Source organism: Micrasema longulum, unplaced genomic scaffold (genome assembly GCF_059751315.1).
Source record: "Micrasema longulum isolate JH-2025_06_02 unplaced genomic scaffold, ASM5975131v1 h1tg000927l, whole genome shotgun sequence".
In the NCBI taxonomy this organism is placed as follows: domain Eukaryota; kingdom Metazoa; phylum Arthropoda; class Insecta; order Trichoptera; family Brachycentridae; genus Micrasema; species Micrasema longulum.
The window spans coordinates 230,824-300,847 of record NW_028278118.1 but is presented as its reverse complement, the minus strand read 5'-3'; the positions used below and the strand labels follow the sequence as shown (position 1 = coordinate 300,847).

The 70,024-nt window shown below is 35.1% G+C and overlaps 6 protein-coding genes across 6 annotated transcripts; 3 read left to right on the top strand and 3 right to left on the bottom strand.

Annotated features, from left to right (window-relative positions):
- Positions 1-8,440: 8,440 nt before the first annotated feature.
- On the bottom strand, positions 8,441-15,499 carry LOC148278124 (uncharacterized). Its single transcript, XM_088231870.1, has 4 exons — positions 15,183-15,499; positions 13,035-13,340; positions 10,597-11,273; positions 8,441-9,350 (listed from the first exon to the last, which is right to left on the bottom strand). Exons 3-4 carry the CDS (start codon positions 11,027-11,029, stop codon positions 8,590-8,592), a joined length of 1,194 nt encoding a protein of 397 aa, XP_088087996.1. The 5' UTR covers positions 11,030-11,273; positions 13,035-13,340; positions 15,183-15,499; the 3' UTR covers positions 8,441-8,589.
- A 967-nt stretch (positions 15,500-16,466) lies between these two features.
- LOC148278123 (uncharacterized) lies at positions 16,467-21,597 on the top strand. Its single transcript, XM_088231868.1, has 3 exons — positions 16,467-16,568; positions 18,287-19,168; positions 20,366-21,597. Exons 2-3 carry the CDS (start codon positions 18,295-18,297, stop codon positions 21,280-21,282), a joined length of 1,791 nt encoding a protein of 596 aa, XP_088087994.1. The 5' UTR covers positions 16,467-16,568; positions 18,287-18,294; the 3' UTR covers positions 21,283-21,597.
- Positions 21,598-24,322: 2,725 nt separating this feature from the next.
- Positions 24,323-32,482, top strand: LOC148278122 (uncharacterized). Its single transcript, XM_088231869.1, has 4 exons — positions 24,323-24,423; positions 26,939-27,346; positions 27,843-27,980; positions 30,885-32,482. Exons 2-4 carry the CDS (start codon positions 26,995-26,997, stop codon positions 32,054-32,056), a joined length of 1,662 nt encoding a protein of 553 aa, XP_088087995.1. The 5' UTR covers positions 24,323-24,423; positions 26,939-26,994; the 3' UTR covers positions 32,057-32,482.
- A 6,592-nt stretch (positions 32,483-39,074) lies between these two features.
- Positions 39,075-45,851, bottom strand: LOC148278121 (uncharacterized). Its single transcript, XM_088231867.1, has 3 exons — positions 45,704-45,851; positions 41,890-42,806; positions 39,075-40,734 (listed from the first exon to the last, which is right to left on the bottom strand). Exons 2-3 carry the CDS (start codon positions 42,755-42,757, stop codon positions 39,635-39,637), a joined length of 1,968 nt encoding a protein of 655 aa, XP_088087993.1. The 5' UTR covers positions 42,758-42,806; positions 45,704-45,851; the 3' UTR covers positions 39,075-39,634.
- Positions 45,852-47,188: 1,337 nt separating this feature from the next.
- On the bottom strand, positions 47,189-54,213 carry LOC148278120 (uncharacterized). Its single transcript, XM_088231838.1, has 3 exons — positions 54,076-54,213; positions 51,277-52,105; positions 47,189-49,008 (listed from the first exon to the last, which is right to left on the bottom strand). Exons 2-3 carry the CDS (start codon positions 52,046-52,048, stop codon positions 47,723-47,725), a joined length of 2,058 nt encoding a protein of 685 aa, XP_088087964.1. The 5' UTR covers positions 52,049-52,105; positions 54,076-54,213; the 3' UTR covers positions 47,189-47,722.
- A 2,008-nt stretch (positions 54,214-56,221) lies between these two features.
- LOC148278119 (uncharacterized) lies at positions 56,222-63,091 on the top strand. The gene is made up of 3 exons (XM_088231836.1): positions 56,222-56,445; positions 58,975-59,808; positions 61,530-63,091. The coding sequence occupies exons 2-3, from the start codon at positions 59,037-59,039 to the stop codon at positions 63,074-63,076; spliced, it is 2,319 nt and encodes a 772-aa protein (XP_088087962.1). The 5' UTR covers positions 56,222-56,445; positions 58,975-59,036; the 3' UTR covers positions 63,077-63,091.
- Positions 63,092-70,024: the final 6,933 nt, after the last annotated feature.

Here is a 70,024-nt window from a genome sequence, read left to right as displayed (position 1 = left end):
AGGAAGCACTTGTCATTCCAATACATAAGTCGGGAGCAAAAAATTTAGCTAAAAACTATCGCCCAATATCAATTTTGTCGGTATTTAGTAAACTTTTTGAAAAAATAATATACGATCGCATATATCCCCTTATTTTAAAATATATTCCAAATCAACAGCACGGTTTTCTAAAACAACGGTCAGTTTTATCGAATCTTACAATTTTCACAGACTTTGCTATGCAAAACTTGCGTAGTAACAATCAGACAGATGTCATATACACCGACTATTCCAAAGCATTTGACAGGGTAAATCATCAAATTTTAATTAATAAATTACGGTGCATGGGTATCCATGGGGATTTACTCAAATGGTTTACATCATACCTAGAAAAAAGGTTACAGAGTGTAACAATTGAAGGCTATAATTCACACTTTGTAACTATACCTTCTGGTGTACCACAGGGTTCTCACCTGGGCCCTCTACTATTTAACGCATATACTTATGATATAAACAAATGCTTTAAATATTGTAAATTCATATCCTTTGCTGATGACATGAAAGTTTACGCCTGCATTAAATCTCACACTGACTGTGCAAAAATGCAAGAAGATCTCGACAGACTTTTTCAGTATTGTAATCAAAATTTACTGGAATTAAATATTAGTAAATGTCATTCATTTTGTATTTCGCGCAAACAAACAACAATCAGCTTTCCTTACTCTTTTAATAATACCCCGATCTCTATAACAGATAGTCAAATTCGCGACTTAGGTGTTATTATTGACTCAAAACTTATGTTTAATATTCATATTGAATCAGTCCTAAAAAAAGCATATAAAATGGTTGGACTTATTATGCGAGTATCAAAACCTTTTAAACATGCGGAGACATATGAAAAACTCTACAAAACATTTGTTCGTCCCCAGGTAGAATACTGTACTCCTATTTGGTCACCTTACTATAATGTAAGTATTAATAGACTAGAAAGGGTCCAACAAAAATTTTTTAAGCAGGTCGACTACCGGTTAAACATTAACCTTTCTAATCATGCTGAAAGTATGCAGTACCATGGAATAAACTCTCTTAAAAATCGAAGAATAATGTTGGACCAGTTATTTTTATTCAAATTAATTAATAACAAAATTGATTCTCCTAACCTACTAGAAAGACTTCCATTCCGTGTGCCATCTAGACCGACAAGACAAAATCTTTTGTTTTACTCTGAAAATGCGTCAACAAACTATTTTAAACAATCTACAATACCTAGAATATGCGACCAGTATAACAATATATTTACCGAGGCTGATATTTTTTGTGACAATGTATGTAAATTTAGGTCAAAAATTATTGAAATTTTGAGAGAAGCAGACATTTAACATTATTATTATATAAATATTTTTTCATTTCTTTACTTTTACATTTATTATATTGAACATAATTAAAATTATTGTATTAAGTGTAAACAATTTTTTTGGTGTGTGCATGAGTTTCTTACTCTAATATACAAAGAAATTGGCAATATATGTGTACATACTGTTTGTTTACCTAGTAAAATAAATAGTAAAATAAATAAATAAATAATTATTAATTAATTGAAAATAAATACATAATTTAATTCACTTATTTTTACACCAATAACCGGTGTAATGGTTTTTAGAAGTTTTTTTATACACAGCCTGTAACTGGGAGGACGGATCATTGGTGGCAGAGCGATGGGGGACCTCAATGCCTATTTAACCCCTATGTATGTTCAGCGATATTCAGTACAATAAATGTCAATCCGCCCTAGTTCTACCGTAGCGAACAACGCGAACACAATCGTTGCGAACGAATGAAGTAAATGAGCTAGAGGTCCAAACGACACGAAGATCCTTTTTATTTAGTTCGGCGCTCTTTTCGTTTGCGAACTAACTGACTGAGATGAAAGAAACATATCCCCAGTTCAATATTTCCGACCTTGGTCCGGGTCGTTCGAAAACTACACATGTCTAGTTGCGAATCTTGGCACCTTACCAAAGCTCAGAACTGAGTTTTGATAGTAAATGCTTGAGGAGAATATTAGGTATTAGGTGGTTCGATTTTATAACTAACATTGAAGTCCAAGAACGGACGCAGTAGCTTCCTATAAAGAGCGTTTTGAGGATGCGGCGGTGGACCTGGCATAGACACGTGCTGCGCATGCCTCAGGAGAACCTAAACCCGAGTTGCCTATTCTTGAAACCTGAGAGCTCTTACCGTCCTGGAAGGCCATCGATGACAATCTTTTAACATTCTTCAGCGGAACTAATATGCGCTGGATTGATGTTGGAGGAGGCGAGAGTGCTGGCTCCCGATAGGTTCTCCTGGAGGCAACTGGTGATGTCCACATGCTCCACCAAAATGTGACAAAGAAGAGAAGAAGCGAAAAACGTATTTTATTAAATGTATATATATTTCATCATCCCATTATTATTCCCTTTCCGCACCTAATGGTGCATAGGTCACTGGATTGGTACAACATCCGCAGCGTATCTTAATCTTTTCTGTTACATGAAGGTAAAATGATCAGTCTTAGGCTTCAGGCGCCAGTTCAGGGACTATGAAATATTCTAGTGTAAAAAACACATTTTTTTACAAATATTTCATATCAACCATGTCGGAAATCGAACAACGAGACCTCTTGCTTATAGGCAAACAAATATCCTTAAATTTTAACCAACAAAAAGTGTGTACGGACAGGTGGGGCATAATGAAACGAAAAATGCATGGTGATTTTTTAAAAATCTGTGTTTATTAACTTATCAAAATTTTTGCACTTCCATAAACTTTACGAAAATAATCAAGCATAAAAACAAGAAGAAATTAAAACAGTCCCTACTCCTTTTTTTTTTAAACTCCTGTGACCTTGCCTCTGCTTTAATGTACCCCAGAGGTGGCAGTCTTGATTGATTCGAAGACTTTTATTTTTTAATGCGACGACGCTTTGCTTCATACAATGGCCACACTGATAATTAAATGAATGTCAAATGGTGTATAAAACTGCTTCAAAAACGGATTTTTATATTTTAATTTATTTATTCATACGAATACATATATGTTACAAAAAATAATAATTACGTATCCCTAACTGTATGCGGAATCAGAATTGACGATGTCGTCACAGATTGGTTTGAGGTCGCCACCGGAGTTCGCCAAGGTGTCTTCCTTGCACCGTTCTTTTTTATAATCCTTATGGACTCGTCCTAAGAAAGTCAATTCCTTTAGATCGAGGAATATCCATCTCTTCCTTCCAAAAACACTGCGACCTAGATTATGCCGATGATGGGGTTGTATTTGAAGATTCAGTCGGGGATCTTCAGGTCACTGTAGATAGCCTAAATAGGTACTCCGCATGCGTGGGTTTAAAAATAAATATCGCAAAAACCCATGTACTGCGTAACACTTCATGCCTTGATACCCAAAATCCCCTAAATCTTTTAAACCAAATCATCAAAAGGGTCGAGAGTTTCAAATACCTACCTGGGAGTATTTGTTACAAAAATGACAGCTTTCAAAAATAACTGGAAGTGCGGTATCCGTACCGTAGCTACTCCGGTAGCAGGCGACGCATTTAGCAGTATGAAGGCTGTCTAGAGATCGGATATTAACTCAGTGAAAACCAAATGCCGCCTATAAAACGCCTGCATAACAGCTATTCTCCTCTACGGATGCGAATCGTGGCACCTCACTAGGGCCCAAAACAGCAAAATTCTGAGTTTTGAGAATAGGTGTCTCAGAAGAATCTTGGGTGAGCGATGGTTTGTCTTTGTGAGGAATGAAGTAATAAGAGGACGGACGCAACAAACTCCGGTGACAACTGTCATCAAGCGGAGGCGATACGGTTGGCTTGGCTATGTACTGCGGATGCCTCCTCTGCCTCGATTATGATGGGAAGATAAAGACGTCATACCTTCACCTTGATGGTTAAGTTAGAGATAAATTCCCTCTGGCTATTATAAAGATATACTACCGACCCCCACCTTCAAGTTTTGGGTAGGTACATCGATATGAATCAAGGGGAAGCGTTCGTTACGGTACACATATCTACGCTCTTAAATAACATAGCTTCAGTATGACGTCATAATAGAAGATAAAAGTCTCCCAACCAACTTCAAAGGTATAGTACCGATACCCCCACCATCAAGTTTTGATTTAAGTACATCATTTTATACCGACGGGTCTAGAACCCCCTTATACGCTTATCTACACATTTAATAAGTCAAAAATTTTGTTCCACTCAGCAATTTTTCCTTTAATTAACATTTATTAAAAATTTTTATCGTTTTAAACTAAGCACTTTTTTTCTTAAAAGCCTATTAAAAATATGAGAGAGAAATAAGTAAGTTTTGAAGTCGAATTAAATTCCGACATAACTGTCACTTTAATAAAACGAACGCCTAGATGTGAAAATAATGTCGCTAAGGTTCTGTCCTATTAACAATTAAGAGTATCTAGGCGTCAGACACAGATTATACGTGTCAGAAAGTTACCACTCTAAAAAAAAAATTAGTTATTATATTTTTTCTATCTGTTTTACTATCTTTCCGAGAGTATGTATCGAGATGTTACAGGAGCCGGCTTTGTAGTCGATCGGTAGATACATACAGACGATCGTTAAGCGTACCGTCTAGGTGAATTACAAAAGTCATGGAAAATTCATGGACAAGCGAGCATTTTTTGCTTGAATTGGGATTTATTGGAGTTTATAATAGCACTTTTTTACAGAAAGCCTAAAATAGTTCTCATTTATAGTAAATCTATAAATGATAACTATTTCAAATATTGATGACGTAAGGGACGCGGACTAATTGTTTGCGGTTATTCCATTGGCTTGTTTCGATCATACAATGTCAATATGACAAGCAGGTAGAACCTACCGAGGTAAGATACAGATAGTACAGAAGTTAAGTATACCGTCTCGATATCAGATGAAGATACCGTTCATAATTAAAGCACAGATTGTCCACAAATAAAATAATCTCGGTTCTTGCGTAACAGGGCTAAATTATAAAGATGGCAACACAGTCTCTAATTGGCAAATAAATCCTAGGACCGTACAAAAAAAAACATTTGGCTTTATTTGTGTAATGCGACAACACCCAACAACACTTTGCTTCATATAATGGCCGTACTGATTAACCGTCAAATGATGTGTTAAACTGTTAAAAAATAATAAGGTTTGGTCAATTCAACCTAATTAAGTGTTTTGGGTAATGCTTAATCTTTCCCTTCCTGTCCTAAAAACACCCGCGAGCTACAGTGCTGTGTAGTCACTACACATTAATAAAATAAGAGATTTAAAAAGGGAAAAATGAAATGTTTATTGGGGATGGCTTTAATAAATCATTATTTAATTCAAAGATATTTCATAATATTTCAAATCTAACTGCTGAAAACATGAAAAATCTATTGGGTATCGCCAACGACTCGGGCGAAACGTGCACCCGCGCTAACTTCCCGAGAGATACTAAGTACTTGTAGCTCGTAGCTAGTACTGGGCTACATGACTGTCTGAGAGTATACTTTTGATGATATTTGTAATTTATCCCCGATTTCCGATAAAATGCTTTTTTGTGCCTAATAAGTACTTATTATTTAATAACAAATTATTTCAGTGGATACGTAAATATGTAATGGAGGAATACTGAAAATTTAAACTCAATATTGATTATATTTATAAAGATATTATAGTTATTAGACGCAATGTGTACTGGCTACACATCACCGCGCACTGGGGAGGGGGGGTTAAGGTCGCAATAATGATTTAAATGAAAATCATTATTTAGATTTATTTCAACAGAGAGGGAAAACATTTTTGAGAAGGGAATACGGAAGTCTAGGCAGTTACAGGACTTATGACCTGTCATTGGCTGGTTTGAGAGGCCACTACACACTGTGTAACATTCACCATTCTGACCATGTTTGAACATCCACATTTCCTCAACTCTTCCATCTGTTGACTTTCGTGAAGTAACTACCTGGTAAAAGAAGTATGAAAATTGCAAAATTGTTTTCAGGCGTTGCCTAGTAGGTGATTTGGTTCAGCCGGATGAATCTCACCCACGTTATAAAGGTTTCAGCTCTTATACTTCACAAAAGCCAACAGATGGAAGAGTTGAGGAAATGTAGATGTTCAAACATGGGCAGAATGGTGAATGTTACACAGTGTGTAATGTGGCCACTTAAACCAGCCAATGACAGGTCATAAGCCCTGTAAATGCCTAGACTTCTTACTTTTTTATTTAAACCCATTATTTATTGTTAATTTGCTGCATACCTATGTTATAATTTCTTATTTAATTTTTCTTTATTATTTCCTTATTTTCTGCTGATTTTATTTCATGTATCTATATTTTTTATACTGTGTTCGGGTGTTTTGTTTTGTCATAATTGTTTTTCAATATTATTTTATATTTTGTCAAAGGCGCAAGCTGTCCAAATAAATAAAAATGGTGACCGTATTACAGGGTAAATCGTAAGGACATCGAAAGGGTTCAGCATAATTTTTTTGCGTTTTATCAATTTAAAATTAGATATACCGATTGAATACATAAATAACACAGACTTATAGGTTATTTAAACATCCAAACATTAGAAAACCGACAAAAATTTAATGACTTGCATTTTCTATTAAAAATAATAACATCAATGTTCGACTGTCGTGAACTCATAAATTTTATTAATGTGTGAGTGCCCGATGTAATACTCTGTTCTACTGCGGTCCATCGTCGACCAATTACAGCGCGAATTCACCAGTAGTGCGGATGCATGGACTTGCGAACCAATATGCTAACAACATCGATGTCAACATATTACAACAGAGATGAAGAACATTTAAGAAAAGGTAATATAGAAGTCTAGGCATCTACAGGGCTTATGACCTGTCAATGGCTGGTTAAGTGGCCACTTTACACACTGTGTAACATTCACCATTCTGCCTATATTTGAACATCTATATTCCTTCAATTCTTTCATCTGTTGATGTTTGTGAAATTAAAGAGCTGAAACCTTTATTTATGCAGGTGGGATTCATCTAATTGAATTATTTCACCTACATACTTAATTCAAAATCATTCAATTAGATGAATCCCACCTGCATAAATAAAGGTTTCAGCTCTTTAATTTCACAAACATCAACAGATGAAAGAATTGAAGGAATTTAGATGTTCAAATATAGGCAGAATGGTGAATGTTACACAGTGTGGTAAGTGGCCACTTAAACCAACCAATGACATGTAATAAGCCTCGTAGATGCCTAGACTTCTATATTACCTTTTCTTAAATGTTCTTCATCTCTGTTGTAATATGTTGATATAAACAGCTCCCCAGGGAGTTGAATCCAGTCCTTGTCTACAAAAATTTGGACAAACTCAAAATATTGTTGAACATCGATGTCTTTAACGTGAGTCTTGTAAATTAAATATCAATGTATATGTTCCATATCAAATAGAACTTAATATTCTGTTGATGTTGTATTTATAACACTATGTACCTAGCTGCCTTGAACCCTTAAACTGCATATTTAAAAATATGTTTGCATTTTATTTGTCTATCTTTTTTTAAATATTTCTTATATCTAGCTTCTATACGTTTTTTTTTTTTTAAATCAACTATACTCCTAAACACTGTTCTATATTTTATTTATTTATATTGTATTTTTTAAAGTTTATGTTGTTAATATACTCATCTTCTTTTTTTTATACCAACTTTACTTCTATATATATATATATATATATATTTGGATAAATTATATAGCGCCGTTTTTGTGAAAATCACCTCAAGGGCGCTGTACAATAAATAAATATCCCACCACGTCTTGCAGCTACAGAGCGCATGGACGGTTAGGATTCTTGTTTCCCGTCTCCAGTTATGATATGTAGGAGCTAGATTACACGTCTTGCAGATACAGAGCGCATGGACAATAAGAAATCTAGCCCGTATTTACATTTCTATTTTTTTATTTGACAATGGAGTTTAGAGTTTTAGTGATTATTTTAAAAAATGAAATAAAAAACAAATTTATAAAAATAGAAGTTAGATAACAACAAGTCTCGCAGCTACTGAGCGCATGGACGCTTGGAATTCAAATGGTAACTGGCAACTTAAAATTATCAATAAATTTACAAAAACAAACATTGAGCATAATAGTAAATTTGTAAAGTGTTCGTGCCAAAAAGTAAACAATAAAAAACTAAACAGATAAAGCACTTCAACACTATGGATAGCATAACAGATAAAAATATCCGAAGGGTGCTTTCGTAGATGTTCGGTAGTCACTAGTCACTGTCGCAGTATCGCATAAGTGCAAACACATGTTTTTGCTAAATTCCTAGAAGATCCCGGTCCACGTGTAGTGGCCGGAGGGGGGAAAGAAGCACTGTTCTATCTTTTATTACTTTATATTGTGTTTTTTAAATTTGATGTTGTTTATATACTCATGTTTTATATAACTTCATGTATGTAAAAGCCTTATGGGCGTAAAAAATAAAATAAAATTAATTTAATTTAAATTTTAAAAAAGTAACAATTTTCTCAAAAATGTGATTTAATGAATTATGAGTAAAATCCCATCTTTTGGAGAAGGTGTATTCACTCTGGGCATGAGAAAGGTTTCTCACCAGTATGAGTCATCATGTGTAAATTCAAACTTCTTCTTTTTGAACATTTATACTGGCACTCTGAGCATGAGAATGGTTTCTCACCAGTATGAGTCATCATGTGTAATTTCAAACCTCTTCTTTTTGAACATTTATACTGGCACTCTGAGCATGAGAATGGTTTTTCACCAGTATGAGTAAAAATGTGTGATTTTAAACTACTTCTTAGTGAACATTTATATTGGCACTCCGGGCATGAGAATGGTTTCTCACCAGTATGCGTAAACATGTGCGATTTTAAACTGCTGTTTTGTGAAAATTTATATTGGCATTCTGAGCATGAGAATGGTTTCTCACCAGTATGAGTCAGCATGTGTAATTTCAAATTACTTCTTTGTGTACATTTATACTGGCACTCTGAGCATGAGAATGGTTTTTCACCAGTATGAGTCAGCAAGTGTAATTTCAAACAATTTCTTTGCGAACATTTATACTGGCACTCTGAGCATGAGAATGGTTTCTCACCAGTATGAGTAAGCATGTGTAATTTCAAACTACTTATTTGTGAACATTTATACTGGCACTCTGAGCACGAGAATGGTTTTTCACTAGTATGAGTCAGCTTGTGTAACTTCAAATGACATTTTTGTGAACAGTCAAACTGGCACTTCGAGCATAAGAATGTTTTTTTACACGCACGAGTCAACTTGCTAGTTTTCGAAGTGTAAAAATCTTTCCGCTTCGTTTGTAAACCTGAAACAACAACAAGAACAAGTAAACAAGCCTGTTACCAAGTGAATGTTTTAATAAGTATTAAATTAATGCAATAAAACTTTTCCAACCAGCAAACAAAAAGAAGAGAAAATTTCAGGCTTTCTATGGCAAGACTGTCTCTAAATCAAAACAACAATTTCTTTTTGATTAAAAAATTTCACCGCTAAAAGGATAAAGAAATGCAGATAATTAATTTGTGCTAACAGCGTAGTTGGATTAAAATTAACAAAAAATTACTTAGCAACATAAATAGCAGACCCCACTAAAAAAGTGTAGGATTAGGTAATGAGGAACTTCAGCCCTACGGGAAATTGGATACAAAAAATGTTTTCTTACGCGGGGTAAAAATTAGAGCATTAAATTGTACGGCAAAGTTTCTTGAAAATGTACAGAAAAAATAAGAAAAAATATTTTGATAAAATCGCACTACTTTAAATGACGTCACTGGTTCATGTGAATCAACCTATGATCTGAGAGCTATGGAAGATTTCCGGTCTGCTTGTCGCTTCTGGACCAATAGGAAGAACTGAATGAGAATAAGCGGAAATGAACCTCTGACGTCACACGCGGAGTTATTTCAGAAATACAAAACTTTAAAAAATCGTAGCGCCGATAATACGATATGTAAAAAATAAAAATAAATAATTTTGACTTAGTTTAACAGTCTATTAACAAATAAAAAAATTGAAAAAAAACACTGAACTTCCTCATTGAGGGTCAGAGTTCCTACCCCAGTTAGAGATTAACAGAGAAGACACGAGGTTGCTGTTTGAATGCGTATTTATTACATGGCGAATAAATGTTGAAATGTGTTGCACGGGTCAATCAATCCACTAGATCGAGGAATATCCTGTTTTTTTAAAGAAATGTTTTATTTAAGTACACAAACCAATAATCCTAGTCTTAATTACCCACATGACAATTTTAAATATCAGGTAGGTACACACATTTTTCGAAATGGCAAATACTTATACCTATGTTGCGAGAAATAATAACTGTTGCAGAAATATAGTTAATGAAGGACTATTTTGGAAGTTTGTTTGATTATTGATCCAAGGAACATTATTTGCATGTTGGTTTAATTGTTGTCCTGACGAAGAGACGGGAACGTCTCGAAACCGGTAGACATAAAAAAAGTCGGTAAGTGGTTATATACAAGTATTTGATAACATTAAGTCAAATGTTTGACCACAAAGTCAATGCTTTAAATATTAATATTACTTACTAGATACAGTTTTACTGTTCAAACATTCTAGTTTGATGTCAGGATAGTCAATATCCATCTCTGTGTACATAATTACATCACCGGTTACCGTAGGCTGGTCAGTAGTGGTCCCTGGATTGGCCTCCACGTTAGCGAGACCTGACTCTCCGCTTCTACGGGAACATGGCGTCTCTTTCTTGGTAGGGAAAATATCTCCTTCTTCGCCAGTATTAGGCACTTTTACTCTTCTGCTAGCTTTCACTCGTTTTCTTCTTCTTTCAATTTGTTGAGGAGTCATTGCATTTACCCTTCTTTTGGCATTTCTTCTTTCAATTTGTTGAGGACTCATCATATTCACTCTTTTTTTGGCATTTCTTCTTTCAATTTCTTGAGGACTCATCATATTGACTCTTCTTCTGGCATTTCTTCTTTCAATTTCTTGAGGACTCATCATATTGACTCTTCTTCTGGCATTTCTTCTTTCAATTTGTTCACTAGTAAGATTTTTTTCCTAGCATTCTTTTTTCTACACCCTTCTGCATCCAAAACATCAAATTTTTGAGGAACACAGCTTTTATTTTCTTCCGAATTATTCGCAGCCATTCTAACGCGCCCTTCGTTAACTAGATTTAAAAATTTACATGTCTGCTTGGCGCATAGTGAGACACTTTCCCTCGTATTCTGAGACGTAATATATCCTTGAAGAAAATAAAACACAATTAGAAAGTACAAACGATTATCAGAAACAATAATATTAATTATAAAGCAACCATTTTCGAGACACCTCAATACTTACAGTCACAACAAGAGAGTGGTTTCTCAACCGTATTACGCATTGGAGGGGTACACGGGCAAAACGGACTTTTTGCAATTTTTCGTTTTTAGAGATATTTTTTTTGAAACTTGATTGCAAATACTAGATATAGTTTAATTTTAACCTATTAAATCTAACTGTACCTATTTAAAACGGTTTTATTTGTTTGTATACTTTCATATCATATTATATTTATTTTCTCTTATTTAAAGGAAGGTGGATCTGGGATTACTCCGTATGCATCCGCTGAGGAAAAAAAAATTAAGAGAGTAAAAGAAAAACCACTTTCATATGTTCTTTTCATTATTATTGTTACATTAAATTTTTTAATGTGGAATTTCACGTGTAAGCCTTTTTTCTTATTTTTTTTTGCATTTTAAATTTTGTGTATACTTATATATAGAAAACTATAATTAGCCTATAATTTTGATTTATTTGTGAATACTGTATTTTTTTGTTACAATGGCTGTAGTTTTCTTTAAATAAATAAATAATAATAAAAAATTAAAAGAGATGAGATCACATTTAAGGTATAAGTAGCGAATTCACAAATAATTTAACTTAAGAACTCGATTAGTTTACCGTCTTTCAGATTGTTAAATAAAACATGGTGGACATTTTGTAAGTATTGCCAGGGTAGTCCATTTTTACCCGGGTTTCTATTAATACACTTTAGTATAATATTAAACGGTAATTTTTTACTTGATAACAAAAAGTTTTTTAATAAGTTTGCCTTATAAAAGTATATATTTAAATTTATTGCAACAGAGAGGAAAAACATTTTTGAGAAGGGAATCTGGAAGTCTAGGCATTTACAGGGCTTATGACCTATCATTGGATGGTTTAAGTGGCCACTTAACACATTGTGTAACATTCACCATTTTGCCTATGTTTGAATATCCACATTTCCTCAACTTTTCCATCCGTTTTCCATCTGTTGACAACAAAATTAAATATGAAGAACTCCCTAGGGAGACGATCTAGCCAGTCTGTAAGCATTTGGACATACTCAAAACCTTCAATTAACTACCTGGTAAAAAAAGAAGTATAAAAAATAGGAAAATTGTTTTCAGGCGTTGCCTAGTAGGTGAATTGGTTTAGCCGGATAAATCTCACCCGCATGATAAAGGTTTCAGCTCTTTTACTTCACAAAACTCAACAGATGAAAGTGTTGAGGAAATGTGAATGTTTAAATTTAGGCAGAATGGTGAATTTTACACAGTGTGTAAAGTGGCCACTTAAAACAGCCAATGACAGTTCATAAGCCCTGTAAATGCCTAGACTCCCATATTCCCTTCTCAAAAAGGTTTTCCCTCTCTGTTGCAACAAATTTAAATATGAACAACACCTTAGGGAGAAAATCCGTCGGTCTGCAGCATAGACAGACTCAAAATATTAAAATGTTATATGGTTTTTTATAGTCCATTCAGCAAAATATTTTTTGTGGTAAAACATAACACAAAATTATCTTATTCGCGCGTTGTTTTCATTACTATTTGCGGTCTAGTAATATTACGCGGCCATTTCACGCATGCGCACAGGCGGGATGTCAGACTTTTGGAAGCTGCATTGTATGCAAACATGATTTTACGTGCCTTCTTGTGTATAATAATTCTTTGTATGGAAGGAAGCGCATATTACTTACTTGAGGCGATTTCATTTCTACGAGACGAATCCAAACATTCCTGTTTGATGTCAGGATAATGAATGTCCATCTCCGTGAATATAATAATATCACTGGTTATCCTAGGCTGGTCAGTACTGGTCCCCGGTTCAGCCTTCACGGTAGCAACACCTGGCTCCTCACCTCCGTGGGAACATGGCACCCCTTCCCCAGTACGGAGAATATCTCCTTCTACATCGCCAGTCCCCGGTTCAATCTTTATATAAACTGAAGTGGATTCCATATTTTTTTACTGATTTGGGTACATTTGTTTATTTAATATAAATGCTGGAAGAAAAGAAAAATAAAAATAGATATCTTAAATAAATGTATTATTTCCCTTAGTTTTGATAAACGCTGTATAAAACAAAATATGCAGCTACGTTGGGAGGATCATTACCGCGCTTCTTCTACAGGTAAAATCACTAAACCCAACGCTGGCTGATGCAGCAAACTTCCGTCGTTATCACCAAAGTACTTTCGAAACGACCCAACTTTTAACTGGACACGGAGCTATGAGAAGTTACCTATCAAGGTTTAAATTAAGGAATGATGACTATTGTCCATGCGATGATATTTCTTCGCAAAGAGTCGATCATCTGTTATTTCAGTGCCCATTTTTCAGTTTACAACTCCATAATCTTGAAGCAGAATGCAGGAAAGATGGAATATCCTTAACTACTGTTAAAAGTTGTTGTCACGCGCCATTGTTCTGGAACTTAGCAACAATGGTGATTGGACTCATAAAGCTAATAAATCAAAATCAGTGATCAAACATCCCATTTCCAAGACAAACAAAAACGATTTTTTCCGAGTACCTTAGCCTTGTACATGACACGTAAGGCTACTTAATACAGGAGTCCAAATAAATATATATAAATGCATGTACCTATATATTTTTAATACAGAGAACTTTTTACTTTGTAGTATATTCTACAGCCTTTTCGTCTCAATCTGAGTAATAATCACAAAGTGCAAACTTAGAAATACAATGAAATTTCAATTTATTCCAAACCAAGGAGCCCTTATGCGGGTCACGAACATAGGCTAGCAATTTTAATATTAAAATCTGGTCTTTCTCTAATAATTTCTTTTATAAAATATTAAAATTATGACATGGACAAAATAAAAACCAACGTAATATAAAAAATAAAAAAAAAGAAGTAATATCGAACCAACGTAATATCAAATACATCAAACTCACCTGGGGGTGGTATTTTGAATCTTATCTTCCGTCTAGAGTGATTAATATACGGATTTTAAATTTTAGCACGCGTTTACATTTTACTTTATATTCGGCCACACTGATGATTAAACGTGAAATAAATATGAACGCGTGAAATTAAACATGATGATTTTCATTAAGAACATTATAGCGACCTTAAACATTACTCAAAATACTTAATTAGGTTGAATTGACCAAACTGCATCAGTTTTTTTCCGTTTAAAAAACAGTTTTATAAAGTCACATGACGTTTAATCATAACAACAACAACAAACCATCACGCCGTTTCCCCGTAGGGGTAGGCAGAGAGGATAGAACGCCATAACACTCTATCTTGGCATACAGACCTCGCTTCCTCTACATTCATACATCTTCTTATGCACGCACGCCGATTATTCCTAATTTTGACATGTCCATCTTCAAGTATTTGATGGACTTGATCGTGCCATGTCTTTCTCGGTCTTCCTCGTTTTCTGCATCCATCAACATTTGCATCGTAGATCCTTTTAGTCGTTCTTTCGCGTGTGCCATCAGTGTGGTAATTATATACAGCAAAGTGTCATCGTAATAAAAAAATAAGTATCCCCAAATTAACCACTCTCTAGGGGGAAAGAAGCTTCAGAATACCATCACTGGTATAAATAAACCGACTCAGGAACTATGGGTACGCTTTCGTTTTATGTATTCATGTGTTGGCTTACGCTGTCAAACTTCGCCCTTTGGCCCTTTTCACACATGCCACGCCAATCCACCCGGCCTGGTAATTTTCTGGGTACACCCTTTTGTAAAAGGTGACACATTTTGTATGCGTTTGTAAGATGAGCCCAGTAAAATTTCTGGACCGGGTGAATTGGCGTGGCATGTGTGAAAAGGGCCTTTAATTAATAATGATTTAATGAAATTACCCAAAGTTTCTCCATCAATGGCGGTCAATCCGTCAAACGTTATTAAGAATAGACTCTTAAACGATGATTTAAATCATTTTATGACACAACTTCGGAACTGTCAGAACAGCCAAGTGCGGCCTTTACGAAATGCTTCAACAATGCTGCCAGTGCAGATTAAAGGCGATTGCCAGTAGAAATTACTCATTTCAATTATCAAAAGCATTCAGAACAAAAATATCACTATAAAGTAGATATCAGAAACTTGTGGTGGTGTTATGTGTCAGAAGACAGTTAACAGTTATACCACATACATCATTTGACGTTTAATCACCAGTGTGGCAATTGTATGAAGTAAAGTATTATCGCATAAAAAAAAAAAAATCCTAAAGTAACCACTCTTTGGGTAGAGAAAATACAAAATACTACCAAGAAAGCGCGTGAAACCCAGTTTGCGCGCCCAAGAGCAAATGGACAGCGCATATTGAAAAAAAATGCATGAAAATTTGATGCATGCCACGGATTGGAAAACCTTACTGGATGTCAAAAATAAAATATAAAACATAAGGAATAATTAAAAAAATATATATTTATAGATGACAACCATGAAGTTTCGCATAAATAAATTGTCTATGTTTTTATGAATGTATGTATGTGTATGCGCATGGGTGTATGTACGTGTGTGTGTATGTACATGTGTATATATATATGTGTTTATTTATATATACATGTGTGTATATATGTGTATGTCTGTATGTATATGAATCAAAATGTGTATCCGAATAAGTTTATATTTTGTTTGTCTGTGCTCTATATTAATTTGTTAACTATTATAATATATAAAAATGTAATTGCCTAGCTTGGAACGGGGTATGTACCCTTGTTAGATGGGCAAAGTGAATATGGAATTGTATTTTGATAAAGAGTGTGAATAAATAAATAAATAAATATAGGAATCAAAAATTAACTATGCTAATATTGATAGATGCAGAGATCAAGGCATATCAAAAGAGATATGGCATGACGCAATCCAACATATACTTGAAAATGAACATGTCGACATGCAAAGATTTATAAATGGAGAGAAATAAAGGTCTGTATGCAGAGACAGAGTAAAATGATGTGATGAGCGTTCTATCCACTGCCATCACCGCATAAAGATTTATTGTTTTTACATGACATATTAAACCTGATATGAACTGAAACAATCAGGTAGGTCCTTCTGTGGAAATTTATGAGTTTATACTCTATGGTTTTTCCACCCAACCATGACCTACCGCAGCATCGGTTTGCATTTTTATCTGTGGTTGTCCTGTCGCACTAAGCAGCGCGCTTCCTTATGTCGAGGATACAAAATACATAAATTACTATATAATTTGACCGTTAAACTCAGTTTTTACTCCCAAAGTAAGTTACGATTCTGATATGTAAATTAGAACAATATAAACGGCCTTTCTTTCACGTGTGGGCTTGTATCGACAGCTCTTTTACTTCACAAAAGTCAACATATGGAAAAGTTGAGGAAATTGGGATATTTAAACATAGGCAGAATGGTGAACACAGTGTTGTAAACTGGCCATTCAGCTATTCATTCGGCCAACGACAGGTCATAAGCCCTGTTAATGCCTGGACTTCCATATTTCATTCTCAAAAGTCTTTTCCCTATCTGTTGCAGCAAATTTAGATCTAATATTAATTATCTCTCGCTTAAAAGACAACATTTAAATAAGTTGGGAGAATATATTTCTCCAGTCTGGTCGCTGGTCGCCCCATTATCGTGTACATTCTGATTCACTCGAGTGCGTCCAGAAGAAATTTCTAAAATATATTAATTTAAAACTTCATATTCCAGCTGCTTTATTTAATTATAATCAATTGTTATCTTCAGCAAATCTTTTAAGACTTTCTGATAGAAGAATCCTAACTGACCTAAAATTACTTTATAAAGTGATCGATTCATTAATTGACTGTCCTAATTTGCTGGAGTTGGTGTGTTTCCGTGTACCTGGTCGACATACCCGCCACAGATCTCCTTTTTGTTCTGCAAGTTCTAGGACCAACTATCACATGCAGTCGCCTATCCCTAGGCTCCACAGTATGAGGACAAGGCTGATATATTTGGTTCTGGACTTGATAGTTATAAAACGAGTTTGATTGATTTTTTTCTCTCGCAATATTATTCTTACACTTTTCTTTATATTTATAAATGTTTTTGTTTTTTTTTTGTTTTTTAACGATTTAACTGATTTACGTGCGGTTTTCAGTTAAACGTAGATCTTTGCGTAGCGCATGTTCGTAGATATTAACATTTTCTATCAAATATGTTTAAAAAAGGCAGAAGCATAAATCTTTTTTTCATCGACCTACCAGGGTTACATTTGACGAAAATGCATATTTACAAAAAAAAGGAAGTATGTAGTGTTTTGTGTTTAAAAAAGTTTGTTCTTGAATGTTTACTAAGAACATTCGCTTTTTTGTGGATCCCAATCACATTCTTTATTGAATTCCCTGTAATTTATACCCATTTATTTATTTTTACTGGATTTTTGGTAATAATAAATAACATTTACTGACATTTAATACATTTATGAAAATCGCATTGATGAATAAAGTGCACCCCTGTTGGCGTGAAGAGCTGAGTTTGACATTTGCAAAAAAAATCTATATTTTAAAATGAATTATTTTATGTTTTGGAATCAAGTATCTAGGTACCTACTTAAATTCAATATTTGCATATCAATAATTTTTAGTTTTGGAATTCATTCATTAACAAGTACCTAGGTACCTACTTATCAATGAAAAGTCTTATTCCAAGGAAATAGCAGGCAAACCAACGTTCGGGCAGGACACCGTCTGTCGGATCCACCAGTTTAATATATAACTCCATATTTTGTGTAGTGTTGAGAACACCATTTTGAGTTACAGATTCTTGTTTATTACATGTACATTGCTCCTAACAAAAAAATGTTAGGCCCAAAAAGGCGATATTTCTAGGTGCTCGAGATCCTAATTAACCGAGGCCTCGAGGGCCAAATTTTCTAGCGCACAGTTTCCTACTAAATTTGCATAATTTGCTGGTTATTTATATCAATATTATGCAAATGTATGCTTATTATTTCCTCCAGGAAACACAATGGAAATAGCTTCGGTAAATATTAAGACTGAACCTGGGACTGGCGATATAGAAGGAGATATTTTCCATACTAGAGAATTGGTGCCATATTCCCATAGAAACGAGGATTTAGGTGTTGCTACCGTGAAGTCTGAACCGGGGCTTAGTTATGTAAAAGAAGATATTTTTTATACTGAGGAAGGGGCGCCATATTCTTACGGAAGCGAAGAGTTAGGTGTTGCTACTGTAAAGACTGAGCCGCAGACGTGTAATGTAAAAGGAGATATTGTCTACACTGGGGAAAGGACGTCATATCTCCATAGAAGTGAGGAGCCAAATGTTGCTACCGTGAAGATTGAACCTGTCACTAGTGATGTAAAAGAAAATATTCTTTTTACTGGGGAAAGAACGCCATATTCCTACGAAAGCAAAGAGCTAGGTGTTGCAAATGTGAAGGCTGAACCGGGGACTTGTAATGTAAAAGGGGGTATTATTTATTCTGGTGGAGGGACGTCATATCTCCACAGAAGCGAGAACTCAGGTGTTGTTACCGTGAAGATTGAACCTGAGACTAGTTGTGTAAAAGAAAATATTATTTATACTGAGGAACTAACGCCATATTCCTACGGAAGCGAGGAGCCGGGTTTTGCAACTGTGAAGGCGGAACCGAGGAAATGTAATGTAAAAGGAGGTGTTGTCTCTACTGGAGAAGGAACGTCGTGTCTTCACAGAAGCGAGAAGCCAGGTGTTGCTACTGCGAAGGCTGAACCGGGGCCCAGTACTGACCAGCCTAGGATAACCAGTGATATAATTATCTTCACAGAGATGGACATTGATGATCCTGACATCAAACAGGAATGTTTGAATTCGTCTCGTAGCAATGAAAGCGCTTCAAGTAAGTAATTTTTTTCAATTCATTTATTTAAATATAACAAATACATTACAAACATACATTTAATACGTACATATTATAAAAAAGAAAAAAATACATGAAAGAGATTCATGTCAAAGTAGTAGGAGAATCCTGCTCCGGAAAACCCCTTCGGATACATGGAACAGATCAATATGCAGAGCGGAGTTTTTCAGCATAGCGGTAGCTCTTCCAACAGGCATAACCATCGGCAGGTTGGTCCTGTTTATCGGAATATGAAACAATCTATGCTGACGCTGTCTTAGGTAATTAAAAAAAAACATGTGTTTAGCAGATAAGTTTTAAAAAGTGATTACTTTACTACGAGGGTGTAAGATTTTATTCGTGTTAGCTTTATAGAAGTTTTCTTTTTAAGTGTACGTATACCTATTGTTTAGAAATGTTAATAATTAGTATACGTTTTAATAATAATTAGATATAAGTTAATATTAGGACATTCATTTATTATGTTTGTACTATTTAATGACAAAAATAAAATAAAAAATATATTAAAAAAAAAAAAAATATCAGGAACATACAAACCAATGCTCATCATAATCTCAGGATTATCGACAATACCGTTCAACAATCGATAAAAATGTGTAGTCAAATACACATTCGCACAATAAAATAACAAAAACATAACAAAGTATACATTTGCGGAGCAGTTGATTCAATATTGGTTTGGTCGAATGAGACAATCAATTATAGTTCTGCCCAGCTCCACTATCTGTTTGTTTATAGCCTTTTTCAATACTTTCTCTTTATTGATTGTTTTGATGGACAGTAGAAGTATATTTTATATTTTAATTGCATAATACTTTCGTCTTTGCGTTGAGGAGTTAGTGATTATATTATTTAAATGCGTTGTATTTTTGGGGTTATGTCTTTCATTTAAGCTTGAATACCAACAAATACTTGAAGATGAACATGTTAAGAGACGGAATAATCGGCGCGCGTGCATGAGAAGATTTATGAATATAGAAGAAGCGAGATCCGAATGCAAAGATAGAGTGATGTGGCGTTCTATCGTATCTGCCTACTCTTACGGGAAACCGGCGTGATTGTTTGTTGTAGTTGTTGTGCAATTTTATTTCGTCGCTAGAAAGTTATTATTTCACATCTGTCTACCCTTTCGTTACACTTTGAAGAAGTCTAGTTCAAATATTTTTGTTGTTTCAGGTTTACAGGCAAAGCAAAATGATTTTAACTATTCCCAAAATCACAAGTCGACTCGTTCTGCTGAAAAACGATTCTCGTGTTCAGAATGCCAATATAAATCTTCCCGTACAAGTGATTTAAAATCACACATGTTTACTCATACTGGTGAGAAACCATTCTCATGCTTACAATGCCAATATAAGTGTTCAAATAAAAAGGATTTGAAATCACACATTTTTACTCATACTGGTGAGAAACCATTCTCATGCTCAATGTGCCAGTATAAATGTTCAAATAAAAAGAGTTTAAAATTACATATGTTTACTCATACTGGTGAAAAACCAATCTCATGCTCAGAGTGCCATTATAAATGTTCACGTATGAGTGATTTAAAATCACATATGTTTACTCATACTGGCGAGAAACCATTTTCATGCTTAGAGTGCCAATATAAATGTTCACAAATAAATCATTTAAAAAGACACATGTTGACTCATACTGGTGAAAAACCATTCTCATGCTCAGTATGCCAATATAAATGTTCAAATAAAAAAGATTTGAAATCACACATGTTAACTCATACAGGAGAGAAACCATTTGCATGCTCAGAGTGCCAATATAAATGTTCTCAAACAAGTCATTTAAAAAGACACTTGTTGACCCATACTGGTGAGAAACCATTCTCATGTTTAGAGTGCCAATATAAATGTTCGTATAAGAGAGATTTGCAATTACATATGCTAACTCATACTGGTGAGAAACCATTCTCCTGCTCAGAGTGCCAATATAAATGTTCACGTACAAGTGATTTAAAATCACACATGTTTACTCATACTGGTGAGAAACCATTTTCGTGCCTAGAATGTCAATATAAATGTTCAAATAAAATGAATTTGAAAAGACACTTATCAACTCATACCAGTAAGAAACCATTCTAATGAGTACCAATATAAATGTTTACAAAATAGTAGTTCAAAATCGCACAAGTTGACTTGCACTGACGAAAAACCATTCTTATGCTCAGAGTGCCAGTATAAATGTTCACGTTTTCCTGCTCCGATTGTAAAGACACTTTCTTCAAAAGACGTGATTAAATTCATCATTCATCGAACCACATCGGTGAGAAAGTTCTTACTGTGAAAGTAATAAAATAATTTCACAATACTAAATTTAATTGTGTAATTTCATTTTAAAGGAAATCACCCTGTTATTTTTTGCTATATTTTCAAAATAAAGGTTTTTGGAATTTTAAGTAATTCGTCGCTCAGTCTTTTGAATTTAACCCAAGGTATTAAATCCTAATTACTTTAACTATCGAAGAAAAATATCATAGTACTTAGGAAAGAAGTAAGTAATACTATTTAAATGGATTTATCCTTTGCGGAAGCAATTAAAAGGTAATTCTTTTCAAAATTGACTAACTTAAACTAAAAGGTTATTATAACCAGAGCGATTTATTGTTTGAGGAATCCTAGAACACAAAAAATGTATTAGAAGGTTACATATATTGCTTTGTTTCTTTGTTGTTCTCAATAAGTGTTTTTTTTTTATAATACTATTATTATTTAAGTCCCGAATTGAGTTGTTGTTACTCATGAGAACGTAGTTCATATGTATTATACTTGTGAAATACTTTGTGTTTTATGATTTATAAATCAATAAATATTAATTCGTATGACATATGTCATTACAAATAGCATTCATTGATTTTGAGAAAGCCTTTGATTCTGTAGAGATATGGGCAATAGTGAAAGGTTTAAATAATTGTAGAGTGGATCACAGATACTCAGAACTCCTAAAAAATATATACAATATTGCCACCTCTATTGTACAGCTCCATGGACCAAGCGAAAAGTTCCGCATAAGAAGAGGAGTAAGACATGGTGATACAATATCCCTTAAATTATTTACACTAGCTCTGGAAGATGTCTTCAAAACTCTTGACTGGAACGACAAGGGTATTAACATCAACGGCGAACTCATTAGTAATCTCAGGTTCGCAGATGATATAGTCCTATTTGCTAAAGATGAGAAAGAACTCGAAAACATGATAAACGAAGTTAATACAGCATCCCTGAAAATAGGCTTGAAAATGAATGCTTTAAAAACTAAAGTAATGAGTGATGCAAACCAATCATGTAACATCTTAGTAAATGGAGAAATCATTGAAAAGGTTGATGCTTATATATATCTAGGACACGAGATAAAGCTCGAGAAAGATAATCAAGAGGTATAAATAGAAAGAAGGCGAGGTTTATTTTATTTATTTATTAAAATTTTTGTACACAATGTTATCTGTACATTGGCGGGCTTATTGCCAAACGGAAATTTCTTCCAACCAACCAATAAAATAAAAATTTTGTATTTATAATTCAAGTTACAGAACATATTCAATAGAAAACAAAGATTAACAAGCTCAAAATATACCAAAATAGAAATAAACGTATTTGTTTATAAATTACCTTAAATCAAAACTCTTACTCAATGCGAAAAAGAAAAAGAGGAGAGATTAAGGAAGAGAAAGGAGATGTTTCTTTAGACGTGATTTAAACAGAGATTATGTAGTAACATCTTTGATGGTGGATGGGAGATGATTCCACAGTCGAGCCGCATGTTTAGCATGGGCTGCCTTTGGTAAGCTCTTATATATCTTGAAATCTCCGAAGTATTCACATTACTTAAAGAAGAAACTTTTTGATGATTGTGTTCTCCCTGTACTGACGTATGGCTGTGAAACTTTTGTGTCCATGAAAAATTTTTTACACAAATTTTACACAGAGAGATATGGAAAAGAGGATGCTGGGTATTTCGTTGAGAGACAGAAAAACCAATACCTACATCGATTGGAGCGAGAACAAAGGTTACCGATGTGGTCCATAGGGCTGACGATCAGAAATGGAGCTGGGTCGGTGATATAGCCAAAATTACAGACTCTAAATGGACCAAAAAGTCCTGGAATTGGGACCCAGAACGGGTAAAAGAAGTGTTGGCAGGCCTCAGACAAGGTGGTCCGATGGCGAGTTGCAGGAAGTGGTTGGATGCGGTTGGCTCAGGATAGGGAGATATGGAGACTAAAGGGGGAAGCTTATGTTCCCCATTAGACAAGAGACGACTGATGATGGTGAAAATGATGATGATGATGATGATAATGAATCCGTATTGAAACATTATCCAATATCGCCGCGTTATTTCCCTTATAATGATGAATTATGAAAATACCTGCTTATTTTACAGGGAAAAAAGTTTTAATTGTAATTATTTTGGACACGTATGTATAGTTCTGTTTTCAATGCAGCAGCAAGACTTATTGCGGGAGTAAAAAAATATTCTCACATCTCACAACGTCTTTGAGATTTGCACTGGTTAAAAAGCCCAGAGAGAATAAAATACAAGCTTTGCTGGACAGTATTCAAATCCCTTCATGAAATGGCTCCAAAATACCCATCGGACCTTTGTATTAGGGAAAATACATGTCAAAGAAAATTTACTCTTAGGTCAGCATTTGATTCAAGAAGAGGAAAACTTGTCGAAATCCGGCGCTCCCCAAACACTAGATTTGGAGATTGTGCTTTTGCCGCCGCTGGCCCCTCTGCCTGGAACCAATTGCCTTCAAGCTGACGAATCATCGACAGTTCCTGTCAGTTCAGATCCCAACTAAAATTCGACTTCTTTAGACTATCATACCCTCAATTTTAAATCTGGAAATAAAATATATCACTTTGTTTAGTTTAGTTAGAATATAAGTTTAGGTTTACAATTGTAAAGCGCCCTTGAGGTGATTTTTTACAAAAATGGCGTAATATAAATCAGCCAAATAATATTATTATTAAGGTTAGTAGGTTAAAAAAAACATAGAGTAACAAGAGTATAAGTTAAGAACGGAACCTACCTAAATGTTTCATTATTTAACAGCCATATAACTTCAAACAATCATTCATTATTGTCTATTATTATTATTGTTATATTATATCTGTGGTTCTCTCGTCAAGCACTCAACAGCACGCGTCCGTATATCGGGGATACAAAATACATAAATTACAATATTATTGGACGATGAAACTAAGGTATTACGCAGAGAAGTAAGTAACAATTCAAGCATGTAAAGTAGAACAATATATATGTTTTTTCGCTGATGTGTGGGCCCTGCTCGGTATGGCAGATGACGGTAACCCGACTTCTAGGCTTATAGATCGACCATTTTCTTCATATTTCTTGTTTTATTGCTTTGATGGGTAAGAATATAAATTAGACGCGATGGTTGACCAATAATAAGTTATACTATTTGGATTTCCGAACACATTTTGGGAGTAGAGATGTATCTGACCGTTATTATTTTATTGTTAGGCATGTTTTACAGCTATGCTTCACGCGTGGGCAGTGCTGAGTACATAAAATAATAATAGCCCAGAAATCGCGTACGCGCATCAAACTGAAACCCATTAGTTACTCTGTAGACGTCGGTTAGTACGCAACTGCCGATTTAAATTCAATCACGCCGTATTGTGTCGTTTTTAAGTGTCAAAATACTGCTGGAATTGAAAGAAAATAGGCTGGGATCACATTTCACGTTAGCACAAATATATGTTATTTAAAATTTTAATTATTTTACCGTCTGTCAGATTGGTAAATAAAACAAGGAAGACGTTTTGTTGCTATTGCCGGGGAGTCGATTTTTTTACCAGGTTTTCTAATAATAAGCCTTAGTATAGATTTTATCTAAGGAAAGAGACCAAACTATGCATGTCACAAGTTACAATACGAAAAATATTAAATTACAGTATGACGGGATTGTGTTTTTTTTTTACATTTTTACATTATTTTTTTTTGCACCACAACAGGCCAGGAGGCCTAATTACAGTGGTGAATTACATCACAGGAGCACCCAGGCTTGAGAAAAATCACATTTTAATTTTTGTTTCTCACCGGGAATCGAACCCGGAACCTTCCGTGCGTGAGTCAAGCGTCTTGACCACTACACCACGGAGGCCGCCAAACATTACATTAACAGTAAAATTGTCACACTCATTAAAAAGATAATCCTCCCAAACTCCAACTGCCTTGAAGTCAAATTGCCTGCCTTTGAAACTATTTATCGTTCACCTCAAATATGGCCTCTTTCTAGAATCATCTTGTGTTTGTATATGAATAAACAAAATAAGTCATCATCATCATCATTCCTTTTCCGCACTTAATGGTGCATGGGGCACTGCATCGGTACACCAATCGCAGCGTATCTTGATCATTTTTGTAACATGAAGGTAAGATGATCAGTCCAAGGACTATGAAATATTCTATTGTGAAAATACCCTTTTTAAATAAATATTTCATATCAACCATGTCGGTAATCGAACCCGAGACCTCTTGCATGGCAGGCTTACGCGCTGACCATTACACCACGAGGCCGACTTTGTAATTTTATATATTACAAAAAAAGTACCCATGTAATCTTTTAGTAACATTTTGCATTATGTAAATAGCGTTACACATATATCTACACAAATAACCTCGATGATGAACGCTGTAACACAATACGAAACGTCAGTAAATAGTACGAACGGCATGATAATCCAGAAAATCGTATTGTGCATCTGAACGGCTGTGAAAATCTTAGAAGTTTTATTTAATTTACATTCGTATTTCGTGTTTTTTATTTACTTTAAATAGTTAATCACCGCAGTTTCAAGTTGAAACTTACTCATGCTGTTGTGGCCAGTGGTTCAATTTTCACGATAGTTGTTCCCATGCATTCGTTCGTTAATCTGTAGTTTAATGTCGCGCCGATAGATGGCGGGATGGTTTTTCGCTCAGTTGGATTACCGGATTGCGATATTGATCGCCTGATTTTTGGCAAATGGCCCGTTGTGTTTTTCGAAAACGCGTTGAGACAGTTTTTAGCTCGCGCTCTTTTTTTTTAATAACCCGCTAAGCTCTATTTTGAGGCTTGTCAGCAGGTGGGATAGAGGGGATATGGAAGGAGATTATGAAAAATACACCACAACACCCAGACAAATTGAGAAAAAAATCTTTCTTGGATATTTTTCTTGCAACTAGCAGGAATCGAATCTGCGACACCAGTTTCACAGTTCGCCGTCTAACCAACTGCGCCACAGCGCCTGTCAACTCTGATTTATGTTTGTCAAGACAGGTTTCTTCTTGAAGATCTTCATCGCTGCATTGTGCTAATCCAACCCAAAGAAATCCTCAACGAAAATATGGATTGTAGTCGACGCCATAAGATATTCTAAGATCAGTTTTCCAGATCTTTTTTGACGGCAAATAATTTTCGTATGTTGAACTGCTGGCATATAAACAGCTTAACGCATCGCATTAACAAAGTATAATAAGGTTGAAACCTGACTATTTACACGTGACTTAGCTTATTATACACATGTTTATTTAAAAAAAATTAAAGCCCGCCCTAGCGTTTAATATAAAATAAAAAAATAAATTATTTTCACCAATGACCGGGTTTCGTCGTGACCAGTCTGACGCGGTGTCGGTCAAGGCGAAACCGGGTCGCTGATAAAAATTATGAATAAAAGTGTAATAAAACTCTGTAGATTTTTTAATTATTACATTTCTTATGATTTCCAGGATATTTACGGTGAGATTTTACAAATATTGACTTGGTTTTTCTTCAAAGAAAAGCTATGGAAATAGCTTCAGTGTACATTAAAGCTGAACCGGGAGCTGGCGATGTAGAACAAGATATTCTTCATACTGAGGAAGAGGTGCCATGTTCCCAGGGAAGTGAGGAGCGTGGTATTGCTACCGCGAAGGCTGAACCGGGGACTGGCGATGTAAAGGGAGATATTCTCCGTACTGTGGAAGGGGCGCCATGTTCCCGCGGAAGTGAGGAGCCAGGTGTTGCTACCGTGAAGGCTGAACCGGGGACCAGTACTGACCAGCCTAGGATAACCGGTGAAATAATTATCCGAACAAATGCGGATACTGGTTATCCTGACGTCACGGATTTCTTTCGTGTAAATGAAGTTGTACCAAGTAAGCTGTTTATTTATTTATTTGACAATTGTAGTATGTATTACTTAATAGGTAATTTAGACTGTAGACATAAGTTAGAAATTAATGAATAGAAAGCAGATAGCCGCTAAACTGCCGATATGTACAATAAAATAGATCCATATTATCCGCAGAAGCCATATTTAGCAATCGAATTGCCGTATTAATGCGTGAATTCCGTAATGCCTAGACTCCCATATTCCCTTCTCAAAAATGTTTTCCCTCTTTGTTGAAATAAATTTAAACATGAATAACTCCCTAGGGAGGAAATCCAGCCAATCTGCAAGCATTTGGACATACTCAAACAGGGTGAGCTTTATTATTCATGGTAAAATAAATAATAATTGCGTTAGAGACAGGTCTGAAGTTGTCTCCTCATTTAGTCCGATGGTTGAAAAAGTCGTTATTGCGTTACTTACCCTTCGATACACTCGGATGAAGTCTGGATGAAGTTCACTTGTCCTTACTGTTGTTTCAGGTTTACAAGCAATACAGAAATTCTCTTCAAAAACGCACAAGTCAACTCACACTGATGAAGAACTATTCTCATGCTCGGAGTGCCAATACAAATGTTCATCACTAAGTAACTTGAAATCGCATATGTTAACTCATATTGGTAAGAAACAGAATAATATTTTTATAAACCTAGTTTATACCGAGAAAGATATTGAAAAGAGGGTTAGTCCCGGGAACAGGGTAAACGGTGCACTGAAATCTACTTTGGCAAACAAATGTTTATCGCAGGAGGCTAAACTAGCAGTTCGCAACGGAGTTCTAGTGCCAGTCTAATTTTCTTGCCTCCTCTTTCACAGTAGTAGCCGCTCGATTGTGGAATAATCTACCCACTAATGTTAGAGACGCCCCTTCTTTATTTACATTTAACTCACTATCTAAATATTTAAATTGTTCCTTTATCCTTCTTCTTTCCTTCCCATCCCCTCTCCTCTCTTCATAGTATGGTGATTATTTTTTTTAATATATTTTCATTTTGTTAATCTTTGTTTTTAATTTTTGTATAAAATTATAAGATTCAATATGTCCATGTATAAAATGTTTCCCTCGGCACGTGACACCCCAGTGAGGGAACATTATTCTGTACAAAAAAAGAATACAAACAATGTAAAAGTATAAATAAATAAAATAAATAAATAAATTTATAATCTTCTCAAGCTGCCTTAAGACAATATGCCCGCCCTTGTATGTATATATTTATTGTATATGTATAAAAAGTGTCAAATAAATTAATAAATAACTCTAATGTATGGGAGCGAAGTATGGAATTGGAAAAATGATGATGAAAGTGAGTTGAATGCTGTCGAAATGCGATCCCTCAGGCGAATGTGCGGTAAAACGATGTATGATAGGTGCATAAATGTCGAGATCCGTGAACTATGTAAGGCTGATACTTGCAGAATCAAGAAAGGGGAGCTGCGTGGGTTTGGACACGTAGAGCGAATGGACAGCGAAAGAACGGCTTAAAAGATCTACGATGCGAATATTGATGGATACAGAAAACGAGGAAGACCGAGAAAGACATGGCGCAATCGAGTCCATCAAATACTTGAAGATGGACATGTCATAAGTAGGAATAATCGGCGCGCGTGCATGAGAAGAAGTATGAATGTAAAGGAAGCGAGGTCTGTATGCCAAGATAGAGTAATATGGCGTTCTATCCTCTCTGCCTACCTCTACGGGGAAACGGTGTGATGGTTTGTTTGTTTGTTTTTAAACGTAGTTTAAAATCACTCACATTTATTGACTCATTCTGGTGAGAAGCCATTGTCTTGCTCAGAGTGCCTATAAAAATGTTCAATTATTTTTAAAATTTAAGATTTTAGATACAAAATTGTCATATAAAAATAATTGTTTGCTTCAAATACATAAAGACAACATAAATAGTAGTGTTTCTAGGTCTCAAAGCGTAATTACGCGACCTAGAACAGGTGGTAATATAATTCACAAATTAAAAACAACTACTGCACAACATCATTATACTTACAGAGGAATATTTTTCTTTAATGAAATGAATAAAGAAAAATAAAAGTACAGTCAGGAATACAATATATTTAAGAAAGAAGTGAAACGATACATTTATAATTCTTCTTTGTGTAGCACTGATTAAAATCACCGTTTATATTTTTTTCGTAATTTATATATGTTATCCTAAAAATATTAATAATTCAAAATAAAATAAACAAACTATTGTAAGACGTCACTCGCCATTATGTAAACAAGAATTGTTTTTTTCTTTTACGCAATGGGAAACGATAATGTAAATATATGTATTCAATTAATGTAAAAAATGTATTTAGTAAAAATATTTTATTAAAATTTGTTATCAAAAACAAAATAATAAATAAAAAAAGTAATTTGAAATCACATATATTAGCTCATATTGGTAAGAAGCAGAATAATGATTTTGTAAACGTGGTTAAAAATCACTCACACTTATTCACACATCGGTGACAAAGTTCTCTCACAATAAATAGTAAAAATTCTTCCTCGAAATAACTACTACTACCATCACGCCATTTCCCCGTAGGGATAGGCAGAGAGAATGGACCGCCACACACGTCTATCCTGGCATACATTCCTAGCTTCTTCCACATTCATACATCTTGTCATGCCCTTCGGTTCTGTCTGCTTTTGACTTGACCAGACTTAAGATTTTGGTCTGATCTGATCATGCCACGTCTTCCTTGGTCGTCCTCGCCTCACGTTACCGTTCATTTTCGCCATATATGGCCTTAATTCTCCAATAACCCGTCTTTGTCGTATTGTTAACTCGAGACAAGATCATCTGGACTTTTTTGGTTTAAGTTTACAACAATTTAAACGAGCACTAAATAAATAGTCCAGATCTTGTCTCGATGTCCCTTATGCTTGTCAATGCTTCTTTCTTTTTTTTAATGTTTTAAACTGAGCTTTTATTGTAATATTTAAACCCTATAAATTGTATACATGGACAATGTCCGTTAATGAATAAATAAATATATATTTGTTTTACCATTCTTTCGTCGTCCATTCGTTCTACGTGACCAAACCATCTCAGAGACCCTTTCTTAGTGTAATCAATTATACTTGACTCAGATTTACACTCTCGCCTGATTTCATCATTCGTAACCCTGTCATACATTGATTTCCCACACATTCGTCTAAGAGATCGCATTTCAACCGCGTTCACACGGCTTTCATCCTTCCTCTGCCAGTTCAATGTTTCATTTCCATACATAAGTGTTGGGACTAAAACTCCATTGTGCACCGTCAGTTTAGCTTCGATTGACATATTTTTATTAGCAATTACTGTGCTTAGTGCTCCGTTTATTTTGCTGCCCGCATTCACTCTCCTTTAAACATATTTTTCTACTTTGCCATCTCTTGAAAACATGCTTCAAAACATGCTTGAATATTTGCTCGAAATTTCACTGTAAAAATTTTATTCGAAAAAAATTACCGCATTGATGAAAAATTGCACTGAGTTTTTCTAAACCAATAACCAGTTTTATTGTTATTGTTTCAGGATTACGAGCAATAGAGAGAAACATATCTTGTTCTAAAACTCCTAAGTTGACTCACACTGGTAAGAAACCATTCTCATGCTCAGATTGCAAATATCAATGTTTTTATCAACGTTATTTGAGATCACACATGTTGACTCATACTGGTGAGAAGCCATTCTCATGCTCTGAGTGCCAATATAAAAGTTCAAAAAGAAGTAAATTGAAATCACACATGTATATTCATTCTGTAGAAAAACCGTTCTCGTGCTCGGAATGCCAATATAAATGTTCCAATAAAAGTTATTTAAAAAAACATTTGCTAACTCATACTACTGAAAAACCTTTCTCTTGCTCTAAATGCCAATTTAAGTGTTCAAATAAAATGTATTTAAAAAAACACATGTTAACTCATACCGGTGAGAAACCTTTCTGTTGCTCGGAATGCCAATATAAATGTTCAACAAAAAGTTACTTGAAAAAACACATTTTAACTCATACTGGCGAGAAACCATTCTCTTGCTCGGAATGCCAATATAAATGTTCAAATAAAGGATATTTAAAATTGCACGTGTTAACTCATACTGGTGAGAAACCATTCTCTTGCTCGGAATGCCAATTTAAATGTTTAAATAAAAGATATTTAAAATTGCACATCTTAGCTCATACTGGTGAGAAACCATTTTCATGTGCAGTGTGCAAATTTAGATGTAGACAAAAAGGTGGTTTAAAATCACATATGCGTACTCATTCTTGTGAGAAACCATTATCATGCTCGGAGTGCCATTATAAATGTTCAAAAACTATATTTTTAAAAAAACACATGCTAACTCATACTGGTGAGAAACCATTCTCCTGCTCAGCGTGTCAATATAAATGTTCACAAAGAAGTAATTTGAAGTCACACATGTTGACTCATACCGGTGAAAAACCATTCTCATGCTTAGAGTGTCAATATAAATGTTCAAATAAAAAGGGTTTGAAATTACACATGTTTACTCATACTGGCGAAAAACCATTCTCATGCTCTGAGTGTCAATTTAAATGTTCGCGTAGAGATAATTTAAAAACTCACAAGTTAACTCATACCCGCAACAAAATACTCTCCTGCTCTGATTGTGAATACACCTCTTCCAAAAAACGTGATCTAGTTCATCATTCGTGTAATCACATTAGTAAGAAAAATCTCCAATAGTGTAAATTTTCTGTGATATTTTATCGTAAAATTTATAAATGATAAGTTGATCATTAATTCAACATAGTTTACGAGACTGACATACTGACATTTCTTAGTAGAACTGAATTTTAATTAAATAAAAATAGACCTCTGAGATCATGAGAATGGCAGTTAGTGTGTAAAGTGGCCACATAAACCAGCCAATAACCGATCATAAGCCCTGTAAATGCCTAGACTTCCATATTCCCTTCTCAAAATATTTGTTAATGTTTTTCCTCTCTGTTGCAACAAATTTATGTTATTTTATGTTTAATATTAATATTGACTTTGTGGTCAAATAATTATTAAATATTTATATATAACCACTTACCGACTTTTTTATTCAGAAATCATTACTTAAAAAACCACACTCACGAAGGATGAGACACCAAAAATAAAATAAAATACTTAAACTCATTAAAATAACATTATATCAATACATTTGTTAACCCATAGAAAATTTGTTAATAATGATCCTTGAGATAAAAATAACTTTATTTAATTTACTTACATATAACTTTGAATTATGTATCCTTACCTCTGTTCTGTATAAATACATTTAACTTTTTAATAAAGATACCAGTCTCGAAGATGTCGCGAAAGCGATGAAACCGGTCACTGGATATTCCAAATTTGTGGATTACAGCATCACTCGTGTTTTATTTATATAATAAATTACAATGAACTTCCATCAAGAATTTTCACTTAAAAACATAAATGTTTTCGACTTTTCCATGTCTACCGGTTTCGAGACGTACCCGTCTCTTCGTCAGGACACCAATTAAACCAACATGCAAACCAACATGCAAAACCCACTATACACCTTCACCATAGTTGTTGCACAAAAATATTAAACCAACACGACATGCATTTTAATAAGCACATGCACTGATTAGGACAAACATGCACTGATTAAATTATGATAATATTATTTTGTTTTAGAATTAATGAACAAAAGTAGAGGGGATGGAGGGAAGGGATAAGCTTAATAGGTTTAACAACAGTATTTTGAGTTTGTCCAAATTTTTGTAGACAAGGACTGGATTCAACTCCCTGGGGAACACGAATATCAAAATTTCTTGAGGTTCTTCCAACGTAAACTGAAGTACAAGAATTGCATTTCAATTGTTAAACACATTTTAAAGACTATAAAACTAGCTTATAGCTTAAAATAACTTATAGCTTATATAAATTGACGCCAACTAATCATTTCAAAGATGATGAACGTAAATTTACATTTTTTAGATTATAGTGCTTTCTATGTTTACTTTTGTATGGGTACTATTTACGTGTTTACTTATTTTTTAAATTACTTTAATTGTCATTATTATTATTTTTATTTTTTTAAATTTATTTTTTTATACAAAATGATTTTACTGTATCTCATATACTTATATTTTGTACCATTTAAGAAAAACATACATGAATTATTTTCCTTTTAAAATTTTATTTGCACACATTGCTAATTATTTTTATATCTAAATATGTTTTTTTATTATACAAAACTGCTGTGTTATATATTTAGTCTGTATGTAAAATAATACTTTTATTTTTAATTTTTAAGTTTTTCACATTATATTGAAATTTTTATATTATTTTAAGGTAAAAGGCACTGCGTGCCGTGTATGTTAATAAATAAACAAATAATATATAAAACTATGGTATAGGTGTATAGTGAGTTTTGCATGTTGGTTTAATTGGTGTCCTGACGAAGAGACGGGTACGTCTCGAAACCGGTAGACATAGAAAAGTCGGTAAGTGGTTTTGTACAAATATTTAATATCATTTATTTAATATTAAGATTAGATTTAATTTTGGTTTGTGACCAATAAATTATATTAATCGATGTCGTGTTTTACTCATATGCCCTCTCCCACTAGTAGTAAGTTGACTGAATCTCGGAAGAATAATCAACATTTGTATTGAGTATCTGATTACAAAATAAATTCTATGCCACGCAGATAGCGCGTAGTTTAATCTTGGTGGGGTTTTTTTAGTATTTATTTATAAATGTGCATGAAAGAACTGAAAGGCTTAAGAATGGGAGCCAAAGTGGGTGATTTCTACTACTACTACCACACGCCATTTCCCCGTAGGGGTAGGCAGAGATAATGGACCGCCACACACGTCTATCCTGACAAACATTCCTAGCTTATTCCACATTAAAACATCTTGTCACACTTGCTCTTCGGTGACCAGACTTAAGATTTTGGTTTATCTGATCATGCCACGTCTTCCTCGGTCGTCCTCGTCTCACGTTACCGTTAATTCTCGCCATATATACTTGTTTTACTATTCTTTCGTCGTCCATTCGTTCAACGTGACCAAACCATCTCAGAGACCCTTTCTAAATTTACATTCTCGCCTAATTTCATCATTCGTAACCCTGTCATACATTGATTTTTCCACACTTTCGTCTAAGATATCGCATTTCAACCGCGTTTTTTCAGCTTTCATCCTTCTTCTACCAGTTCCATGTTTCACTTCCAGACATAAGTGTTGGGACTAAAACTCAGTTGGGACTAAAATCATTTTTGAAAGTTCTATTGTTTTATGTACATTTCTATTTAATACATTTTTCCTTACAATATATTTCGGCGTAAGATCATAAAATACTTTTTATAAATATAAATACATTACGTAAGACTTCTTTATTTCCATCCAATTATTCTTTTTTCTCATTTGTTCAACTTTATTATATTTTATTTTTTCAGAATAACTCACATTGCTTTATATTGGAGTACTTCAAACCAAATGTATTAAAATAAAATCACTTTGTTTTTATGTACCACTTATATTTTTATAATTTGACAACCGACTAGTTTCGGCAATACTATGCCTTCTTCAGGGTCAATTACAAACTAACATAACATATATAACATTTTCACAGTGAGGGTAGAGTATGGCTACGGAAGTAGAGGGGAGAGGGGGTTTGTGTGTGGATTTAGGGAGAGGATTGTGTGTGGATTTTTACTAAGATTTATTATTAATTGTAGTAAAATTTTTATTTAAATCATTTCTAATCTCTAATATTCAAATGAATATCCTTTTTTGTTTGTATGTAAAATTTCGATGCCATCTTCGAAGTTGAATGAGTGACTATTTGTGAGGATATGTTTAGCGAACTCAGAAAAATTATTGTTTTTAAGACATTTCATTCTAAGACATAATCACTAGATCCTCAACACATAGACAACTTAAACAAATACAAACTAATACCACTTTCGGACAAAGGGATTTTGAGTATTATTCAATTAAAATCTTTAACCTACTTCCACTATCTATTAAAACAATTAGTAACGAGAAAATGTTTTAAAGGGCTATAAAAAAATGGATAGTGGAGCTAGGTAGAAGTAAAAAGGATTGTCTCATTCGGCCATACCAATATTGAATCAACTGCTCCACAAGTGTATAGCTTATGTTAGGTTTTTGTTATTTTCATTGTGTGTATTGTAATATAAATAATATAGATGTACATAAATACCTTGTTTTTAAAACTCCACAATCTATCTCCACAATAAATCTATTTATGTATGTAAATTTTTTGCTTTCCATTACCTTAATCTTATTTTTTAAACGTTTATTGTTTTTTTTAAATATTATTTAATGTATTTTATGGGATGACATTAATATTTTTTAGCCAAAACTTTTATTAAATGCAAATAGAAACCTTTAAATTCACAAAATTTCATTTCATTTATACCTATAGTTATGTTTTCTTCGGATTATGTGCCTATAAAATGTACTTATTAATAATTCAACATTTATAATAAATTACTTACGTAAAATTATCAATATTGTAAATACAAGAAATTGTCGATGTAAAATGCACATGTAAATTGGCGCAAGCTTACACTAAAACTAAGCCACCTAGTAAACTTGGCTTTCCTTTTATAGAAAGAGCAGGGTGGGCATTTTAGTAAAATAGTGCGTTGATTAAGTGCCTCATTACTGTATGTGAATTCCGACAATATTGTGTGGAGTTAGGATAAATGGCGCAAAAACGTAAAAAATATTACCCTAGTCATATTTTTAAACGGTTTCTTTGAAACGCGGTTGTTCTTAAATGGTAAAGAAGCTCACTGTTTATTTAAAACCGTAAAATCTTCCCGTTCTTTTGAAATGTATCAAAGGTTACAGCTGGTTATTACACTGTTTCATTGTTGCGGCATTACCCAACAAACAATGTATATTAGATCCAATGCCAACATGGCTTTTGAAAAAATGCATTAACCTATTAGCTCCATTTTTAACAGATTTATTTGATACATCCTTGGAGCGCAGCATTGTTCCGAGAGCCATAAAGAAAGCAAATGTAACTCCACTTTTAAAAAATTCACAACTAGATGTGGAAGATCTTTCCAGTTTTCGCCCTATTTCAAATCTTCCCATCGTATCAAAAATACTATAAAAAATAGTTTCTCATAGGCTCGTTAACTATATCGAGCGGAATTCTTTATTTTCGGTAAGGCAATCGGCATACCGACGTTTTCATTCCACGGAGACGGGAGTGATAAGAGTACTGTCTGACATTATAACGGCGGTGGACTCTGGTAATCTGGTGTTGATGGCTCTTCTGGACACGAGTGCTGCATTCGATACTGTAGACCATAATATTTTGCTTGAACGTCTGGAGAAAACTTATGGTATCCGTGATAAGGCACATATGTGGTTCAGTTCATATTTTAATAAAAGAGAATATGCAGTTGTGTTCCAGGGTAAAATCTCAACCAACTTTTGAGTGTCTACAGGAGTGCCTCAAGGGTCAGTACTCGGACCACTTCTCTATCTCCTTTACACTAAAGATATAGAGAACATTATCAAAGAATGTGGATTGTGGTCGCACTGCTATGCAGATGATACGCAGATTTATTTTTATTGCAAACCCGGCGAAAGAAGTGTGCTTGTCAATTTAATTGATGGATGCATCAAGAAAATAGGCAACTGGATGGCTGAAAACAGACTAACATTAAACCCATCAAAAACTGAACTGTGGGTGGCTTCAGCCAGACGACAGAATTTGATCCAGGATACGGCTCTACCCAATGTAGGGAGTACCCCTTTACCCACCGTTAAACTACTGGGAGTTTTACTCAATTCTGACCTATCTCTTGATGCTCAAATTATATATCAGATAAGTTCATGCTTCTACCAGCTGAGACAAATTAAATGCACACGCAAAAATTTGCCGGTTGATGCCGCCCGTCAATTAATAAATGCGTTTGTAGTGTCTAGAGTCGATTATTGTAATGGTATCTATGCAGGTCTACCAATGAACAAAATGACTCGCCTACAATCTGTATTGAATGCCGCAGCGAGACTTATTTTCGGAATCTCTAAGTTCAGTCATATCACTCCACTACTTCGGGAACTACACTGGCTACGTTTTCCACAGAAGGTCGAATACAAACTCTGTTGGCTTATGTATAAGTCAGTGCACAACTCGGCTCCGGAATATCTAAGGGAACTATGCATTCCAGATGAACTAGCTGACAGGCGTCTCACGCTTAGATCAGCTACGTGTACGGCGAGAGGAAAAGTTATTATACCTCTACGCAAACAGCGCACTAAATTTGGTGAACGCGCATTTGCGGTCGCAGGCCCTATGGCATGGAATGCTCTCCCGGCAGAGGTGCGAGGCTGTGAAAGTGAAGTGATGTTTCGGAAAAAACTTAAAACCCACTTGTTCTCTAAATCATTTGAATAAATCCGTAGCACGTGACAACAAAATAAATTATTTTAATGAAATTACAAATTTAAAAGCTTCAATTAAATTAACTTAACAATAGAATCACCATGTAAAGCGCCCTTGAGGTATTTTATTACGAAAATGGCGCTATATAAGTTATCCATAATTAATTAATTAATACGGACGCGTGCTGCTTAGTGTTTGACAGAAGAGGCTCAGATAATACTAAATTTCGATGTTGGAATAATCAGGGTTGCGTAGAAAAACCAGAGAGTATAAATTTATGACGGGGCCTACCTGATTGTCTCTGCCTAATATAACAGCCATATACAAGCAACGAACCATCATTCCGTTTCACTGTATGGGTTGGTAGAAAGACATTTTTTAATGATCGAAATATTTAGGCCCGGATGTTTGATAGTAAAACCGAAATCGCTGGTAAATTAAACTATAGTAAAACTCTACTTTTACTAACAATCAACAACACGGGCCTTAGATTATCGAAATACAAGCATTCGAGATATGCAAATAATCGAATTCAAACATCGAATTAATCGATTTTTTTTACCGTGAAATGTCAGAAAACGCAAAAAAAAACACGAATGATATTTTAAACCTCCGAAAAATCATTAAAATTAATTACCATTGCTTTTGAAATGTCATGTCCGAATTCATATCTCGATTAACTACTATTAATTAACAATATTTTGAGTTTGTCCAAATTTTTGTAGACAAGGACTGGATTCAACCCCTGGAGAGCTGTTCATATTAACATATTACAACAGAGTTGAAGAACATTTAAGAGAAAGGTAATATAGAAGTCTAGGCATCTACAGGGCTTATGACCTCTCAATGGCTGGTTTAAGTCCTGGACGTTTGCTGCCGACTGTTCGTCGGCAGTTTATGTCAAAAGTACGGGACGCGAACCTGACTTGGAAGGACGCACAGGAGCTGGCAGCCGATAGAGATGCATAGAGGCTATTTGTGTAAACGATATGCTCCAATTAGGGAGCGAGCATGGAATGATGATATTATCCTTAGTAAATTTAACCCTCGAGTGTTTCCATTGATTTAATATCATTTGAGAATACATTCGTTTCGTAAACCGTTGACTGTACTAATGAAACAATACGACTCATAATGATATTTGCAGCAACAATAGAAAGTCCTCGTTGATCTCAACTAAATACACCGTTTGATAACAGAACCTTATTTTTTTTCTGATTTTGGGCATCCCTGTAGGAATAGGTTGTTGGGTGTTGGTTGGAGCTCCTACCCCAGTTAGAGATTGACAGAGAAGACACGAGGTTGCTGTTTAACACGTATTTATTATATGGCGAATAAGATACAGCACTTGGTTGTGTAGCGCGAGCGTAGCGGCGATGATGGGTTGAAGAGACTGCATTTAAACTACACGCTGGAATTGAGTGAATTAAACTTGTTGGGCTGACTAATTGAACGGGCTGACTGACGTTGGCTAGGTCCTGTGGTCACTTTATAGACGACGTTCCTTTGTAGTTCATTTCTTCATGGTAGGGACGATGTAAATGTACTGCAGAACAATGCTTCTGGTTTAACGTGCAATACTATAAGAGTTGCATTATACGAATGTATTGGATTCGATAGAAAATGATGACATTGCATCTACGGTCATTAGTCTACTTCAGGTGAACTAATTTTACACGTGTGTGTCATCGACTATGGACCCTACAGCACCCCCCTTCCAGTGAGGTGATCTCACGATACATGAAGTTTTTCTCTTGATATCCTGTTAAAGATTGCTTCCTTTTTTGTGGGACACTAGTATGGTGCGAAGTACTGGTAATGTAAGTTACTCAGGTAATGCGGTTACAGAGCGGTTAAGAGACTCAGACAGAGTTTATATTTAATGGTTTCTCAGTAGTATGAGTCGACATGTGTGATTTTAAATTACTTCTTTTCGAACATTTATATTGGCACTCTGAGCATGAGAACGGCTTCTCGTCAGTATGAGTTGTCATATGTGATTTTAAATCACTTGCACGTGAACATTTATATTGGCACTCTGAGCATGAGAATGGTTTCTCACCAGTATGAGTAAACATGTGCGATTTCAAATGCATTTTATTTGAACATTTATACTGGCACTCTGAGCATGAGAATGGTTTCTCACCGATGTGAGTCAACACGTGTGATTTTAAATTACTTCTGTTTGAACATTTATACTGGCACTCCGGGCATGAGAATGGTTTCTCGCCAGTATGAGTGAACATGTGAGATTTCAAATTTCTTTTATTTGAACATTTATACTGGCACTTTGAACACGAGAATGGTTTTTCACCAGTATGAGTCAACATGTGTGATTTTAAATCAGTTGAACGTGAACATTGATACTGGCACTCTAAGCAAGAGAATGGTTTTGCGCCAGTATGAGTAAACTTATGAGCTTTTAGGGAATCTCTACGAGAACATTTATATTGGCACTCTGAGCATGAAAATGGTTTCTCAGCAGAATGAGTCAACATGTGTAATTTTAATTTTCTTCTTTGTGAACATTTATACTGGCACTCGGAGCAGGAAAATGGTTTTTCACCAGTGTGAGTCAACTTGTGAATTTTTAAAGTATCTTTACGTGAACATTTATACTGGCAATCTGAGCATGAGAATGGTTTTTCACCAGAATGAGTCAACATGTGGGATTTCAAACCACTTCTTTGTGAACATTTATATTCGCACTTCGTGCAGGAGAATGGTTTCGCACCAGTATGAGTCAACATGTGCGTTTCTAAATTATCTCTACGTGAACATTTGTATTGACACTCTGAGCATGTGAATGATTTCTCACCAGTATGAGTCAACATGTGTAACTTTAAACTTCTTTTTAGTGAACATTTATATTGGCACTTTGAGCAGGATAGTGGTTTTTCACTAGTACAAATCGACTTGCGAGTTTTGGAACAGTTAATATCCTTTTGCCTCGCTTGTGAACCTGAAACAACAACAAAAACATTTTAACTAGGCTTCTTCCAAGCGTACTAAAGGGCAATCGATGCAACAAAGACTTTTCCAACCAGCAGACAAGAAGTAGAGACAATTTCAGCCTGCCTAGGCAAGGCTGTCTCTAAATCGAAACAACTTTCGTTTATTCCATTTGATTTGCTTTGCATTTAACATTTTACCGCTTAAAAGATAAAGAAATGCAGGTAGCTTATCATTTATTGTGGTGTTGTTAGATTAAAATGAACAAATAAATAAATCAGTAACACGAATAGTCTCCAGTATTGCAAAGTTATTAAACAATACCGATATTATGCTTCTTCAGGTAACATGGATCATGCGTGAATAACGTCTTTGGTTTTGAACACTTTTAATAAGTACTGTATCGCAACAGGAATATCAGCTGTAGATTCATCATCGGGAATCCTTCAGGGCAAACCACACGGTGGATGGGATCCGGGATTGATTGCAGATTAACGGAAATATATATATATCTTTTATATTCTTATAAATTTGTATAAACTACTTTAATATTGAGTTACACTTCGACCGGTTTCTAGGTTATTACCTCATCATTAGGAATTAAACTAATTTATAATTACACGTGTGGCTATTTACATCATAAAATATAGTATGAAAGAGACAAAAAATTAAAGAAAAAGAGAGAAAGAAGATAAAATGAATCATAACGGGAATACTTTTAAAAGAGGACTCGAAGTTAAATTTTATTATTTGAAGTTTTTAATTAATGGCTTTACTAATTTCTAATCGTTTTAAATTGTCTAAACGAAAACCATTTTTATTGAAATGCAAAATTTGTTTTGATTTATTTTATCTTCTTTCTCTCTGTTTCTTTCATTTTTCTGTCTCTTTCATACAATATTTCATAATATAAATAGCAACGCGTGTAATGATAAGTTAGTTTAATTCCTGATGATGAGGTAGTAACCTCGAAACCGGTCGAAGTGTAACTCAATATTAAAGTGGTTTATACAAATTTTTAACAAATATTTTTTTTTTAAAGCCGCTGAACTTCCGTATTGAAGGTGTCAGCAGTTATACAATAGAAGTTAAGGTAATTTGCGTACCATCATCCATAGTTCACAGACGATTTTAGTGCAGATAATGTGAAAGAAACAATTCTTACTTGAGGCGATTTTATTTTTGGGAGAGGAACCAAAACATTCTTGTTTGATGTCAGGATAATCTATATCCATCTCTGTGTGGATAATTACATCACCGGTTATCCTAGGCTGTTCAGTACTGGTCCCCGGTTCAGCCTTCACGGCAGCAACACCTGGCTCCTTGCTTTTGTGGGGATATGGAGCCCCTTCTTGGCTATAGAGAATATGTTCTACTTTGCCAGTCCACGGTTCAGCCTTTGCGGTAGCAACATCTGGCTCCTTGCTTTGGTTATAACATCGCGCCTCCTCCCCAGTATGGAAAATATCCATGTCTACATCACCAGTCCCCGGTTCAGCCTTCACGGTAGCAAGGCTTGGCCTCATGCTTTGATAGTAACGTGGCGCCCCTTCCCCAGTATAGACAATATCTCCTTCTACGTCAAAGCCTCTTGGTTCACCCTTCACGGTAGCAACATCTGGCTCACTTCTTTTGTGGGGGTGTGACACACTTTCCTCATTATAGAGAATATCTTCCGATTTGCCAGTCCACGGTTCAACCTTTACGGAAGCAACACCTGGCTCCTTTCTTTGGTGATAACATGGCGCCCCCTCTTCGGAATAAAAAAAATCACCTTCTACATCGCCAGTTCCCGGTTCAGCCTTCACGGTAACAACACTAGGCCTCATGCTTTGATAGTAACACGGTACCCCTTCCTCAGTACGGACAATATGCCCATCTGCATCGCCAGCTCCCGGCTCAGCCTTCACAGTAGCAATGTCTGGCTCCTTGCTTTTGTAGGGATATGGCGCTTCTTCCCTCGTATGAAAAATACCCTCTTCTACATCGCCAGTCCGGGGTTCAACCTTAATGCTCACTGAAGCGAATTCCATAATCGTTTACTGACTTGGGTACATGTGTAGAGTTTATTCGATATGAATCCTGAAAAAGAATGAAACGAAAAATAAATAATCATATTCTAAACAAATGTACGATCTAATGAGTTTCTTAGGTTGAAAACTATAATAAATGGCCTGAAATTACATGGAGTTTATAGAAAAAATCTGATTGGGATCCATTAAAAACGAATGTTGTTTGTAAACATTTAAATACAATTTTTTTTATTTATCAAAAATGGGGTACCCTCCCAGTTCTTGTTGTATTTATATATTTATTTATTCATTCGTTTAAATTACACTCGTTGAAATATTAATGAACTTACTAAGGCTTTTTAGGCTGTGCCCGCGTCAAGCCATAATAATTAACAATAAAAAATATATAGTAAATTAATTCGATTAAATTATAATGACATGTGATGCAAAAGAATAAAAATACAGAAAAAACAAGGTATAATTAATAAATAATCAAATTAATAAATATATATAATAAAAAAAGAATACAATCCGAAAAAGATAACCAGATACAAAAATTAAAATATAAATTATACTAATTTAAATTCATACATAATTAAATATACGAAATAAAAGTATCATTGAAATCCACAAAATAATAATAAAATAAAGTATAATGAGAAAAAATAAAAATAATAGTATCATTGAAATCAATAGAAAAAGTATATATTTATAAAAACATAATTGAAATGATAATTGAGATATGGTTTCTAGAAACTATACACTTCACTCTATACTATAGTAAGAAATAGGAGTAATAAATAATATGGCAAATAAGAGTGAGTACTAAATTTAAACTATCTATTAAAACAATTAGTAACGAGAAAATGTTCAAAAAGGCTATAAAAAAATGGATAGTGCAGCTGAGTAGAAGTAAAATAGATTGTCTCATTCGCCCAAACCAATATTGAATCAACTGCTCCACAAGTGTATAGCTTATGTTGGGTTCTTGTTCTTTCATTGTGCGTTTTGTAATGTAAATAATGATGTACATAAATTAATTATTAACATAAATACGTAGTTTGAAAACTGTCTGAACATTATGTTAATTATTTATGTTTATTAAGTTAGTCTTCTTTGTTTATTCTCAAATTTAAAAACATTTATAGAAAAGGATATTGTTAAGTATCCTCGGCACGGGTAACCCCAGTGAGGTCACATTATTTTTATTATTAATTATGGTTTGTAAGACAAAAAATATGAATAAATAAATAAAATAAATCAATAATATAAAAATACACAATGAAAAAACAAAAATATCTAATAAAAATGACAATTATGTGCATTCTTGTCGAATGCAAACGAACTCAGCAACTATTGGTACGTTTTCGTGTCAATCTCTTTTTTCCTATATTTTACTCTAGGGCGAGTCCGTGTGTATTAAGATGGATATAAGCTATCAAAAATCTTAGCACTGTAAAGGATTGCGTGAAAAAATCCTTTCATGTCACTTGTAGTAGTTTAATTTTAAATGGAAAATGTGTGTAAACGTTTCAGTGAATTCTTAACTTATCAGAAATATGAAAGGCCTGCGTTTAATCAATAAAAAAGACTTATAATATTAGAAATCAAACACTGGCTTGAGTCTACTGAACACTTTATTTTATTTGTACAAATATAAAAATATAAAAACAAAAACTTCGTGACAATTATTTCTCCTTGTTAGGGCATTTTCAAATAAATGTGAAGATTAGATGGATTGAATGTCCCTATACAGTCATATAATTCAAGGTACTTAAGTAGAAAATAAAAATAATCTAATGAACTATAGCATGTACATTAATCATAATTGAATTGAATTTATAATATTATTGATGTTTTTTTCGACAACAATTATCTTAACTTACAAAACTATAAAGCTTCATTAATTATCTCACAATACACGCTTGTATCAACAATATTTTGAGTTTGTCCAAATTTTTGTAGACAGGGACCTTTATTTATGCGGGTGAGATTCATCTGATTAAATACAAAATATTGTTGATAAATCCACCTGATCCATTAAGAAGTACAGAAATTGAAAAAATAACATTTTCAGGCGTTGCACAATGTAGGTGAAATAATTGAATTAGATGAATCTCACCCGCATAAATAAAGGTTTCAGCTCTTTAACTTCACAAGCATCAACAGATAAAAGAATTGAAGGAATATAGATGTTCAAATATGGGCAGAATAGTGAATGTTACACAGTGTGTAAAGTGGCCACTTAAACCAGCCATTGAAAGGTCATAAGCCCTGTAGATGCCTAGACTTCTATATTACCTTCTCTTAAATGTTCCTTATCTCTGTTGGAATATGTTAACATACTTGTATGTCAATAAATACTTACTTTGTTATATTTTTCACGAAATTCAAATATAAATACCTAAATTCCCCATTACCTATTAAACACTTAGCCTCACCCTTAACCATTGGTTTTTCCCTCAATTATGATTAATGTACATGCTATAGTTCAAAAGATTATTTTTATTTTCTACTTAAGTGCCTTGAATTATATAACTATATAAGGACATGCAATTCGTCTAATCTTCACATTCGTTTGAAAATACCCTAACAAGGCGAAACAATTGTCACGAAGTTTTCGTTTTTATATTTTTATATTTGTAAAAATAAAATAAAGTGTTCAGTGGACTCAAATCAGTGTTTGATTTCTAATATTATAAGTTTAAATATGGAATTCTACAAAATAAACACCAAATCAATCAATACAAAAGACGCCTGTACAAATATGAAACAAGTTTTTTCTTTAGTAATTAATTATTGCGTCAAAATATACAAGCATTAAATTAGAAGATAAAAACTACACAGGAAGCATTGCTGTGTTTCTGTTCCGGCTGTGCTACGTACATGCTGTACGCATAAATCTGTTATAGTTGGCTCCCGTGGTCAAACTTCGCCCTTTAATTGATAATTATTTAAGGAAATTACCTGGCGTTTCTACATCAAGGGAGTCACTCCGTCAACCGTTATAAAGAATAGACTCCTGAACAATGATTAAATCGGTTTATGACACAAACTTCGGAACTGTCAGAACGCCCGACACCCGAGAGCGGCCATTACGAAATGCTACAACAATGTTGCCAGTACAGATTAAAGGCGATTGCCAGTAGAAATTATTTTAAATGCATTCAGAATAAAAATCTACGTACTTACCTAAAAAGAAAGAGTCACCCATTTTGTGTATAGTTTCACATAATTCTTCTATTTGTTTTAATACTCCGATATCCAGAATGTGTAGATTAGTTAATTTGAAGTAGATGTTCCAGCTTTTATATTAAAAAAAACTATACTGATACCCGAGTGATTCGCTCTTCAAAAATTTCAAGTGCTGGATATTTGTCAACAGTAAATATTGAGGTCAATAGCGGTCACGCATCTCAATAGGGAAAAATGCGCAACGGTTGTCATGTTCATAATATTAGACACTCCAATAAGGATCTGATTCTACAGAGAGGAGTCAATACTTTTTTGGCTCAAAGGCAGCAATACTATATAGGCCCGAGGATATATTCATGGAAATGTGGTGGGATTGCCAGGTTGAGGAAGGTGTTGACTGCATTTTTGATCTATATTGGTCGGAGGGAGTCAGAGAAATTGTTGACCGATGTAGAAGGACGTAAGCTAATTTCTTGTTTTACTAGTAATGACTTTGGACTTAGGATATAGAGATTTTGGTATTATTTATGTTTTAATTGTGTATATATTATTTACTTTTAAGACTGAAAAAGCACACATAATAATAAAACTGTACTTACTTTTTAATATTATTATAAAATACGCGATTTACTGCCTTAGAACGGAGAAGTTATCCCTAGTTAGGCAGTTTAGATGAACCACCAGCAAAAATAAAAAACATACATGTTTACATTTACTACTTAATTAATGTGTTGTATAAATAATTAATTGTAAATTTCTATAATAAATAAATAAAATCTTTAAATTAAACCTTTGTTCATCAGGAATGTTTCTTTCGATAAATAATCCTTTAAACGCTTTAATAATTATATAAACCATTATGTAAACATTTTAACTTTCCTTTGAAAGTACTATTTTTCTTTTTCTTTTTTAAAACTGTTATTTTCTCTAACTAACCTTTCTTTTAAATGGGCAAATAATTATATATGTTTCGGATGTAATATTTCTTTCTTTTTTTATAAATACTGTTTACTATTGTATACTTTTTTTAATGTTTTTTATTATAATGCTATTTTTTGTTGCATTTTTTTCACTGGTTTTATTGTAACTATTACATAAAATATTTATGGAACCGTAAATAAATATTTTTAAAAAAAAAACAGCTTCCTGGAGGGTTGAATACAGTCCTTTTCTACCAAAATTTGGACAAACTCAAATCATTACATGGAAGGATCTGCGCTTTCCGAAACTAGCAATGCTTTAAATAAACTCAAGTGGTCTAAGAACAAAGCGTTTTATTAATTATATATTTAGACACAATTAATTATTACGTTCAATTGTTCATTTAACTTTTATTTGCACTTCTTCACTACATTTTTCACACGTTTGAGTATTAGTACATTGTTGGATTGGCTGTTAGTATATGTGTCCAGGCGGATGAAGACAGTTCTGTGTGTGAAATAAAACCAGAATCCTGGACGAGCATTTTCGACTCGATGGCTGCTCTCGGGCGAAAATCCTGAGTAAAGAAATCAAGCGGAGACAAGTACTCCTCGTTATGCAGTGGTTGGCGCATTCGTCTACCATTCATGAGGTGCAGGGTTCGATTCCTAGCAGGATGGACGTGAAATATTTATTTCAGAGGTTGTTCAAACTGCAATATTTTATTGTTCCTGGACGGGCACCTGAAGCGTAACACTGATGTGCCCTATGCACCATTAGGTGCGGAGCGGGAATGATGATGAAATATCCGATCTCCAGACAGCCTTCGTATTGTTGGATACCACCAGTTATTTTTGAAAGATAAGACAATCAGCCCTCATTCGCGTTTGGTTGAGAAACGGTTTCTGATGGCTGACAAAGGGGCGGCGAGTTCGGGGGGCATCCACTCGCTGGCGTGGGGTTCGCTGGGTTACGATACAAAAATGATTCCCCAAAAGTTCGCATCAATGCAGTAACGTGACTGTTTGGTGGACAGAAGAATGGATTGACACTGATATGAGTCTTCATATGCTCCACGAGTTGATCTTTGAGCGAGCATGCATATTTACACACTGAGCACGAAAAGGGTTTCTCGACGGTGTGACATTTCATGTGTTTTTTTAAACTACTGCTTCGTAAACATACATATGCACACATTGAACATGCGATGGGTTTCTCACCAGTATGAGTTTTCATGTGAAGTTTCAAGCTACTACTTCGCGAACAAACATACGCGCACAGTGTGCACGCGAAAGGTTTCTCGCCCGTATGAGTAGTGATGTGTAATTCTAAATGACTTTTTCGCGCACAGGTATATTGACACTCCGGACACGCAAATGGTTTCTCACCAGTATGAGTTCTCATGTGTAATTTTAAGCTAGTGCTTCGTGAGCATGTATATTGACATTCAGAACAGGAAAAAGGTTTATTACCGGTATGAGTTCTCATGTGCAATTTTAAATAGCTCATTGATATACAAGTGTATTTACACTCAAGACACGAAAAGAGTTTTTCACCAGCATGAGTCTTCATGTGTTGTTTTAAATTACTTGTTTGTGTACACGTATAATTACACTCAGAACAAGAAAAGGGTTTTACGGCGACGTGGGTATTCATGTGTGCTACTAAATTACATTTAATTGAACATGAAAAACTACACTCTGAACACGCAAAAGGTTTTTCGCCAGTATGAGTTTTCATGTGAACTTTCAAACTTTTACTTTGCGAACATGTATATTTACACTGCGGACAAGCAAAAGGTTTCTCACCAGTATGTGTTTTCATATGTTGTTTCAAATTACCTTTTCGTGAAAATGTATAATCGCACTCTGAACACGCAAAGGGCTTTTCACCTGTGTGAGTTTTAATGTGCTCCTTCAAATTATGTTTAAGTACACACGTATATTTACATTCCGAACACGAATATATTTTCTCGCCGAAATGACTCAGAAGGTGGATTTTTAAATTATTTTTCCTTGAAAATGATTTAGCGCATTGCGAGCATGTGAATGGCTTTTCAACAGCATTCTTCAATGGATTAGGGAGATGAGACGTACTGGAAACACACGATAAACTCGTATCTGCATATTCAGGTTGACATTCACGCCTCATAAGATCTATAAGAAAAGAAGAAAAACATTTGAGGCGTCCGGCTTAAAGCAGTCATGTGGTATGCAGACAGTACGTCGCTTCAGTTCGTTTTGTCTAACAGACCAAAACACAAATCTGCTGAAATAGTGCTTCAAAGTTTTTTTTACTAAATAGGCATAAATAATGACCACAACTTTGGACAAAATTCATTAAAAACCCCCTTAAACAATTAAAAAAATACATTTTTATTTTATAAATAATGGCTTTCTGAAAACTTCTGTACACGTAACTAAATTTAGTTAAAAATGGTATGTTGGTCAAAAACAAGCTCAAGCGACAAGTTGCAAGTCAGTTTCTGTGGTAAAGTAAGCATGGAAATATTTTTATACGTAATTTTAAGTACTGCCATTTTGATAAGAAAAATGTCTTATTCAGTAAATGTTATTATGATTGGATCATATCATTTAACTGGAGACACTCTACGATACACCAAAAAAATATTTTTATCTAACTTTTATAGATTTTTTTGGTCTACTATGGTGGTGCTATGAGTCTCCCACCATAGGATTTAGTTCCGAAAATGCTGGAATATGAAGAAAGGCAAAAGCATGAGCAGATATACATACAAAATGCCGAAATGAAGATGCTCAGATGGTCTGCACGTGCTACCAGGATTGACAAGAAGAAAATGAATATGTCCGTGGTAGTTTTGGGGTCGCGCCTATTCCGGAAAAGCTAAAGGAGACTAGACTCTGATGGTCGGACCCCTTAGTGGCCAGACTTGCGCTAGAGACGAGCCCCCACGCGAGCGAGAGCCCGAGGTCGTCCATAAGCCACCCGGTGGACCAATATTGAGAGGCACCTGAGGAGCAGCCGACCAGGGAAATGACACAAGACAGAAATACTAAGAGACTGCGTACCGGAAGCGCCGATCTATGCTGCTATTACTAACATATTACAACAGAGATAAAGAACATTTTAGAGAAGAGAATCACGTACGTTATTTTATTTATATTACTTCCCCTTACTGCCCTTAAAACACCTGCGCGTTACGGTGCTGTGTAGTCACTACACATTAAAAAAATAAGAATTTAAAAAGGGAAAAATGGAATATTTATAGGGAATGGCTTTAATTAACCATAATTTAATTCAAAGATGATAATATTTCAAATCTAACTGCTGAAAACATGAAAAAAACCATTGGGTATCGCTAACGACTCGGGTGAACGTCACCCGCGCCAACTTCCCGAGAGCCACTAAGTAGCTAGTACTGGACTACGTGACTGATTCTGCGACAGGCGTAAATTCTTTACTCTTTTCTTCATACGCGACAATGCGAAACATTGGTATACTGTGAGTATAATTTATCCCCGATTTCCGATAAAATGCTTTTATTGTACCTAATAAATACTTATTATTTTACAACAAATTATTTCAGTCGATACGTAAATGTGTAATGGAGGAATAGTGAAAATCTAAACCCAATATTTATTATATTTACAAAGATATTATAGTTATTAGATGCAATGTGTACTAGCTAGACATCACCGGGGAGGGAGGGTTAATTGGGTTGCAGTGTAGCGAAACTCACAACTCAAATTATATTATTGCACATTTTCAAATGTGTGGGTAACGTTTACGTCGTTCATGTATACGAGTACGAGGAACGCTCGAGGATAGACCTCTTTTCCATATGAACTCCGAGGAGTCTTCACCGAGCCCGACCTCCGACTTGCAGCCCGCTTCATGTGGTGGAAGAGGCCCTTTGAGAAATAAAGCAAGATCAAAATAACGCGACCCGTTTTCATCTAAAAGAAAGAAAAACATCATACAGTCCGCTGCTCTATAACTGCTCAGACCAACTCTCAACTGAATATATACCTACCTACCCGTCCTTCCTATTTCCTAGCGCACTCTATGTAACAATAATTCTACATGCGAGTACCGGAAAAACATTATATTATCAGTACTGATCTAACATCAAACAAGTAAAGTGCTCAACAAATCTTTCCTTAAGCAAGTTGTGCCTGCGTCCTTTTAGACCGCCAGATCCATACAAGCTGTACCAGTGTACTACGACCGCTAGCTTCACTAGGGTTCCAGCACACGTCACGCCTGATCATCAGCGGGTAAGTGTAGTTGCGCAACCTCCCTTCCACAATAATACAGTCCACTATAAATTTTCCTCCTCCTAGGACGAGGTATTTTCCACACCTCGTCCACTCCTCAACAAAAACTATTATTGATATTTTTTTTACATTATATACAAGTTTAATACATTTGGTGTTACTTACTAGAGCCATTTCCAGTGTTACGACAGGAATTCAAATATTCTTGGATATAATGATAATTTATATCAAATTTCGTTGAAATCGGAATATCATTTCTTATATGGTTTTCTTTAGTACTGGTCCCCGGTTCAGCCTTCACGATAGCAACACCTTGCTTCTCCCTTCCGTGGGGGTAATATGGCGCCCCTTCCTCACTATGGAGAGAATCTCCTTCTATTTTGCCAGTCCACGATTCAGCCTTCACTGTAACAACACCTTGATCCTTGTTTATGTAGGGACATGACGCCCCTTCCCCAGTATGGACAATATCCCCCTCTACATCGCCAGTCCCCGGTTCAGTCTTTACGGTTACAACACCCGGCTCCTTGTTTTTGTAGGGACATGACACTCGCTCGCCAGTAGAGACAATATCCCTTTCTGCATTACCAATCCCCGGTTCAGCCTTGACGGTAACAACACTCGGCTCCTTGCTTTTGTAGAAAGATGAGGCTCTCTCTCCAGTACAGACAATATCCCCTTCTACATCGCCAGTCCCCGGTTCAGCTTTTACGGTAACAACATCCGGCTCCTTGTTTTTGTAGGGACATGACGCTCGTTCCCCAGTATAGTCAATATCCTCTTCTGCATCACCAATTCCCGGTTCAGCCTTTATGGTAACAACACCCGGCTCCTTGCTTTTGAAGGAACATGGCGCTCCGTCCCCAGTATGGACAATATCTCCTTCTACATCGCCAGTCCCTGGTTCAACCTTTATGCTTACTGAAGCGAATTCCATAATTCTTTACTGCTTTGGATATATATAAACGTTTATTCTATATGAATCTTTAATATCCTGGAAAGAAAAAAAATAAAAATTGAAGTTATAAATAAGTATATTTTTTTAAAACTTACATTTGAAGCACTAACTTTGTGGTTATTCGTTAAATAAATAATTATAACACAACTTTGTTTTTAAACACTTATTTTTTACTTTTCTACCAACCGGTTTCGAAGTTACACAAGCTTCTGTATCAGGGTATAATTTACTAATGCATTTTACACTTTTTTATTTGAACTGTATCTACATGTTGAAAATAAAATATTTAAATAAGACAACTTAGATATAAAAAAAAACTATACATAATGATAAAAAAAACAATAGGCGAACAGTATTTCCTTCAGTCCGCTCCTGTTAAGTTTTAAAAATAGAATCCCCCTCAATCCACACCTCCCATATTTACAAGAACAACATGACAAAAGACTTGACTTATTAGCTCCAAATGCTTAGATATCATATTTAGTAAACACTTCCACAGAAATAAACGTTGTTCAGCAGCTCTGAAATTGAAAAAAAAAAAACACTACTACTACCATCACGCCATTTCTCTGTAAGTATAGACAGAAATGATAGTTATTAGAGCAAAAATAAATTAATACATGCCCTTCGGTTGTGTCTGCTTTTGGCATGACCAGACCTTAGATTTTGGTTTATCTGAACATGCCACCTCTCTCTTGGTCGTCCTCGTCCTACGTTACTATTATTTCTCGCCATGTATATCTGTTTTACCATTCTTTCATCATCCATTCGTTCTACATGATCAAACCATCTCAGTGATCCTTAGATTTAGGATCCGTGATCACTGATTTAGGATCAGTGATCACTGATTTTATCACTTATACCAATCTCAGATATGCACTCTCGCCTGATTTCATAATTCGTAACCATGTCATACATTGATTTCTCACACATTTGTCTAAGAGACCGCATTCGCTCTGCTATCATCCTTTTTCTGCCAATTTCATGTTTCATCTCCATTTCAGAGTTGGGACTAAAATCCCGCTGTGCACTGCCAGTCTAGCTTCGATCGATGTGTTTTTATTAGCAATTACTGTGGTTAGAGCGCTATTTATTTTGTTGCCCGCATTCACTCTCCTTTCTACATCTTTTTCTATTCTTCCATCTCTGGAAAACATGCTTCCCAGATACACATTTTTTTACTTGTTCGAGACATTCGTTGTTTACATTTATTATACAGTCAGTAACCTCACTTCCCCTTTCAAATACCATCAACTTTTAAATAACTTTGGTTCATCACCGATTGGCTCTCCAGGCATACATCATACATTCTAAAGACTATTTGTTGCGAATCCTCCTTGCTGCTTGCTGAAATAACTACATTGTCAGTGTACAAGCAGCTGTCTGAAAAATTTTCCATTTTCGCTCCGATACCACATCTTTCATTACAGTTGTCCATGTATAGATAAAATAACCATAGTGACATTACACATCCCTGTTTTACGCAATTTGAGATCGCAAACCACGTTGTGGATCCCCATTAACTTTTATACACGCTCAACTCTCCTACTAGAGAGATGAAACAGCTCGTATAAGTCTATCGTTTACTTCGTACTTTTCCAACACGCCCCACAATTTCACTATTCCTACTTTATCACACGCTTTTTGCAAATCAACAAATGCGCAGAACAGTTTTAAACACAGTGCAAACAATTTGAGTAGAAACAAAGCCGTAAATGACGAAAATAAAACATTTTGAAACATTATGTAACATCTTAAGCAATAAAGCAACCTTCCTGATCCAAGAAAAGTATTTTTTTAAGCCAAAATGCACGGAAATCGCACCGTGAAACAAATAAACAATAAAGAAGAAAAAAGTGAAGAAGAAGTGTTGAGATAATTCTGTATTGACTCTATGCTTCACCGAGACTCTACATGCACATAATATAGTCTATGGGGTCCCGCTGTCAAACTACGCCCATTAGGCTTATGATATTTATTTGTGTAATTATCGTAATAAAAATTACCCCAAGTCGATCCTTTATCGGCAGTGATCATGCCTTCGCACATTGAATGGAATATACACTTCACAGAGGACCGTATTCTCGTTTATGGACACAAACACCTCCGGAACTGTCAGAATGCCGAGTACGGCCATTACAGAGACATTAAGAAATGCGACAACAATGTTGTCAGATGAAAGTTACAGGCGATGTTGCCAATGCACGGTTCCTAAACATATATTATTATTTTATTTTATTAAAATTATTAACGGCTATGAGAATATTCAGTTCTACAGGAAATTGGATATAAAAAATGTTTTTTTACACGCGGTAAAAAATAGAGTATTTAGTTGTACAACAAATCGAATTTAATTATCAGAAGCACTACCATTCACAATTTATTTATTTATTTATTAATATATATGCCCAATGGGCATTTAAAAACCATATTTATTCAGAGAAAATTATTATAAAGGAAAGTAGAAAGACACAATGGTATAAAGTAGACTAAGTGGAAGTGGAGTGGAAGCAGGAGAGAGGTGTTTTTAATTGAATTTGATTCAGTGATTAGCGTTTGAAAGAAGACAACTTGTTATCGAAGAAATCAAAACTGGTATGTTTGTTGGCAGACCTAAAAAAATTGGGCATAGGGAAATGAAAACCATAGTTAGTTCTATGGTTATCAGGCAAAAGAGTAAGTTTTGTCTGGAGTTTCTAGTTGGCATATTTAATTTTATTGATCTCCCTCCTCTAGATTTCAAATGCTTTGCGAACAGAATTATAAAAAAGGGGGAGTGTTTTAAAGTTGATGGTTTCACCGGCTGCGTTTTCCAGAAAAGGTCGAGTACAAGCTGTGCTGGTTAATGTTTTTTTTTCTTTTATTCAGGAAACATAAGTACAAATACATAGTTTTATAATATCTGTACAAAGTTAGACTTATCTCTAATGGACCAGTAAGATTTTGATATAATATTATCATTATATCAATTAACTATATTTTTTTTTCAAGTACCGAAAAGAAAGAAAAAACATAAATGAAACCAGTTTTAAAATTCAAATCAAAGTAAAAGGTATTTTTAAAGTGTTTATAGTATTTACACAAATGAAAATAATATTAAAAATTAAGAAAAAACTTAGTCAAAGTAATTAAAAGGTGAAAATTTAAATAAATAGGAATAAAAAAACATGAATGCAAAAAAAATATTTTCCACAAGGAAAAACATATAAATACATACATATTTTAAGGGATTAAAAAAATTAACAATGAACATATTAAGTTCTCCAAAATGAAAGCTATTTTTAGGAGTGTACAAGTCTGGATTTTGTCTAAGGGAAGACACCATTGCAGGAGACTGCTGCGAGATATTGCATAAATATATATACATATATATATAAAGCGTGATGTCCAGATTCCCTTTAAAATATACGTATGTTTATGTTTCCTATTATTTAATTATGTACGTGCTTCCATTTTCTATTATGTTGTATCCCAACCTCAACACAGGGCCCTTGGCTTCATAAAGTTTGGGATACGTTATAATTGTTTGTTTTTATTTATATCCATGTATTTGTATGAATAAAATATTAATTTTGTATGTCGCTCTAATCCAAAAGAGATCTTGAAAAACATAGCACATTTGATTCAAAGTTAATAGTAAGGTTTTTTAAATCGGTATTCTGTACATTGTGTTTGTGTAAGTTTTGTGAACACGCCAGCACTAAATAATCGAAATAAATTAAAAAATGTATTTATTCCATAGCTTAATCCCGGTCATGGTCATGTCAAAAGCAGACAGAACCGAAGGGCATGTAAGTCAAGATGTATGAATGTGGAAGAGGCTAGGATTGTATGCCAGGATAGACGTGCGTGGCGGTCCATTCTCTCTGCCTACCCCTACGGGGAAATGGCGTGATGGTAGTAGTAGTAGTTAAGCTCGGGTTTCCTAGGACAGCGGTGCCCGTATTTTAACGGCCGTAGTGAACATTAATGCGGTTGACAGCCGTCGTAATGGTGACTAGAGAGTGGTTTCCTATAAAAATGGTGTTGATAACACCGTTAAAAAATGAAACCACTCTCTAGTCACCACTACGACGGCTGTCCACCGCATCACCGTTCACTACGGCCGTTAAGATACGGGCACCGCTGTCCTAGGAAACCCTAGCTTTAATCCCCAACTCTATAATCAATAATTATTGTAAGATTGTGTTTATTTTTCTTCAGACTGGCAGCACCGTTTATCGTTTAAATGTAGTCTGTGGTTTATGACATTTTGTAATGGCCGCTTAGTTCTGCGAGGTATTCTGTAAAATAATAATCAAACTGATAAAACCCCAGTCAAACTCTATTCTCTACAATGGATGGAATAATCTCCACCGACAAAGGAAAAGCAATGGGTAATGTCTCTAACTGATCCTACGATTGATTAATGAAAAATTAATATCTTAAATTGATGGGCGTATTTTGACAGCAAGATACAAACATTGAGGTTATTATACTGTATACTATAATATCAATGGAAACTTTAAACTATTTTTTACACCTGTAGATTATTTACTCAGATGCGTGGATGCTTAGGTGAGTAAAATATGGTGGAACAGGCAACTGTTCCTGTGGGATGCTCATTCAGTTGGGACTGTGGTTTCTTCCGAGCGGAACGCACTCATTCTTTTGTTTTATCATCCCCTTACGGGGGTGGTATTCGGATCCTCTGCCTCTGACCACTCAGAGAGTCTTTCTTTATTCAAAGTCGTTCTCTCATTGTAAATATTCGTGTTTTTACTTATGTTTGTTGTGTTAGGTATGTTTGTTGTGCTACTATAGTTTTAAGAAATTGTTTTTGTATATTTGGATACGTTTATTTATGTCAATTTTTTGTGTATATACGTATTTTTGAATAAAAAAAACAGTGGCATTCAGGGGATCCTGAGGGGGGGGGGACGTGTTGGCCTCTGTTCATACGTTCTCTTCCCCCCTCCTCAATCTGCATAGAGTTCGTATTCCTTTGGAATATTTATAATAACTTTCCTCTATGCGCAGCTGACAGAGAGTCCCCCAGGACTCTATAACAGCTGCGGGTGGATAGTAGGCTTAAAGATCTCCCCTCAGTGTAGATTATTTATGATGCATGGGCATTTCTAGTGTTATATTTGCCTTGTTTATTACTTATTTCATCAGATATTTAGCCTTCCACCTCCCCCACATGAAGGCCATTTTTTTGCGTTTACTTCAACAATTTGTAGGTTATGATCAGTTTACCTATTGATTTCTCGAAAATTCTGACACGAGGTAAATGACCTATGTACATTTTTCGAATAAAAAGTAGGTACTTACCTAAATTGTAATTCATAAAGACAGGTTAAAATTACAAAACAAACAAACCATCACGAAGGGGTAGGCAGAGAGGATACAACGCCATATCACTCTGTCTTTGCATACAGACCTCTCTTTCTCTACATTCATACATCTTCTCATGCACACACGCCGATTATTGGTACTCTTGACATGTCCATCTTCAAGTATTTGATGGACTTGATCGTGCCATGTCTTTCTCGATCTTCCTTGTTTTCTGCATCCATCAACATTCGCATCGTAGATACTTTTAGCCGCGGCACCCCTTTCTTGATTCTGTCGATATTGCATGTCTCAGCCTTACATAGTTCACGGATCTTGACACTTGTGCACCTATCATGCATCGTTTTACCACACATTGCCTGAGGGATTGCATTTCGACAGCATTTAACCTACTTTAATCATTATTTTTCCAATCCCATACTTCGCTCCCATGCATTAGAGTTGGCACTAGAACTCAATTGAGAACTGCTAATTTTTCCTCCAGCGACAAACATTTGTTTGCCAAAGTAGATTTTAGCGCACCATTCACCCTTTTTCATATCTTTTTCAGTCTTTCCATTCGTAGTAAACATACTTTCCCAGATACACAAATTCTTCTACCTGATTCAGAATATCTTCGTTCACCCTGATCTCACATTTAGTTATATTTCATCCCTTTCAAAAACCATTACTTTCGATTTATCAACATTCATTAGCAAATCGCTTTTCTTGCATACATCGTATACTTTTGTTACCAAGAATAGCAAGTCTTCTTCTGATGATGCCGTGCTTCTTGCTAACAACAAAGAGGAACTGCAATTCTAGGTAAGGTCTGTGAGTTTTTGAAAGAAATGAAAGTATGGCTAAATGTTAAATCACTGTGAATGGGCTTATACTAAAACAAATAGAGGAATTTGTGTAAATGGAAAGTATATTTACTGGGGATGGAATGACTGAGAAAAATATTAAAAGAAGGGTGAGTTCCGGGAACAGGGTGAACGGTGCACTTAAATCAACCTTGGCAAATAAATGTTTGTCCCAAGAGGCAAGATTAGCAGTTCACAATGGAGTCCTGGTCCCGACCCTGATGTATGGGAGTGAAGTGAGGACTTGGAAAAACAGGGATGAATGTAGGCTGAATGCTGTCGAAATGCAATTTTTCAGGCGAATGTGTGGTAAAACTATGTACGGTAGATGCACAAATGTTGAGATCCGTACATTATATAAGGCTAAGATAAGCACTATCGACAAAATCAAGAAAGGATTTCTGCGTTGGTTTGGACATGTAGAGAAAATGGACAGCGAAAGAAGGGCTAACAATATTTACAATGCGAATGTTGATGGATGCAGAAAGAGAGGAAGACCGAGAAAGATGGCATGACCAAATCCAACAAATACTTGAAGATGGACATGTTAAAAGTTGGAATAATCGGCGCGCGTGCATGAGAAGATGTGTGAATGTAGAGGAAGCGAGATATGTTTCCGAAGAAAAAGTAGTGTGGCGTTCTATCCTCTCTGCCTATTCAATGGTTTGTTTGTTTATTTGTTTGGCATGCTGCTAACATCTATAATTTACCTTGTTTTCTTTTCAGGATATTAGCGTTTATATAAAAAAAAAAACATTACAGTAATTTCCATTCTGCAGTACAGGATTATGGAAATCGCCTCAGTAAACATTAAGATTGATCCGATCACAAGCGATCAAGGGGATATTCTCCTTACTGGGGAAGAAGCTCCGTGTCCCTATGGAAGCAAAGAGCGAGGTTTTACTTCTGTGAAGGCTGAACCGAGGACTGGTGATGTAAAAGGAGACATTCTCCGTACTAGAGGCGTCACGCCGTGCCCCTTCAGAATCGAGGAGCCAGGTTTTACTACCGCAAAGGCTGAACTGAGGAATGGCGATGTAGAACAAGACATTATCCATCCTGGGGAAAGAGCGCCATGTCTCTTCAGAAGCGAGGAGCTGGGTTTTACTATCATAAAGGCTGAACCAGAAACTGGCGATGTAGAACGAGACATTCTCCATACTGAAGGAGACGCGCCGTGTCCCTTCAAAAGCGAAGAGCCAGCTTTTACTACCGTAAAGGTTAAACCGAGGACTGGCGATGTAGAAGGAGACATTCTTCATACAAGTGACGGAGCGCCATGTCTCTTCAGAAGCGAGGAACTGGGTTTTACTACCGTTAAAGCTGAACCGGAAACTGGCGACGTAGAACGAGACATTCTCCATACTGAAGGAGACGCGCCATGTCCCTTAAAAAGCGAGGAGCCAGGTGTCGCTATCATGAAGGCTAAACCGGGAACCAGATCCAAACAACATTATACTATCGATAGTGATATAGTGATCTTTACAGAAATAGACATTGATTATCCCGATATTAAACAAGAACATTTGGGATGCTCCAGCAACACTGAAGGTGACTCTAGTAAGTAATATAACTTATTGGTTACACCGCTTGCTCATTTTTACCGCATAATGCCACCTCGCTTCATCAACGTTTTGCCTACATTTTTATTTGTCACATAACCTCACATCCACTACTAAAGACGTTTATTTTAACATTGTTCAAATCACCTCTGAAAAAACATTTCCTATCTTTTCCCTAACTAACCTTTCGTCTATCCGACTGCGAAACAGAACATCTTTATTAATATAATCACTTATGTTTTATAAAAAATTACCTTGCATGGCAATCTTAATTTCCAGGCCATCAAATAGTTCAAATTTGTTTATTTATTTTATTTTATTTATAAATTATATAACACAAATGCGAACTTAACCACTACCCAAAACACTAAATGATGTTTCGTCGTATAAAAATAAATCCCCAAATTGACCACTCTCTAGGGGGCAGAGAAGATTCAGAACTGGTGACTTCTCTTTTATTTTTCTTTTATAATCTATTTTGTTTTAAAGACAATAAGTTGATTTATGTACACATAAAACCGGGTTGCGTTCCCGTGGCTAGTATAATGTTGCGGACACACAGATCAGAAATCCGAGGTGTGACCTTCATTCTACCTTAACTTGGTTCTTATTTTCTAATAGCGAGCTATTTACAACTAGTAAAATCGAAAATTGGAATTTTTTGGTAAATCATACTACATATCTGTGTAAAAAGTTTCAACGCCTATTCGTACATGGTGTATTCTCAAAGTATTCTCTTAATTTCCATCCACACTTCTTTATTCTATAACCGATGCGACTCGACTTATCATCTCCCATTCACTATCAAAGATGTTTTTACAGTACCTCTGTTAAAACCAGCCAATGACAGGTCATAAGCCCTGTAATTGCCCAAACTTCCATAAAACCTTCTCTGAAATGTTCTCCATCTCTGTTGTAATTTGTTAATCTTAATCGCCCCCTTTGGGGGGGGGGGGGAAATCAAAATATTTTAGTAAAACCAACTGATCCAAGAAGTTTAAAAATTGAAAAATTGTTAACAGGCGTTGCCTAGTATGGGAAATAACTCGATTAGATGATTCTCTTCACAATAATAAAGGTTCTCTTTTACTTCACTAAAATCAGCAGATGGAAGATTGAAGAAATATGGATGTTCAAACATAGGCAAAATGGTGAATGTTACGCAGTGTGTAAAGTGGCCACTTAAACCAGCCAATGACAGGTCATAAGCCCTGTAAATTCCCAGACTTCCATATTCCCTTCTCTGAAATGTTCTGCATCTCTGTTGTAATATGTTAATATACAAATTAAATTAACAAAAAGTCCCACAATTATATAATGTTAATAAATTACAACAGGGAATGAGAATACCTTAAAGAAGGGAATATGGAAGTCTAGGGATTTACAGGGCTTATGACCTGTCAATGGCTGGTTTAAGTGGCCTTTTTACACACTTCTTCAATTCTTCAATTTGTTGATTTTAGAGAATTGAAGAAATATGGATGTTCAAACATAGGCAAAATGGTGAATGTTACACAGTGTGTAAAGTGGTCTCTTAAACCAGCCATTGACAGGTCATAAACCCTGTAAATTTCTAGACTTCCATATTCCCTTCTTTAAAATATTCTCATTCCTTGTTGTAATTTGTCAATCTTAACGAGACTCCCGAGGGGGTGAAATCCAGTCTTGTGTCTATTTGGACACACTCAAATATTGTAAATACATAATGTATTTTTTTAGGTCTGGGGAGTGGAATTCGACCTGAATATTTAGAAAATAGTGATACGAGTTCATCGCCTGTTCCCAAAAGACTTCGTCCCTCCAAACATTCTCCCGTAGAGTATTCAAACCACTTAAAGAATACTCTAAAAGAGCCAAACTCATGCTCACTAAACTCTGATTCTTCAACTGGGAACAATGATTCAAATGAGCATATCTCCACTGATTCTGGTGAGAAAATATTATCGTGTACTAAATGCCAGTACACGTGCTCACGACATTCTAGCCTAAAACTACACATGAGAACTCATACCGGTGGAAAACCCTATTCGTGTGCAGTGTGCGAAAAATCGTTTTTACAAACTAGTGGTTTAAAATTACACATGAGAACTCACACTGGCGAGAAGCCCTTCGCGTGTCCAGAATGTAACTATGCGTGTTTAAGAAAAGATACTTTAAATGTGCATATCATGAAAACTCATACTGGTGAAAAACCCTTTTCGTGTTCTGAATGTCAGTATACATGTTTGCGAAATGGGAGCTTAATGGTACACATGAGGACTCATACCGGTGAAAAACCCTTTGCGTGTTCGGTGTGTGACTACACTTGTTCAAATAAACAATACATAAAAGTTCACATGAGAATTCATACCGGCGAAAAACCCTTCGAGTGTTCCGTCTGTAAAAATACCTATTCACAAATAAATAGTTTAAAAGTACATATGAAAACTCATACTCGCGAGAAACCCTATTCGTGCGCAGTGTGCGCAAAGCCATTTTCGCAAAGTAGTGGTTTAAAATTACACATGAGATCTCACACTGGCGAGAAACCCTTCGCGTGTTCAGAATGTAACTATGCATGTTTGAGAAAAGATACTTTAAAGGTGCATATCATGAAAACTCATACTGGTGAAAAACCCTTTTCGTGTTCTGAATGTCAGTATACATGTTTGCGAAATGAAAGCTTAATAGTACACATGAGACGTCATACCGGTGAAAAACCATTTGCGTGCTCAAAATGTAAAGACACATTTTCACAAAGCGGTTCTTTAACGAGTCATATGAAAACTCATTCTGGTGAGAAACCCTTTAAGTGTTCGGAGTGCCAATATACATGCTCACTGAAAAATCAATTAGAAATACACTTCAAATCTCATACTGGCGAGAAACCGTTTGAGTGTCAAGAGTGCACTTATAAATTTGTACGAAAAGTTTCTTTAAAAAAACATATGATGAAAATTCATAGTGACAAACGCTTTTCGTGTTCGGTGTGCAAATTCACATGTTCGCTAAAGCGTCACCTGGATTCCCATCGATGTAATGCACAAATGAGAACTAACAATGTTGATGATCCATTCTTGAGTTTTAACCCAACGCGGGTCAAGCGGACGTATACCGGTCGCCATCCTAAGAACTCTCTCGCCGATTGTCCGCCGACCGACAGCAATCAATACCGCCGGGATCGGGACGCTAATATATCTTCGGAGACCAATCTCAAACGACACATTGATTTTATGTGTTCAATAAACGACTGTCATATTGACGCTCGACCGAACTTTCCGAAATAAACCAAAATTAAATGCTGAGGTTTTTTCTTGATAAAACTCCTAAGTTCATGATTTTGACATAGAATTAAGAATAGTCCAGAAACCGCATACGCACATCAAACAGAAGATGACTAAACTACTCATAAATAAGTAGGTTTACGTTTAGACCCATTAGTTTCTTTGTAGACGTCGCTCAGTACGCAACTCCTGATTTGAATTCAAATATGCCGTGTTGTGTCCTTTTGAAGTGTAAAAATACTGCTAGGATCTTAAAGAAACAGGATGCTATCACATTTCATGTGTAATTAGCAAATGAATGTGTATGTAGCAAATGCATTACTTAAAAATTTAATTATTTTCCACCTGTCAGATTGTCAAAGAAAACAAAATGGACATTTCGTTAGTGTTGTCAGGGAAGTATTTTTTTTTTACCCTACTTTGCTCATCTAATGAGAGAACTAATGGCCTCGGATTAAACAACGCCGTGGTGGATATTTGATCGACATTATCTTTAAAACATAACATATTATTTAACATGATATAAAAATATCCGTTTTATGTAAAATAAAATTTGTTTTATATATTAAATTTAAAGTTCATTAATTCAATTACACTAATTAAATGACCCTTTACTTATCTACTCTGTTGTGTCAATCAATATTTCCGCGTGCACAATAAAATTTTAGAGAAATTAACAGATAGCTTTTTTTACCTTACATTTTTGTGTTAATTATATTTTTTCTCATCGTGCAACATTACGCGGAACATGACGAATGCGCGTGGCGAAAGTGAGGCATAGTGGAGGAATTATTGGACACAGTCCGATGTATTCCGGACTATTCTTAATTTTATGGATTTTGATAAAATTATAAATAAAGTTGTTAATAAAACTTCTGGATTTAGTTTTACTTTTTATTATTTTGACCAGATTACAAAATGATGAATCTAGTTTTGCAACCCACTTGAACTCTCTTAACCATGCGTTTGACAGCGAAAACAAAGTTAAATTGATACATTTTGAAAACAAGGGGAAAAAATGAGATAAATAAAAATCATTGGGAAGGAATAGGGTTAAACTTAATGGAGTAGTGATGAACCAGCAATTGGAATTATCTTACTATCCTTTACTTAAACCATTTGTTTAATATATTGTAACGCTCCGTTTAATTTATTTATTTACTACCTACTAAAATAATATAAAATTGTATATACAAACAAACCATCACGCCGTTTCCCCGTAAAGGTAGGCAAATAGGATAGAATACAGATCTCGCTTCCTCTACATTCATACATCTTCTCATGCACATGTCCATCTTCAAGTATTTGTTGGATTTGGTCACGCCATGTCTTTCTCTGTCTTCCTCTATTTCTGCATCCATCAACATTCGCATTGTAAATATTCCTAGCCTTTCTTTCGCTGTCCATTCGCTCTACATGTCCAAACCAGCGCAGAGCTCCTTTCTTGATTTTGTCGATAATGCTTGTCTCAGCCTTCCATAATGTACGGATCTCAACATTTGTGCATTTATCGTACACAGTTTTACCACACATTCACCTGAGAGAGCGCATTTCGACAGCATTCAGCCTACTTTCATCCCTGTTTTTCCAAGTCCATACTTCGCTCTTATACATCAGGGACGGGACCAGGACTCCGTTGTTAACTGCCAATTTTGCCTCTTGTGACAAACATTTATTTGCCAAGGTCGATTTAAGTGCGCCGTTCATTCTGATGCGCTCTGTTCTCTGTTTGTTCTCTGTTCCCGGCACTCACCCTCCCTTCAATATCTTTCTCAGTCATTCCATCCCTAGTAAACATACTTCCCAGATACACAAATTCCTCCACTTGTTTTAGTATAACTCCATTCAGTGATTTCACATTTAGTCATACTTTCATGTCTTTCAAAAGCCATCAAAAATACCAAAATTAATTACTTCATAAACCATATAAGTATAATTGTTTTATTTTGAATTATTTGTATACTTTTATAAATGTAATTGGAATAATATAAAAGAAAGGAAAGAAGACAGAAAAAAAATATGTGTAAGAAACTCTCTGCCAACCCATACAGAAACGGAATGATGGTTCGTTGTTTGTATATGGCTGTTATATGCTGGGACAAGCAGGTAGGTCCCGGCCTAAATTTTTACTATTTGGTTTATCTTTGCAACCCTGACTTACCGCAACATCTAAATATGGTATTATCTGAGCCTCTTCTGTCAAACGGCAAGCGGCACGCGTCCGTATGTCTAGGATCTAGGATACAAAATACATAAATAACAATATAATTTGACGATTAAACAAAAATTTTACACTTAAAAGTAAGTAACGATTACTTATATAAAGGAGAACAATATATATGGCTGATCTTTCGTGGTGCTAATGCCAGAGGGACCACCATACCATACAAACATAGAATTAAGAATAGTCCAGAAACCGCATACGCGCATCAAACAGAAGGCCGCTCATAAATGAGTAGGTTTACGTTTTGCCCCATTAGTTTCTTTGTAGACGTCGCTCAGTACACAACACCTGATTTGAATTCAACTATTTTTTAAATTTTTTTTTATTTCTTTCTTAAGTTAGCTTATATTAAAACTAATATAAACTATTATGTACATTTACATCATCTATATATATTTACATTTCCTTACAGTAACTTATACATTTATTTTTAAATTCTTTCAGACACTTTTCATTCTTCATACATTCAGGCATCTCATCATACATTTTTAAACCCTTATACATGTCGTGTTGTGTCCTTTTAAAGTGTAGAAATACTGCTAGGATCTTAAAGAAACAGGATGGAATCACATTTCATGTGTAATTAACTAACGAATGTGTATTTAACAAATGCATGACTTAAAAATTGAATTATTTTTCCATCTGTCAGATTGTCGAAGAAACAAAATGGACAAATTTGTTAGTGTTGCCAGGGTAGTAAATTTTTTTACCCTACTTTGCTCATCCAATGAGAGAAATAATGAAAATGGGATCTCAGATTAAACAACGCCGTGAAGGACATTTGAACGACATTATCTTTAAAACGTCAAATATTATTTAACATGATATAAAAATACCCGTTTTGTGTCAAATAAAATTTGTTTTATATTTTAAGTTGAAAGTTCATAAATTTAATTACTCTTAAATGACCCTTTATTTATCTAATCTGTTGTGTCAATCAATGTTTCCGCGTACACAATAAAATTTTAGAGATATCAACAGATTACTTTTTTTTACCTTACATTTATGTTATGATTTTTTTTTTTCCCATCAAGCAACATTACCCGGTGACTTAACGTATGCGCGCGGCGAAAGTGTGTCTAAGTGGGCGAATTATTGGACACAGTCCGATGTATTCAAATATGATTCTACGCTCCTTTTGGACTATTCTTAATTCTATGCATACAAAGTTATTTACCAAAAATGGGGGCTAGAGTTCTGACCGTTCGCGTCCTTGCGCTCCTTTACTTCAAGACTTGTTGTAACCTAGCTCTTATGTGTTATTAAAATTTAGTTGTGTTCCTAAATATATACTTTGTGTTACTAAGTAGTTGTAAACGGAGAATTAAAATCCCCCTCCCATGCGCTTTTGCATTTTTTATTTTCAACGTATTTTGTATAATTTTCATAATATGGACTTTGTATTTCTCGAAGGTAAAACAATGAAAATAGCTTCGGTGAATATCAAGGCTGAACCGGGGACTGGCGATGTAAAGGGAGATATTATCCGCACTTGGGAAGGGGCGCCATGTTCCCACGGAAGTGAGGAGCCAGGTGTTGCTGCCGTGAAGGCTGAACCGAGGACTGGCGATGTAGGAGATATTCTCCGTACTGGGGAACGGGTGCCATGTTCCCACGGAAGTGAGGAGCCAGGTGTTGCTGGCGTGAAGGCTGAACCGGGGACTGGCGATGTAGGAGATATTCTCCGTACTTGGGGAGGGGCGCCATGTTCCCACGGAAGTGAGGAGCCAGGTGTTGCTGCCGTGAAGGCTGAACCGGGGACTGGCGATGTAAAGGGAGATATTCTCCGCACTGGGGAAGAAGCGCCATGTTCCCACGGAAGTGAGAAGCCAGTTGTCGCTACCGTGAAGGCTGAACCGGGGACTGGCGATGTAAAGGGAGATATTATTCGCACTGGGGAAGGGGTGCCATGTTCCCACGGAAGTGAGGAGCCAGTTGTCGCTACCGTGAAGGCTGAACCGGGGACTGGCGATGTAAAGGGAGATATTCTCCGTACTGGGGAATGGGCGCCATATCCCCACAGAAGTGAGGAGCCAGGTGTTGCTACCGTGAAGGCTGAACCGGGGACCAGTACTGACCAGCCTAGGATAACCAGTGATAAAATTATATTCACGGAGATGGACATTCATTATCCTGACATCAAACAAGAATGTTCGGATTCGTCTCGCAGAAATGAAATCGCCTCAAGTAAGTAAAACTTCTCTCTGTCGCGCATATAAATATGGTTCAGGCACGAGCTGACTATCCTCTGCTGTACAACTACATCCCTCGTTACGTCACAATACACCTGGTCCAACAATCCTAGTGAGGTCATCATGTTTTCTTATCTTAGAACGGTTCCATTATTATAGTCCGAGAGGTTTGTCATTCGGCCCATCAATAGAAAAGTCATCGCGTGCGCTTGGCTTTGTTATGCGTAGCTCTACGTCGTTCACTATGGCAAAGACACTTAAAATCCTTTACTGTACATTAGTGCGAAGCAACTTAGAATATGCATCACAAATATGGAATCTTATGGACAATGTGCAGATATCACGCATTGAAAATATTTTTTTTCAAATCGTAAAGTTCATGTGTTTCCGGTTGAAACTTGAGTTTAAATCCGATCGGTATATTCGTATATGTAAAAAACATCACCTATTGCCTCTGCAAAAACGTAGTGAAATAGCGGATATAATTTATTTACTAAAATTATCCTCTGGTTCAATCGACTGTCCTGAACTACTATGCAAACTTCCTATCAATGTTCCTTCCAAAGTTCTATGAAAAAACCTTCTACTTCACATACCTCTTAGGCAAAATTCATATTCATGGCGAACTTTTAATAATTTTAATGTTATAAATAAATAATTTAATATATATTTATTTGCAAATAATCTTAATAACGGACAGCGTTTGCTTTCGAAATAATTCGTAGTATTTTTTTTTTAACTTACTGTGATGCTACTCGTGAAAACCTGTAATTGGCTTATTTGTTATTTGTTTTGTTATATATATATATATATATATATATATATATATATATATATATATATATAAGATGATTATATCTTAACATATTACAACAGAGATGAAGAACATTTAAGAGAAGGTAATATAGAAGTCTAGGCATCTACAGGCCTTATGACATGTCAATGGCTGGTTTAAGTGGCTACTTTACACACTGTGTAACATTCACCATTCTGCCTATATTTGAACATCTATATTCCTTCAATTCTTTCATCTGTTGATGTTTGTGAAGTTAAAGAGCTGAAACCTTTATTTATGCAGGTGAGATTCATCTAATTGAATAATTTTACCTACATACTAGGCAACGCCTGAAAATGTTATTTTTTCAATTTCTATACTTCTTCATGGACCAGGTATTTATCAACAATATTTTGAGTTTGTCCAAATTTCTGTAGACAAGAACTGGATTCAACTCCCTGGGGAACTGTTTATATTAACATATTACAACAGAGATGAAGAACATTTAAGAGAAGGTAATATAGAAGTCTAGGCATCTACAGGGCTTATGACCTGTCAATGGCTGGTTTAAGTGGCCACTTTACACACTGTGTAACATTCACCATTCTGCCTATATTTGAGCATCTATATTCCTTCAACTCTTTCATCTGTTGATGTTTGTGAAGTTTCTATGAAGTAAAGACTTCTATATTACCTTCTCTTAAATGTTCTTCATCTCTGTTGTAATATGTTAATATAAACAGCTCCCCAGGGAGTTGAATCCAGTTCTTGTCTATAGAAATTTGGACAAACTCAAAATATTGTTGATTATATCTGTTTGTTATCCAAATAAATAAAATAAAATAAAATAGGATAGAATCTTTCTCGACCCCGAGTACTTTTTCCATTACATCGACAAGCAAAATCTTATTTTTATTTGGTAGTTGGTAAGAAGGGCATTAGTGATTTTATCCCATGTTTTAATAATAATACTCCATATAGCCTTCGCACACGTCTCCGATATTTTGCATTTGTTTTTTGAAATCTGATGTGATCTGACAACGGTCTGACACTGGAATATCAATTTTCATGTATAAAGTTATAGTTTATAAAACTTCAGATTATTTGACAACTTATTTAAAAGCAAACAATGATCCAGCCATGAAGTTGTATCGTAGCTTTTGAATACCAAATACTTTTCCTGTCGTAGTCGTCTAGTTTGCTGGAAAATCTACTGTTTCTGCCGGAGTCTCTTCTCTTAGAGCTTCAAATATATTGGAAGCTTTTCAGGAGAGTTGACAGACGTATTCGGTTGCAACTATAGTCCTTAAAATATAGCCTGATTAGAATGACAGCTGTCAAACTAATTTCTGTTGGGAAAAAACTGATCACTGATCAAATCGATTTTATCAGTTATTTCATGCAATCATGAAACCCTGTTTTCGAAAATTGATATAAAAAACGCAAATAAACAAGCCTATTATAGTGTGTTTAATACAATAATTCACCAAAAAATTAGACATTTATACTTTTTTCATGGAACAACATCAAATGAACTATTTTTTTATTCGATCAATTTACATTGATCAAGTTGTCCCATCTCTAACGTTTTTGCAAAATGAACCTTGTAAGAACGTCATTAATAATTAGGTTTATTTTAGTTTTTTTTTGTTTTAAAGCTGATTTTATATATTAATATTGTTGATTTATGTTTCAAGCATTGTATTAAAAAAAATAATTAACACGCCAGATACAAATAATTTTTCGTAAATAACTCCTTT

Excerpts from the sequence above, each read along its gene's own strand:
- LOC148278119 (XM_088231836.1), top strand. The coding sequence starts at position 59,037 with ATGGAAATCGCCTCAGTAAACATTAAGATTGATCCGATCACAAGCGAT. Across the intron at positions 59,809-61,529 it reads CAACACTGAAGGTGACTCTA|GTCTGGGGAGTGGAATTCGA; the intron begins GTAAGTAATATA and ends GTATTTTTTTAG.
- LOC148278121 (XM_088231867.1), bottom strand. The coding sequence starts at position 42,757 with ATGGAATTCGCTTCAGTGAGCATTAAGGTTGAACCCCGGACTGGCGAT. Across the intron at positions 40,735-41,889 it reads CAAAAATAAAATCGCCTCAA|GTTCACAAGCGAGGCAAAAG; the intron begins GTAAGAATTGTT and ends TTGTTGTTTCAG.
- LOC148278123 (XM_088231868.1), top strand. The coding sequence starts at position 18,295 with ATGGAAATAGCTTCGGTAAATATTAAGACTGAACCTGGGACTGGCGAT. Across the intron at positions 19,169-20,365 it reads TAGCAATGAAAGCGCTTCAA|GTTTACAGGCAAAGCAAAAT; the intron begins GTAAGTAATTTT and ends TTGTTGTTTCAG.
- LOC148278120 (XM_088231838.1), bottom strand. The coding sequence starts at position 52,048 with ATGGAATTCGCTTCAGTAAGCATAAAGGTTGAACCAGGGACTGGCGAT. Across the intron at positions 49,009-51,276 it reads TAACACTGGAAATGGCTCTA|ATCTTATGAGGCGTGAATGT; the intron begins GTAAGTAACACC and ends CTTTTCTTATAG.
- LOC148278122 (XM_088231869.1), top strand. The coding sequence starts at position 26,995 with ATGGAAATAGCTTCAGTGTACATTAAAGCTGAACCGGGAGCTGGCGAT. Across the intron at positions 27,347-27,842 it reads TGTAAATGAAGTTGTACCAA|GTTTACAAGCAATACAGAAA; the intron begins GTAAGCTGTTTA and ends CTGTTGTTTCAG. Across the intron at positions 27,981-30,884 it reads GCATATGTTAACTCATATTG|GATTACGAGCAATAGAGAGA; the intron begins GTAAGAAACAGA and ends TTATTGTTTCAG.
- LOC148278124 (XM_088231870.1), bottom strand. The coding sequence starts at position 11,029 with ATGATGAGTCCTCAAGAAATTGAAAGAAGAAATGCCAGAAGAAGAGTC. Across the intron at positions 9,351-10,596 it reads GAACAGTAAAACTGTATCTA|GTTTACAAACGAAGCGGAAA; the intron begins GTAAGTAATATT and ends TTGTTGTTTCAG.